The sequence below is a fragment of the Saccopteryx leptura genome, chromosome 6 (assembly GCF_036850995.1).
Source record: "Saccopteryx leptura isolate mSacLep1 chromosome 6, mSacLep1_pri_phased_curated, whole genome shotgun sequence".
NCBI lineage: Eukaryota > Metazoa > Chordata > Mammalia > Chiroptera > Emballonuridae > Saccopteryx > Saccopteryx leptura.
Window position 1 is genome coordinate 53,887,190 of NC_089508.1, and position 58,874 is coordinate 53,946,063.

General features: G+C 39.6%; 1 protein-coding gene, 1 non-coding gene and 1 pseudogene across 3 annotated transcripts; 2 read left to right on the forward strand and 1 right to left on the reverse strand.

Annotated features, from left to right (window-relative positions):
- Nucleotides 1-4,439: 4,439 nt before the first annotated feature.
- CLPX (caseinolytic mitochondrial matrix peptidase chaperone subunit X) lies at nt 4,440-52,470 on the forward strand. 2 transcript variants are annotated; one of them, XM_066388376.1, is made up of 14 exons: nt 4,440-4,742; nt 14,786-14,946; nt 16,270-16,387; nt 26,946-27,100; nt 30,214-30,373; nt 32,190-32,231; nt 37,111-37,287; nt 37,716-37,880; nt 38,714-38,802; nt 39,770-39,934; nt 43,820-44,119; nt 46,858-46,950; nt 48,994-49,100; nt 50,638-52,470. In XM_066388376.1, exons 1-14 carry the CDS (start codon nt 4,664-4,666, stop codon nt 50,726-50,728), a joined length of 1,902 nt encoding a protein of 633 aa, XP_066244473.1. In that variant the 5' UTR covers nt 4,440-4,663; the 3' UTR covers nt 50,729-52,470. The 2 variants fall into 2 exon arrangements, with proteins under 2 accessions (XP_066244473.1, XP_066244475.1); XM_066388378.1 differs by lacking the exon at nt 32,190-32,231.
- On the forward strand, nt 14,230-14,353 carry LOC136377930 (small nucleolar RNA SNORA28). Its single transcript, XR_010746533.1, has one exon. It is a non-coding gene; the product is annotated as a small nucleolar RNA SNORA28 (small nucleolar RNA).
- LOC136375864 (deoxyuridine 5'-triphosphate nucleotidohydrolase pseudogene) lies at nt 17,419-17,943 on the reverse strand (annotated as a pseudogene).
- Nucleotides 52,471-58,874: the final 6,404 nt, after the last annotated feature.

The window sequence follows — 58,874 nt, forward strand, 5'->3', positions numbered from 1 at the left end:
TACCTTAGCATCACCTAATTCTAGTATTCTAGCAGTAAAAAATAGATTCCTGAGTCCACTCCAGACTATTTTATCAAAACTTTTAGTGGCAGGGCCTAGGTATATTTTAACACACAATCCAGGTCATTCATTCTTAAGGAAGGATGGGAGGGGGTGTCACTGCCTTAATGGAATGGCAGCTTTTTAGTCACTGATGTGAGATATATGGGTAGGGAGTGGAGATTCTGCAGACCCTTAAAATCTTACCAGTTTTGGAGGAAGATATAGGAAAGTAATAAAAACAGTAGCAGTTAGGGTGTGAGTCCTGGTTCTGCTGTGACCTTGGACAAGTCACTTAAACCCTCTGTCTTGATTTTCTCAGCTGCCAAACTGGAGTTCAAATAACAACCTCACTTGCTGTGACAATAAGATGAGACTAGAATGAAAGCATTCTGCACAGTCCTATACAGCGTTGTATTGTTTTGAGTCTCATACTGTCTCTAGACATAAACTCTTTTTATAGTCCTTATCTTCTAAACTATAAATGTTGAGTTCTTATGTGCCTAGCAGAATCAATGTCTGCTTATCTAAAGGATCAGTGTTCAGCCTTGAAAAAAAAAAGCCTTTATTCAGAAGATACAGCAATTCCCAGTGGAATGATGGCTCTCTGTGAGGCTCAAGCTGGCGACCTTGGGGTTTCGAGCCTGGACCTCAGTGTTCCAGGCCAATGCCTTATCCACTGTGCCACCACTTGGTTAGGCAATCCCCGCTTTTTTATACCCATTTCCTCATCTGGAAAATTCAGTGCTAAATTGGATGACTCCTTGACTCTAATCTATATTTTTCACTTTGCAACTCACAATGTTCACAATCTTGGGAGGTAGAATCAAGTATAAAAGAAGCCTGACTAGGCGGTAGTGCAGTGGATAGAGTGTCGGACTGGGACGCGGAGGACCCAGGTTCGAGACTCCGAGGTCGCCAGCTTGAGTGTGGGCTCATCTGATTTCAGCAAAGATCACCAGCTTGGACCCAAGGTCGCTGGCTCGAGCAAGGGGTTACTCAGTCTACTGTAGCCCCACGGTCAAGGCACATATGAGAAAGCAATCAATGAACAACTAAGGTGTTGCAACGAAAAACTAATGATTGATGCTTCTCATCTCTCTCCGTTCCTGTCTGTCTGTCCCTAACTGTCCCTCTCTCTGACTCTCTCTCTTCTCTGTAAAAAAAAAAAAAAAAAAGTATAAAAGAAAAAGAATTATGAAAAATGGAGACATGTCAAGTTCTCTGTCTTCAGCTATGTTGTTCATATATGTAAATAAGATAAGGAGTCAGCTCCTAGAAACTGAGCTGGAAAATTGCAACTGACTTTCTTTTTAAAGCATTATTAACCTGTCAGAACAGAGCTGAAAGTAGGTGTGATGTAGAAGTATTTTGTTCCAAAGAGCTGATAAGATGTGACCACAGGTATTTGCCACTTTTCTGATAGAGGACCCATTTTTATCACAGGGAAAATCTCAAATCCAGAATTTGAGGGGACAGCCTGTTAGGAACGTGGCCAGAGGTTATATATGAAGTGCCAGCTGAGAAAGAGGGTCCTAGTGAGTCTCTGGAGCCTCACTGCTCTTTGCCAGGATGCCAAGCTCTGCTCCGTTTCATGGCTACCTGGCTATCCCCTGGAGCAAGGACAGTGTCCCAACCTGTGAATTTCAGGTCAGGGAATGTACACTCGTAAAATGGAACATGTTCCCTTGTCAAATAGCCAAGTAGTTTCTAAAGAATGATCCCTTACATTCGAACCCTTTCCAATATAGATGTTATTTTATTTAAACTTGACACTCCTCTGTGCTCAAATACCAAATGGGAAGTCTTGTTATATGCCCATGGTATAAGTTCCCTAATTTGAGCACAACTATAAGACTTACATCAACAAAGAGGTTAGTGTCCCAATCCATGCCTGTTGGGTGCTAATCCACATATATTCTGACCCACAGAAGACTGTTTTAAGGGGATGCATTGAAACTACCAAAATCATGTTGCCTGTGTGATGAAACTATCACTAGTCTGATGCCAAAGCCACATGACCCTTGTTCACATTACTGAGAAAAAGTTAAACAGCTGTGTACAGTTCCCTTTGTTTTGTACTTTCTAGGGCAAAGTCTACATTCTGCTAATCAGAAATCTCCTGGGAATTCCATCTAGGGCACTGAGTCAGTTGGATTAATCATTGTATAAGTTTGTAGTATTTGTGTTTATTAACACTCACCTCTTTGGCAATTATAATCTGCTCTAATTATATGTCAGGTTTTCTGAAGACATCATCACAGGTTTCTGCTAAACAAAAGTATTGTTGCAAGGTAAGTACTTAACCAAGTACTTCAAATTTCTACTGTGTATTCAGTACAAGCATGTAATTAAATACTTGCCTTCAAAGAGCTCCCAGTCCAGTTGAGATACAGGCAAAATACACAATACATCAGTTCATAGTAAAATGAAATGCTCAGTTGTCCTGAGAATAATATAAGGATATAATACCCAACAATATTAGGATATTCCTATGTCATACTGGCCCTAAAGTGGAATACACATATATTTTTACTTACTGTCTTTTATTTCTCCACTAGAATGGAAGCTCCATGAGGGAAACATTTTTCTTGTTTAATGTTATTTCCTCAGTGCCTAGCACGTAATTGGTGTTTAATAAACCGTTATTGACTGAATGAAAAAGAAGTCAAATTCTTAGAGAAAGGGAAAGCTACATGGAGTGCTCCCAGATGAGCCTTGACTTCACTAAGCTTTTATTCAGCTTGCTTTATAGCACTCTATAGATTTTAGCAAACAATTTACTTATAGAATAAGAATGAAATGTGTATATAATTGAAATAGAAGAGTGGGATGAATATTTAAATCGAGTGTTAGGGTCCATGTAACCTGCTTAGGTTATTGCTAAAAGGAGAGATTTGTCCTACAATCAGTGGTTTTGAAACATTGTTTTAAAGCAGAACTCCTTTTTCAAACAAAACCCCAATACATGAAACAGAATAGAGCTGCTCTGAACGACTTTGGGGTGGCATGAGGGAGGAGACGGGAGAGGTCCACCCTCTTAGTCTCCTCACCACCACCACAGAAGCTATGGCTTCTGAGGAATTCTAAGAACACAATTTGAAAACACTGTATTGAAAGAACTTTAGAATCTCTACTTTCTCAAAATTCTATTAATGGAGGGAGCTGAAAAAAACCTGGGCTCTGTTCTGGTATCTGCCACTTTAAGCTGAGGGAGTACTAGGAGTAAGCTGAGAGAGAGAGAGAGAGAGAGAGAGAACACAACACGCAAAACAGCACTACCTGGGCCAAGGCCAAGGCCCGTTCTCATAGACCCACGGAAGTAGAAGCCACATTTTTCTGCTCCAAGACTGATGAAGGCTAAATAATTTGTGTTGCCTAGTCTTGACTCTAGCTTGCACACCCCCCCACCCCCCAACTCAGAACTAGAAGCATCCAAACCCACCCTGCAACTTCTCTGGGCTTCTGAGTTAACCAGAATCTTAATACGCAAAGTAAATATTCAGGCGCCAACTCAGATGGGAAAAGAGTCTGATTAATTTGTCACCATCTTCCACTTCGTACAGGGTCAATCTGCTTTAGCTGTCCAGAGAAGAACCAGCCATGCACGCAGAAGACTCAAAGGGTAACAGAAGAGTTAATGAAGGAAAGGTTTAACGAACCAGGCAGAGTTGTAAAGCAGCTAGCAGGGGTCTCAAACTCGCGGCCCGCCCACCAATTTTGTGCGGCCCGCAGACTAATCAAACTTCGTGGATTAGTCTGCGGGCCAGTCTGCGGGCCGCGAGTTTGAGACCCCTGATAGCAATAGCTCTAAGTCATCACCACTGGCTTGAAAAAACAGAGAGAGCTATCATCCAAAAACTGTTGCTAGGGAGACTAGGTAAAAATACCACTTCATATTAACAAGTGAGGAAACTAAGGAAAATAAGGAGCACAGGATGTGGTATCCCGATGGAAGAAATTTATTTAATCTGAGGCATCTAACCGCAGTGAAGACCTTTAAAGGCTCCACCTGGGGCGGGCTAAGCCACTGGTCTCACTTTCGTCCTTCCTTGCCACCAACCGAAAATGAGCAGAGCAGGACTTGACTACGACAGATTGGGATTACTATTTCTGGCCTTTATCTTTCCGAGCCTATCTCAAATTTTTCAACACCAAGATAAAGGTGCTTCCGGAAGAATTGCATGGTGGGACTTGTAGTTCTTACAGTTACGACCAGCCTCCTTCGTAGAGCGTTCATTGGCTCCCAGGTCTCCGCCCCCTTCCCTCACCGTCCGTCGGTGTCTCACGTACACACACGCAACACGTGCCAACACCCCCCTCCCTAGGCCTAGGACGCAGGCGCGCGCACGCTCCCCGGGCTCGGTAGGCGGGTGGGGGAGGGATGGGGAGAAGGAGGAGGAGGGGAGGGAGGGAGAGGGGTTAAGGTATCTACTCTCTTGGGTAGACGGCAGTGGGCCACTAACAGCTCGAAGGCCTGGTGACTGCGAGGCCGGTGAACTCTGCCCTGGGCCGAGGGTCGCGGTCGGGTCCGGAGCCTGGTCAGCGCACCCTGCGAGGAGGAGTCGGCCCACTGAGACTCGGAGGACAGCAGGGGAGAAGCCCCGGCCTAGGCCCCGCGGACATGTCCGGCTGCGGCGCTTGTAGTTGCGGAGCAGTCGCCGCGCGGCTCATCTCTTCCTCGCTCGCCTCCGCGCAGAGAGGTACTACTTTGTTACCACTGGGTCCGGAGTGTGCCGGCCGACGTGGGGACCCCGGGGAGAGCCAGAGGCCCACCCGACCGCGAGGGTGAGGGATGCGGGGCGCTTCGCCGGCCCCCCCACCCCCACCAACTTTCCCCGTGGAATGGGGCTCTGCCAACCTCTGGAGCAGCTGTTTCTCAGTTTTGAAGTATAACCCCTGAGTTCCCCGGCCCGCGCACTTTCAGGCCCCCGGACTTGAGGGCCGGAATGTGGCCGCTTCGCAGACACCCTGAAAGGCACCAAATGCTCCTCCTTTCGTTAGATCCCCAGACCGTACTCAGAGCTCCAGAGACTGCCGTCAGCCCCTGCTGCGGCTCCTCTTCCGGACCGCGACCGGGTTCCCCTCGAGCCGGTCGGGAGCTGAGAGAAGGGCTCGGGTGAGGGGCTGCCACGGTCGGAGCCTTGGGGCCGCGGGGCGCCGAGCAGGCCGTCGTGGCCGCGGAGCGCGCGAGACCCGCGGCGTCACTGTCATTGTGCGGCCGCTTACGCCGGACAGAAACAGGTCTCAGAGCACTTACTTCCTGGCGCCCGGAAAACTCCCTGGGCCCGCAGGAAAGCGTCCGGGAGAGTCGGGAAAGTCCCCCAGGAATTAAGTACTGAGATCGCTCAGCAGTTGTTTTTCCAGCTTGACAGTTCCAGATAGTTTCTTAAGCGTGGCGCTTGTTTACCTTTGCTTTCTGTGTATCAGGAGCTGTGACAGTGGCACTCCAGCCAGGAGATTCCAGAAAAGAAAGCCTTCTTTTCTCTTCCCCGAATCTGTGAATATCAGGCTATGAGGCTAGATCCTCTTATAATCACTAACTTATAAACAAATTTATTTTAATTTGGTTTGTCAGCTTATGACCCTTGGATAAAATTTTTAAAAAACCCTTTTCCTAAATTTTAGGTTAATTATAAAACTTCAGTAAGTGTACATTTTCTGACAGTTTATTTCATGGAGGAATTAAATGAAAATGTGGGCAGAAACATTTTGTAAAATGATATATGTGCAAAGGAGTGAATTTAGTCCCAAGATCTTGTTAAACCTGAGCAAGTATATGTCCCTATTCCAGGAATTTGAGTTGCAAACACTTGAAAGTTATACTTGATTTTATTGACTTGGCGTATATATGTTGAGGGTCTACTATGAGCCGGGCTGTTTTGGTGCTGGATATAGTGTGATGAACAAGTCTTCACCTTCAATTTTTTTTAAAGACTTTATTACTGATTTTAGAGAGAGGAGAGAGAGAGAGCGAAAGGCAGGGGGGTGGAGCGTAAGCATCAACTCAGTACGTAATTGTTTCTAGTATGTACCAGACCTCCAGAGACCTCAGCAATTCCAGGTGGAGGCTTTATCCACTGTGCCACCACAGATTGTTTTTAGAAGTGGATAAAGTATATGTGTGTTCAAGACCATTATAGAATTTAATATTTTTGCGCGACAAACAGCAAGAGATTTTCACATTGATATAGGACTTTCCCAAGAGTTAATTACATAAAATGCTTATTTTCTTTTTTTCATTTTTTCTGAAGCTGGAAACGGGGAGAGACAGACAGACTCCCGCATGCGCCGGACCGGGATCCACCCGGCATGCCCACTATGGGGCGACGCTCTGCCCACCAGGGGGCGATGCTCTGCCCATCCTGGGCGTCGCCATGTTGCGACCAGAGCCACTCTAGCGCCTGAGGCAGAGGCTGAGGAGCCATCCCCAGCTCCCGGGCCATCTTTGCTCCAATGGAGCCTTGGCTGCGGGAGGGGAAGAGAGAGACAGAGAGGAAAGCGCGGCGGAGGGGTGGAGAAGCAAATGGGCGCTTCTCCTGTGTGCCCTGGCCGGGAATCAAACCCGGGTCCTAGCATTAAGGATTTATAAAACTCCAGGAGGATTGTTTTTATTTGGAATTCCTGGAAAGAGGAAGAAAGGCAAAAGAGAAAAGTCAGAATTGAACTTTAGCTAGTTTATTATTCCTATAAATAATAGAATTAAGAATTTTAACATAAGACAAAAAAAACTTGATCAAAATAATCTAACAAATTGTAAAATGAATGAAGAATAAAAGGGAGCCTGTTTTCTCTCCCACCTCCCAACCGCCCCTCTCCTTCCCCCAGGCGTATATTCTTGCTTTTTTTTCCCTTCTCAACTCCGAGGGCCCTTTTGCCTCTGTAGCTTGTTTCCTGAGCCGATGCTGCCTAGCTGGCTCACTTCTACTTTTCTGACTTTCTAAATAAACTTTTGCTTGTATTTGAAATAAATAAATAAATAAATAAGTAAATAAATAAAGGGGACATTTCAGAGCTGCTTTCAAGTACAGTGTTATTCTCTATTTCTACTCATGTTAATTTTAGACTTAAGAAATTTTATATGGTAGTTTATGAACAATTATTTGGTAAATTGTCATACTAGATACTGGATGTATTTTCCTAATGGGTTATGTGTATCCTACCTAGTATGTTTTTCCTCTTCAGTTTTTTTGAATATGAAACCTATAATAAAGTAGAAATTTTAAGTAATTTTCTACCAAAGTTGCTGGTATTTTCCAGTTTTAATGTATATTTTTTTAAAATGTACTTTGCATATGTAAGTCATTTTGTTTTCTAAATATGTGTATTTGGAAATGCTTGATTCCATTTAAAAGAGTCTGAATGGCACTATTTGGTCTGAATTTGGCTGTGAAAATTAAGGGATCACGTGCTTTCTGTCCTTGTCTATATAAAAGGTGTCACCTCATGAGGCTGTAATGATGTGAAGATGCCCATACATGTTGTCCATAATTTTCATGATAGTTATGTAATGTGCCTAGACTTTAATTTTAGTTCTCTCTCGCTCTTACTCTCGCTCGCTGCAGTTAAATACAGTACAATTTAAACAAGGCAGAGTGAATAAATGATATAGCATCTTTATCGCAAATTTTTTTTTTAAGTGACAGAGAGAGAGTCAAAGAGAGATAGTTAGGGACAGACAGGAACAGAGAGAGATGAGAAGCATCATTAGGTTTTTGTTGCGACACCTTAGTTGTTCATTGATTGCCTTCTCATATGTGCCTTGACCGTGGGGCTGCAGCAGACTGAGTGACCCCTTGCTCGAGCCAGGGACCTTGAGCCAAAGCTCATGAGCTTTGCTCAAACCAGATATGCCCGCGCTCAAGCTGGCTACCTTGGGGTCTCAAACCTGGGTGCTCCACATCCCAGTCAGTCACTCTATCCACTGCGCCACCACCCGGTCAGGCCAAACTATTTTTTAATCAACATTTCTCTTTTCTTGGCATATTCATCTTCAAACCTTAGTGACAAACCTTAGTGACTAACCTTAGTGACACACCATCAAACATTTTTAAACTCAAGGAAAGCTATCAAAAGAAGGATGCTATTTTTTCTTTTAAGATACTCTGAATTCATGGAACAATAACTTGAGCATAAAATAATTTTGAGACTGATAAAAGCAATAAGCATGTACTAAGTTGCTGGTTTTGTTTGTGAGGTTTGAATTTTTTTTTCCCAATTTGTGGTAAAGGTTAGAGGCCAAGTGTTTAAGCAAGCGTTTAACTTGATTTGCCATTTCATCAATTGTTATGCACTTAAATATTGTCACTGCAAATAATTAAAGATGTTTTATTCTTTCACTCTAAAATATGAGTTAAAGAGTGGTTTATCTTTTAAACTGAATCATTTGTATGTTTTTGGAAAATACTTAATTAGGCAAATATTTAAAAGTTGAAATAACTCTCCTAGTTTTTTGTTTTTTTTTAATTCTGAAGCTGGAAACGGGAAGAGACAGTCAGTCAGACTCCCGCATGCGCCTGACCGGGATCCACCCGGCACGCCCACTACGGGCCGGGGAAGCTCTGCCCACCAGGGGGCGATGCTCTGCCCCTCGTGGGGGGGGGGGGGTCGCTCTGCCGGGACCAGAGCCACTCTAGCGCCTGGGGCAGAGGCCAAGGAGCCATCCCCAGCGCCCCGGCCATCTTTGCTCCAATGGAGCCTTGGCTGCTGGGGGGGGGGGGGGAGAGACAGAGAGGAAGGGGGGGTGGAGAAGCAAATGGGCGCTTCTCCTATGTGCCCTGGCCGGGAATCGAACCCGGGTCCCCCGCACACCAGGCCGACGCTCTACCGCTGAGCCAACCGGCCAGGGCCTCTCCTAGTTTTTAATAACCTGAAATAAGTGTACCTTACTCTAATATTTAAGTTACATTGAAACTTAGAAAGCTTTATCTGTATGACAGAAGTTTTATAAATGGTTTAATTTTTAACTGTCTTTTTGTCATTGCTGCCAAGTAGTCTTTCAAAATATACTTTACAGAAATATTTCCCTTTTTGGTTTTAGGGTTTTTCATTCTAGGTTTATAGGCCTCCAAAGGGATCTAGGGATATAAATCAGAGATTCTGTGAACTTTATTTTCACAAATCTTCACATGAAACACAGCATTTTCTTAAATTTTTAATGCATGCAACAAACCACAGTAGTAGCAGTGAATTTGTTATTAATCAAAATCACAAATATTTTCATATCACATTACAACTGCATATATCTCAAACATATACTTTTCACATCTTTGAAATCATGGTAGTTATTAAAAAAGCTATTAGATCTTATTTAATTTTGTTAGTAAAGAAGGATATTTTAAAAATATTTTTTTATTTTTTTAGAAAGGAAGTTCTTTTTTTAAAAAAAATTATTTTTTACAGAGACAGTAAGTCAGAGAGAGGGATAGACAGGGACAGACAGACAGGAACAGAGAGAGATGAGAAGCATCAATCATCAGCTCTTCATCGCGTGTTGCAACATCCTAGTTGTTCATTGACTGCTTTCTCATATGTGCCCTGACCATGGGCCTTCAGCAGACTGGGTAACCCCTTGCTGGAGCCAGTGACCTTGGGTTCAAGCTGGTGGGCTTTTTGCTCAAACCAGATGAGCCTGCGCTCAAGCTGGTGACCTCGGGGTCTCGAACTTGGGTCCTCCGCATCCCAGTCCGACGCTCCATCCACTGCACCACAGCCCGGTCAGGCTAAAAAAATATTTTGATAACTACTTCAGTGTAATTACTTTTCTTTGTTAGATATTTTATTCTATACATTTAAAAACATTCTGAGCCTGACCTGTGGTGGCACAGTGAATAAAGCATCGACCTGGAATGTTGAGGTCGCAGGTTCGGAACCCTGGGTTTACTTGGTAAAGACACATATGGGAGTTGATGCTTCCTACTCCTCCCTCCTTACTGTCACTGTGTCTGTCTCCTCTCCAAAATGAATAAATAAGGTCTTTAAAAAATAAAATGTTGCCTGACCTGTGGTGGCGCAGTGGATGAAGCGTCGACCTGGAGATGTTGAGGTTGCCAGTTCGGAACCCTGGGCTTGCCTGGTCGGGGCACGTGTGGGAGTTGATGCTTCCAGTTCCTCCCCACCTTCTCTCTCTGTCTCTCCCTCTCCCTTTCTCTCTCCTCTCTAAAATGAATAAATAAAATTTAAAAAAAAAGTTAATTAAACAAAAACATTATTCTGAGAAGGGGCCTGTTCATAGACTTCCCCAGACTGTTAAAGGAGTTCATGACACAGAAAGGGTTATAAACTGATTAGTTTGCTGCAGTGATTTCTGTGACAATTTATATGATTGGTGAGTGACTGGTTATTTAATTGTTTAGTGGTTTAAAAAGTGTGGTCCCAAACCAGCAGTATCGGCATCACCTGAGAACTTGTTAGAAATACATTCTTGGCCTGGTCAGGTAGTTCAGTTTGTTAGAGCATTATCCTGATATGCCACGGTTGCAGTTTGATCCTGGGTCAGGGCACATACAAGACTCAATCAAAGAATGCATATATAAGTGGAATTAGAAAAATTGGTGTTTCTCTCTTCCCCTCTCCCCCATCTCCCCTCTCTCACTCCTTTCCCCCCCCTCTCTCCTCTCCTCTCTCTTTCTCTCCTCACTCCCCTCCTCTCTCTAAAATCAATAAAGTAAAAAATAAGAAAGAAATGCATTCTTGTGTCCCATTTCATACTTTTTGAATCAAAACAGGGAAGACCTTCTGCAATCTGTTTTAATAAGCTCTCCAGGTGATTCTGATACGTGCTTAAATTTGAGAACCATGGGTATAGTATTTATGGCATCTTGTTACTAGTCTATAGATTATAGGAATTTAAAACAGCAATATAGTACCATACCATCAGGGCCAGCAAAGAAATTCTTAAATTTAGAAGTTTAAATGATACCATGTTTATCAGGTAGTATTTTTTTTTTTTAGGGAGAGAGGAGGGAAGAAAGATGAGGAGCATCAACTCATAGTTACAGCACCTTATTTGTTCATATGTGCCTTTACTGGGGTGCTCAAGCCAAGCCAGTGACCCCTTGCTCAATCCAACAACTTTGGACTCAAGCCACTGACCATGGGGTCATGTCTATGATCCCACGCTCAAGCTGGTGACCCCACACTCAAGCCAGTGACCTCGGGGTTCTGAACGTGGGTTCTTATCCCAGGCTGGCAGTTTATCCACTGCACCACCGCCTGGTAAGGCTCAGATAGTATTTTTTGTGGTGACTATATAGATGCATTGGTTTCATATGTTACTTGATAAGTTATTTAAGGGGAAGGATGTATTTTTCTATTCAAGTAGACTTTAATTTTTATTTCATTTAAATTTTCAAAGATATTTTTTCAGCTTATTTTCTAATAAATACTGTAAATTGTTAAACACTGTTTTAAAAGATATATTTTATTGTAAATGGGAAATAATATACTATATGTGGTACTTCATTGTTCTAAATATCCAAGTACAAATAGCCTCACATAATTTTGTTATAATTTTTGTTTTCTTTGTGAATACATTGTATTAGCTCAATTAAAACATGCTTACATGACCAGGCAGTGGTGTAGTGGATAGAACATCGGTCTGGGTTGTTGAGGACCCAGGCTCAAAACCCCGAGGTTGCCAGCTTGAGCACAAGCTTATCTAGCTTGAGCACGAGCTCGCCAGCTTGAGTACAGGGTCACTGGCTAGAGTGCGAGGTCATAGACATAACCCCCTGGTCGCTAACTTGAGCCCAAAGGTCTTCGGCTTGAAGCCCAAGGTTTCTGGCTTGAGCAACGGAATCACTGGCTCAGCTGGACACCCCCCCCCATATGTCCCCCCTAACAAGACACATATGAGAAAGCAATCGATGAACAACTAAAGTTCCACAAAGATAAGTTAATGCTTCTCATCTCTCTCCCCTCCTGTGTCTGTCTCTCTCTCACTACATAGGTTATAATTTTATTTTGCTACTTTTTATATTATTATGAACATTTTCAAACACACAAAGTAGAACAATGAACTGCCAAATACCTGTCGTCCAGCCTCAATGTCCATTTAACTCTGCATTATTGATTTCATCTATCCCTCTCCCCCATTACTTTTTCTAGACCTTTTTATATTGTCATAGTCTTTAAATCATATTATATCCTTGGACAAACATTAGTGTTTAGCTTAAAATTTATGAACTGTCTTAAAATGGCTGTTGTCATTTCCTGTAAAAAATAGAAATATTACACTTGAGAAAATTTGAAATGTCTTTTGAAAACATTACTTAAAAGAAAATCAAATGTAGTTTCTTTTCTTACTATATTTAAGTTTAATAATGTTAAGGAAAATTCTACAGTCTATAGATTAGGGACTTGGGGGTGTTATAAATCTAAACAATTCTGGTATTTTTTGTGAATTTATGTACAGATGAGAAAACTGGTATTTTTTGTGAATTTATGTACAGATGAGAAAACTTGGTTCCTCTTATTTATATCTTTCCTGAGAAGTTTAGTGGGTTCATTTTTGTACTTTGTGGAACAGGTGATGGCGCAGGGGGAGCGATCTTCAACCTTTTTTATCCCATGGCACATATAAACTAATCACTACAATTATGTGGCGCACCAAAAAATACATTTTTTGCCAACTTTATAAAAAATAGGTATAATTTGCCTGACCTGTGGTGGCGCAGTGGATAAAGCGTTGACCTGGAATGCTGAGGTTGTCGGTTCAAAACCCTGGGCTTGCCCGGTCAAGGCACATATGGGAGTTGAAGCTTCCTGCTCCTCCCCCCTTTCTCTCTCTCTCTCTCTCCTCTAAAATGAATAAATAAAAATAATTTTAAAAATAGGTATAATTTGATTGGTTTACCAAAAAAAAGATAGTAATTACCTACCCTTTTTAGTCCGAGGTGACTTTAAAAAAATGAGGTGCCCATACTTGTATGTAAGGATTTCTGGTATCAAGAATTAACCAGTCAAACTTTGTGACCAACCAATAAGATGCAACTCTATTATATGACCTATATATTTATGGTTCAAGACAGGGCATTCACACTGGACTGCTGCCGTTGTGTTGGCTGCTTTTTTTTTTTAATTTGACAGTTTAATGGAAAAGAGCTTGTACCCCGATTAAATAGTTAGGTATTGCGTGTTTTTAACTAATAAGAACACTTGATCTTAGCTGAAAGACTGAGAAATGAGGGTATTGTGTGTTTTAAAAATTTTTGCAGCATACCAGTTGAAAATCGTTGGGCTAGGGTGATCTAAAGAAACTAGTTCTAACATTGTACACTATTGGAAAAATTGGAATTAAAGCTAGTTACATGATTAAGCAATTGTTTTTGACTCGTTTGAAGGACATAATTTTAAACCACTTTTTGCCTTTGGATACAATACCCAATAAGTGTATGATCTCTTAAAAGACAGAAATAAAAATGTAAAACCTGAGTTGAGAATTTTTCAGGGAATACAATGAGGGAGGCAAAAACCTGCTTCTTAAATTTATTTAAGTACTGTATTAACATTAATACACATATTCTTTTTATTATTTATTACCCCCTAACAGCACTCTGGTAAACTGCTGGGAAACTTTCTTCTTGGCTATTCATTAATGTAGGTTAGCTTATGCAAGGTTCTGGGTATCCCTGGTCCTGAAATCTGTGGAATTTTGTTTAATTAAGTGCCATTCAGTTTTCTTGTGTACGAAACACTTTTTTTTTTTTTTTTTTTTTTAAATTTTAGGAAACACTCTTAAAGACCAGCTTGGGAAATTGCCCCACAGTATGCAGTATATAGCTCTCTTGCCATTGCCTATAATTGTTTTGGGATTTATTTTGTATTTATATAAGTAAAACGAGGGGTCAGCAAACAATGACCCCATGGACCAAGGATGGCCACACCTGTTTGTTTATATGTTGTTTACATTTACTTTCCTGTTACAGGCAGAGTAGTTGTGACTTAGACTATGTCGCCCCCAAAGCAGAAACTATTTACTGTCCTGACCTTTTACAGAAAAGGTTTGCCAAATAATAACTTATATTCCTTTAAAGACTTTTAACTTTATGTCAAAACGTTAAAATCTTTGAAAACAAAATGGTTACACAGCATTTATTGAATTATATTTTTCTGTAAGATTGAAATATTTCATTGAAATGTTTGTTTTAATGAACAACACATGACTTTTTAAAAAATATTATATATTGCAAGCAACACTCTGTGGCAGATGCAAAACTGTCTGACACAATTTCAGCTTGCTATACTAACAAAGTCTAACCTATTCGGGTACTCTCTCCTCCATGAGACAAACCTTTATATAGACTTAGACAATGTAAAAATATATATATATTACCCTAGTATAACCAAAGAGACAGACAAGAATTCACGTCAACTGATTATTCTCAATGTTAGAAATAAGAATAAGAATATAGGATATAAATGGCCATTTCTTCCTACAAGTGAGGCAGATTTTGAACTACTTATTTTAATCTTTGAAAGAGTCACTTTATTCACTTTCAAAGGACAGGGCGGGGAAGGAATCCTTATTTACCTGGAATCTGTCCAAGGCGCAGGTCTGGCCTGTTTTTGAGAAGGCTTTGCCTCTGATGGTATCATCACTATTTTCTTTACCAGTTTGTACTACTGTGAAAACTATAGCTTTTTTTTAACCTTCTTTATGCTTAAGGGATTTTTGTTTCTAGGGGATTTATTGAAAGCATGGTAATATTTGATGTGTAGATAATAAATTTTATTACATTTTCAGGTATTTCTTGTGGTCGCATTCATATACCCGTTTTAGGAAGGCTTGGGACCTTTGAAACTTATATTCTACGAAGAGTTCCTTTTAGAGCCTTTACAGAAACACCAGCATACTTAGCCTCAAAAGATGGAACAAGTAAAGATGGCTCTGGAGATGGAAATAAGGTATTCTGTTTTTATTGACATCTATATACATATTTGAGTTCCTAGGTAATTAAATGTGATAAAAGTACTCTGTATCCCATTGGTTTATATATGTTTTCTGTGGGAAATCTGAAATACATAAAGTGAGCTGAAGACTTGTATGTAATTTTATTTTGTTTTCAGTTTTAACCATAAAATCATTTTATAAATTGCATTTAAGCTGTAATTTAAAAGTTGTAACAACCCAAAGTAGTAAAGTAGCTTCATTAAATAACCTATGTAGTCAATCTCTTGGGTTGAATTATGAATAGCCATCATTTCCTGCTTTCACACAACTTTTACAACTCATAATAGTATAAACCCACTTCATCCTCTATTTAAATAAAATTCTTGGATATCTCTATGACAATGCTGGGCTTCTTTATAGGTAGCAAGTAGATGGTTGGTGATTGTATTGGGTTGTTGGTGAATTACTACCAATTTTTATATTATATGAATTTTACTGACACTTGAGTTAATATTATATAGGAGACAAAATGCTCAGTTCTTTCATATTCGCACTTAATCCTAACAGTGAGTCTCTGACGTAGGTGATGTTATCTTCATTTTAGAGATGAAAAAAGTTAGATTCAAGAAAGTTAAGAATTACTCCTTGCTGTGATGATAACTCCCTATTCAATTTCATGGAAATGTAGGTTTATTGGGTAGTTTCTTTACTTATTGTAATTTTTTTCTCCTTAGTTCTTATTAAACTATTGATTATACATGCTGGCACACACCTACATTTACCAGCAATAGTAGAGATATAAATTATGCAAATAATTCCGTTCTAGAAATTATAAAAATTGTACGATTAATTATAAACTATGTGTGTATGTGTGAATATATATATATGTATATATATACTTTTTTGTTTGTGAGAGAGAGAGAGAGACAGGCAGGCAGGCAGGAAAGGAGAGCAATGAGAAGCATCAACTCATATTTGCAGCACTTTAGTTGTTCATTGATTGCTTCTCATACGTGCCTTGACTGAGGGGCTCAAGCCGAGCCAGTGACTCCTTGTTCAAGCCAGTGACATGGGGTCATGTCGATAATCCCACGCCCAAGCTGGTGACCCTACGCTCATGCTGGTGAGCCTGCACTCAAGCCAGATGAGCCCTCACTCAACCCGGTGACCTTGGGGTTTCGAACCTGGGACCTCAGCATCCCAGATTGATGCTTTATCCACTGTGCCACCACCGGTCAGGCTATAAAACTATATTGTTTATATTTAAATTTACATATAAAATGGTTGCCTGAAAGTAATAATTGATACTCTTTTTTTTCCTTCTCCAAAAACATTAGAAATCAGTGAGTGAGGGAAGCAGTAAGAAATCAGGCTCTGGGAATTCTGGGAAAGGTGGAAACCAGCTGCGCTGTCCTAAATGTGGTGACTTGTGCACACATGTAGAGACCTTTGTGTGTAAGTATTACTTCTGTTGTTCTTTTTCTCTACCTTTTCTGTAATTTAACTGCATATAAATATATAAAATTAAAAAAAATATATATATAAATTATATAAGCCAGGGTTATTTTCTTCCTGAACTTACATAATTTCCTCTTATGTTCACCAGACACTAAAAATCCCCAAGACTAATAATATTTTGCACTGTGGTATAGGGAGAGTTTAAGAAATCTATTTTCTTTATTTTGCTTATGTGTGTTGATTTTAACTTTGGATTTTATGAATTTTTTAACTTTAACTTTTTATTATCTTTTAATTCAGTTTATATGATATGCATCTGTGAAAGAATTCAAATTTATTGAATGAAAGACTTTGCTTATGATTTACAAAACAGTTGAAAAACAAGTTTGTTGAAGTGGTAGCATTTAGTGAATTAAATAGTACAGTTCTGTAGGAGGGATCTGTAATTGATGTACATTTCATTGAAAAAAACAGTTTTAGGTCACCATGCAGATTTATACAATAATCAAATGCAGAAAAACACAAGGCCCTGGCCAATTGGCTCAGTGGATAGAACATCTGCCTAGCATGTGGATGTACTGGTTCAATCCCCAGTCAGGGCACACATGAGAAGGAACCATCTGCTTCTCTTCCCTTCCCATCCCTTCCCTTTCCCCCTTCTCTCTCTCTTACCCTTCCGCAGCGAGTGGCTTAGTTGGTTGGAGTGTCAGCCTCGGGTGCTGTGGATAGCTTGGTTGATTCGAGCATCAGCCCCAGATGGTATTGCCAGTGGATCCTGGTCAGGGTGCTTGCAGGGTCTCTATTTCCCCTCCTCTCACTTAAAAAAAAAAGGAAAGAAAAAGAAAACACAAGAAAGTAAAGTTCTACATGATCCCAACTGGGCTACCCTTTCCTTGATCATAAGAGAACCAAATGATTTTAGAAGCTAAAGCTATTAAGTTCACAGAAGTGTAATACACTTAACAAAGACTTTTTATTTTTAAGAAAAAAGTATGTTTTCTAATTTTCTCTTAGCATAAATTTTCATTCTATTCAGTGGAACCAAAACCTCTTGAACCCCTTTCACTGTCATCCAAAACTTGAACTTCCTGTTTCTGGGTGAAAAATCCGTTCACAAATGAGTTGTACAATTTGTTCACCCTTTTTTACTTCAGACTTTTCTGTGCCAAAATTAAACAGTACAACAATATTTCATCTGTAATCTTCATTTATGACACCAGTTCCTACATCTATGAAGTGTTTTGCAGTCAAGCCAGAATGTGGAAGTACTTTTCCATAGCATCTAGGAGAAAGAGCTGTCTAAATGTCCGTTTACACAGAGTTTTCTCCTAGGGTACTGTATAGTCCTAGGCACTGTACAGGTCATAGCCCGCAGCCTGCACAGACCCCTTGTTAAGGGCAGTGGCTTGCTCTGAGAGCCAGGTAAAGCCACTTGCTGGGAGAGATGGCAAGTGTCTCTCCAGAGCACAGCATGGCAGAGCAGAAGGGGGATGAGAGGTGGCAGCAGAGGGAATGAGAGGGCACAGGGTTGGATCTTGTGAATTTTTGTGCATGTAACCATTAAGCTGTAGAAGAACCAAGGCTTATTTATTCTGTATTTATTATTTCATTCTTGACATACCTATTGATCATCTCATAAAACTGGAGAGGTCAGTCATTCAAGTATTAAGGTATTTTTCTTCTCTGAGTACTTATCAGAGGAGTTATGCTCTCAATTCTAGGAAATATATCTGATAATCATTAATGAATCAGACACTAAGAGAAGGAAGAAATCAACAGTTCTACTTTTGCTGTTAGTATTAACAACTCTGAAATGCAAAGATGTTACTACAGATATTTTGTTTAGTGAATCAAATAACTAATTTCCTACATGATTAGAGTTAATGGTAATGACTCAAGAGTAAATTACCATTATATTACTGTGTCAACCTTCCTATACAGCCCAATTATGAAAAGGTTGATGGTAAGGTTTGGCAGAAGTTTCAGTTTCTGATGATTAGCTGGAGAGGATTCTCTGTATTCTAACCTAAATATTGAGACTTCAGTTACAGTTTTACATATATAGGCAGTATTAATTGGCCACTATATGAAAAAGTACTACATGTAGCATGTTTTGACAGTTTTGGAAAGACTATTAAAGTAATTCCAGTCTGTAGCTGGAATGTTATAGGTTCTGATTGTAGTTTTTACCTAGTAGAGATCAAAGAGAAAAATCAGTCAGAATGAATTATTAATTTGGATTGCAAAATAAAATTAAAATGGTAGAACTACATGATGTAACTTCTGTATAATATTTGCTGTTAACAAAATTTGGTATAATATCTAAAAAAGTCAACTTATAATGGCAGCATCATATTCTATATATTTTAATCAAGAAATTTCCCCCTTTTTCCAGAGAAAGATTTCAACTCCTATAGATCTAGGAGTAATTTCTTAGAGTAGAAAAGCAAAGGAACTAACATTTGATGCCTATATATTTTATTCTCACTATCTTTTATCAGGACAGAAAATATCCATATTTTTATCAGTGAAGAAGCTGAAATTGATTGAGCAAGTTTAAATAACATCTAAGGTCACACAGAGCACTCAAGATTTGCTTTTCAGAAGTCCCTATCCCATATATTTCTAGCAACTGGAATTTTTTGGCCTTGATGTTAACTTTATTTTTCTTTAATGCAGTGTTTTCAAAACCTACCAGGCCACTGTTGTTTAACAGTAAATTAAGTGAACACTGAGGGTGACTGTTAACCATAGATTCCCTTCTTTCCTAGAGATTAAGATTCTGTAGATGTTGGGTAGGATCCTAGAATCTGTAAATGTAACAGTGAGATCAAGTGTGGGAAACACTCTATATTCAGTTCTGAGGTGTTCCATTTCCTTTGGGAGTTCTAATAGGGTAGGGGGATATAGAAGAAAAGAGTAAAAGAAGAATACATATATGTAATTTAGTAAGCAAGCCTCTGTTGAGTCAGACACTGCTAGGCTCAGAAGTCACAACTGAACATGACACTCACTGTTCTTGTCCAGTGGATCTTTACTACTGAGGAGTAACAGATCCTCCTTTGATTTTGTTGATCCATAATAAAAGTCTCTTCAGAATGCATCCCTTTTGAATGCAGTGGATTTTCTGTGTCTACTCATTGAAAATTGGGTCATTGTAGTTCGAAATGGTTTTGTTTAATCTCAGACTATTCATTTTGTTTGAATCTGTATTTGTTTAGTTACTAGTTCATAAACATCTTTTTATGTGCTTTTAGTTATAGTTCTTTTGTGAATGGCCTATTTAGATAATTGTCTACTTTCTGTCACTTTTAATTAATTTTTAAAAGATTTTATTATTCATTTTTTGGGGGGGAGAGAGAAATAGAATGGGAGGAGGAGCAGGAAACATCAACTCTCATATGTGCCTTGACCAGGCAATCCCAGGGTTTCAAACTGGCAATCTCAGCATTCCAGGTAGACACACTTCATTTACATTTTTAATTATTTTATTATTATTTTTTTTTACAGTGACAGAGAGAGAGACAGATAGGGACAGACAGGAACGGAGAGAGATGAGAAGCATCAATCATCAGTTTTTCGTTGTGACACCTTAGTTGTTCATTGATTGCTCTCTCATATGTGCCTTGACCGTGGGCCTTCAGCAGACCGAGTAACCCCTTCCTTGAAGTGAGCCTTGCTCAAACCAGATGAGCCCGCGCTCAAGCTGGCGACCTCGGGTCTTGAACCTGGGTCCGCAGCATCCCAGTCCAATGCTGTATCCACTGTGCCACCACCTGGTCAGGCCATTTACATTTTTAATTACCTGAGGAATATATGTGGGTATCCCCCTTTGTGAAAAAGTAGAGCATTGTAGATAAAGCTAAAGATAAATTTTTGTAGTATATTTTTATTAAACATAAAACTTTTTAAAAGCATAAATAGCAAAATATTGTTCATGTTTTTACAAATTGCTATTCCAACTCAGCAATGTCTTGGGTGTAGTCCTTTCCTTTTTAAAATTCTATTATTATTTTTTTAATTAAAATTTTTTTTTAGAGATGAGAAATATCAATTCATAGTTGCATCACTTTAGTTGTTCGTTGATTGCTTCTTATATATGCCTTGATTACGGGGCTCCAGCTGAGCCAGTGATCCCTTGCTCAAGCCTGTGACTTTTCACCTCAAGCCAGTGACCTTGGGATCATGTTTATGATCCCACACGCAAGCTCGGCACCCTGCGCTGAAGCTGGTGAGCCTGCATTCAACCCAGATGAGCCTGCACTTAAGCTGGTGACCTGGGGGTTTCGAACCTGGGTCCGCAGTGTCCCAGGTCAATGCTCTACTGCACCACCACTGGTCAGGGTCAATTTTTTTTTTTTTTTGCATTTTTCCAAAGCTGGAAACGGGGAGGCAGTCAGACAGACGACAGACTCCCACATGCGCCCGACCGGGATCCACCCGGCATGCCCACTAGGGGGCAATGCTCTGCCCCTCTGGGGTGTCGCTCTGTTGCATTCAGAGCCATTCTAGCGCCTGAGGCAGAGGCCACAGAGCCATCCTCAGCGCCCAGGCCATCTTTTTGCTCCAATGGAGCCTCGGCTGCGGGAGGGGAAGAGAGAGACAGAGAGGAAGGAGAGGGGGAGGGGTGGAGAAGCAGATGGGCGCTTCTCCTGTGTGCCCTGGCTAGGAATCGAACCTGGACTCCTGCACGCCCAGCTGACACTCTACCACTGAGCCAACCTGCCAGGGCCTAACTCTATACTGTTTTAGCAGTCACTTTCTACCCTTCCCCTCCCAGCCCTGGCAACCATTAATCTATTTGTTGTCTCTATGGATTTGTCTATTCTCGGTATTTTATATACATAGAATTATATAATATGTGGCATTTTGTGTGTGGCTTCTTTTATTTAGCATGTTTTCAAGGTTCATTTGTGTTGCATTATGTATCTGTACTGCACTGCTCTTTATGGCTGAATAGTAGTATTTCATTGTTTATTCAACCATTGATGAACATTTGGGTTGTTTCTACTTGTTGGCTATATGAATAATGCTACAGTGAACATTTGTGTACATGTTTTATTTTTACTTGTGTATATGCTTAGGAATGGAATTGCTGGGTAAACTGGTAAGTCTATGTTTAGCTTTTTAAAGAACTGCCAAACTGTTTTCCACAGACTGTACCATCCTATAACCCAATTAGCAGTGTATAAGAGTTCTAGTTTTTCCTTATCATTTTCAACACTTAACATTACCTATCTTTTTTATTGTAGCTATCACAGGGATTTGATTTACATTTTTCTTAATGAGTAATGATGTTAAACATTTTTTTCATATCTATTGCCCATTTGTATGTCTTCTTTGGAGAAAAGAATATTTAAATCTTATGTTCATTTTAAATTGGTTTTTTTTTATTGTTGAGTTATGAGAGTTCTTTATTCTGAGTGCTAGACCCTTATCCAAATACATGATTTGTAAATATTTTCTCTCATTCTATGGGTAGTTCTTTCCTTTTGAATGCTGTATAGCAGGAATCAGTAAACTTTTGCTATAAAAGACCAAATAGTAAATATTTTAGGCTTTGTGGGCCATATGGTCTCTGTCGCAATTATTTTCCTTTCTCGTTATAGAGCCAAAGCAACCACAGATAATGTAAGTGAACGAGTATGTCTGTGTTCCAGTAAAACTTTGTACTGGACACTGAGATTTGAATTTCCTATAACTTTCATTGTCATTTTTTCTAAAATGTAAAGACTATTTTTAGCTCATGGACCTTGCTATATATATTCTATCTCACAAGTATATTTGTAGTAATTTCTGTGTTGTCTTATAGTGGTACTACTTTTCCTTGACTTCGTGGAAATAAAATACCATTCTTATAGATACCATTATGAATGTATAGAAAATCATCAGAAATTGAAATAATATCTAAGAAAGTTTTGATTATAATGACTTAAGATATGCTATTCTTTAGCCCACTTAAAAAATAACTTGTCAAACCTAAATAGTTTCTCCACTTTAAGTAGAGGCTTTAGTTTTTATTTTTATGTATATAATACTTTTTTTTTTCCATTTTTCCAAAGCTAGAAATGGGGAGGCAGTCAGACTCCTGCATGCGCCTGACTGGGATCCACCCGGCACGTCCACCAGGGGGCGATGCTCTGCCCCTCTGGGGCGTCGCTTTGTTGCATCCAGAGCCATTCTAGCGCCTGAGGCAGAGGCCACAGAGCCATCCTCAGTGCCCGGGCCATCTTTGCTCCAGTGGAGCCTTGGCTGCGGGAGGGGAAGAGAGAGACAGAGAGGAAGGAGAGGGGGAGGGGTGGAGAAGCAGATGGGTGCTTCTCCTATGTGCCCTGGCCGGGAATCGAACCCGGGACTCCTGCACACCAGGCTGATGCTCTACCACTGAGCCAACCGGCCAAGGCCTGTATATAATACTTATTGAAGGCTTACTGCACTTACATGTCCTATAGGGTGGAATTAAAGTTTTCTGCAGTGTTTTGGAGATTTTATGTTGAACCCTGAAACTTGTTTAAAATCATGAAAAACTTTTATTCCAACAAATCTCCTAGAGTTTTTACCAAGGTAGTCTCTCTGCTATTGGTATATTATACAGGCATGTTGACTAGGATCAATATTCGGTATATCCAAGGATGTAAGATACTTGTACTAATCATTTTTTTAAAAAGTGGTTTATTGGGCGCTGGCCAGTTGTCTCAGCGGTAGAGTGTCGGCCTGGCGTGTGGAAGTCCTGGGTCAAATTCCCGGTCAGGGCACACAGGAGAAGCACCTATCTGCTTCTCCACTCTTCTCCCTCTCCTTCCTCTCTGTCTCTCTCTTCCCCTTCCGCAGCCAAGGCTCCATTGGAGCAAAGTTGGCCTAGGCACTGAGGACGGCTCCATGGCCTGCGCCTCAGGCGCTAGAATGGCTCCTGTTGCCACGGAGCAATGCCCCAGATGGGCAGAGCATTACCCCTCGTGGGCATGCAGGTGGATCCTGGTTGGGAGCATGCAGGAGTCTGTCCGACTGCCTCCCTGCTTCTAACTTCAGAAAAATACAAAAAAAAAAGTGGTTTATTTATCCCCTGATAATTTAACAAAGTTAGAGCTTTGCCTTTAGTTTTTTAAATAGTATTTTGTTAAATAAAATCGAATCTTTAAAAAAAAATGTATTGATTTAGAAAGAGAGAGAAATATTCATTTGTTGTTCCACTCACGCATTCATTGGTTGATTCTTGTATGTACCCTGACTGGAGATCGAACCTGCAACCTTGGTATATTGGAATAATACTAACCAACTGAGCTACCCAACTACTTAGCCAGAGCTAAAATTGAATCTTTCAACTTGGATATATGTTGAACATGTTTCAGTGTATATATTCCAGTAGAATTTTTTTTTTTTTTTACAGGAACAGAGAGAGAGTCAGAGAGAGGGATAGATAGGGACAGACAGACAGGAATGGAGAGAGATGAGAAGCATCAATCATCAGTTTTTCATTGTGACACCTTAGTTGTTCATTGATTGCTTTCTCATATGTGCCTTGACCGTGGGCCTTCAGCAGACCGAGTAACCTCTTGCTCGAGCCAGCGACCTTGGGTCCAAGCTGGTGAGCTTTTTTTGCTCAAGCCAGATGAGCCCACGCTCAAGCTGGCGACCTCGGGGTCTCGAAGCTGGGTCCTCCGTATCCCAGTCTGACATTCTATCCACTGTGCCACCGCCTGGTCAGGCTATTCCAGTAGAATTTAAGGAACCTTTCAACAGTAAGCAAAGAGGGATCTGATTCATTGGTGTTAAATCTCTTTTTGCTTTGACCTAATTTCTTCAGAGAAATATTTTGTTTGTGTGTCCTCAGGCCAGATTTTCTTGTCACACAGAGGCTTCTCTGTCCTTTAATCATTGCCCTGTTTACTATCACTAACAATTGTAAGCTGGTACCTCAAAATGAAGGCATTGATGGGAAATGGTGATAAAGTATTTGGGCTTGGATTAATTGAAAGTGCTTGGAATAGCTTGATATTTTCTTTAGATAAGCATTCCCTTTTTTAGTTTAAAATGTGCTGCTAGAATTCTCCAGAATGTGTTTGTTATTTATTTTTTTATTTTTCCATTGATTTGAAAGTGAGATAGAGAGGCATCAACTCATTGTTCACTTAGTTGTGCACTCATTGGTTGCTTCTCGTATGTGCCATGACTGGGGAACAAACCCAAAACCTTGGCTTATCTGGACAATGCTGTATTCACTGAGCCACCTTGCCAGAGTCAGAATGTATTATTGTTATTTTTTAGGTGAGAGGAGGGGAGATAATGAGACAGACTCCTGCATGTGCCCCAACTGGGATTCATCTGGCAACCTTGTCTGGGGCCAATGCTCGCGACTGAGCTATTTTTATTGTCTGACTCTGACTGGCTCTGACCAACCGAGCTGTCCTCAGGGCCATGCTCACACCAATGGAGCCAATGGCTACGGGAGGGGAAGAAGGAGAGAAGGGAGCGAGGGAGTGGGGGAGAGAAGTAGATGGTTGCTTCTGTGTGCCCAGACCAGGAATCGAACCCGAGACGTCCATATGCCAGGCTGACACTCTATCCACTGAGCCACCACCATCCAGGGCCCAGAATGTTTTTTTGTTGTTGTAGTTGTTTTTGTATTTTTCTGAAGTGAGAAGCAGGGAGGCAGAGAGACAGACTCCTGCATGCGCCCCCCTGCAAGCCCACTAGGGGGGCGATGTTCTGCCCATCTGGGCCATTGCTCCATTGCAGCTGGAGCCATTATAGTGCCTGAGGCGAGGCCATGGAGCCATCCTCAGCGTCTGGACCAACCTTCCTCAAATGGAGCCTTGGCTGTGAGAGGGGAAGAGAGAGATAGAAAGGAGAAAGGGAAGGATAGAGAAGCAGATGAGCGCTTCTCCTGTGTGCCCTGGCCAGGAATGGAATCTGGTACTTCCACACGCTGGGCTGACACTCGACCACTGAGCCAACTGGCCAGGGCCCCGGAATGTTAGTTTTGATTGGCCTTGTGTTTAAGAATGAATACATAAAGCCTGACCTGTGGTGGCACACTGGATAAGGTGTTAACCTGGAATGCTGAGGTCGCCAGTTCAAAACCGTGGGCTTACCCTGTCAAAGCACATAGGAGAAGCAATGAGTTGATGCTTCCTGCTCTTCCCCTCCCTCTGCCTTTCTCCTTCTCTCCTCTCTCTAAAATCAATAAATAAAATCTTTTTTTTTTTTTTTGTATTTTTGTATTTTTCTGAAGCTGGAAACGGGGAGAGACAGACAGACTCCCGCATGCGCCCGACCGGATCCACCCGGCACGCCCACCAGGGGCGATGCTCTGCCCACCAGGGGGCGATGCTCTGCCCCTCCGGGGCAGAGGCCAAGGAGCCATCCCCAGCGCCCGGGCCATCTTTGCTCCAATGGAGTCTCCGCTGCGGGAGGGGAGGAGAGAGACAGAGAGGAAGAAGGGGGGATTGGAGAAGCAAATGGGCGCTTCTCCTATGTGCCCTGGCTGGGAATCGAACCTGGGTCCCCTGCACGCCAGGCCGACGCTCTACCACTGAACCAACCGGCCAGGGCCAATAAATAAAATCTTAAAAAAAAAATTTAAAGGCCTGTCCTGTGACGGGCTCATCAGCTTGAGTGCAGGCTCACCAGCCTGAACATGGGGTTGCTAGCTTGACCCTGCAGGATTATAGACATGATCCCAAGGTCACAGGCTTAAGCAAAAAGTCACTGGCTCAGCTTGAGCTCCCCAGCCAAGGCACATATAAGAATCAGTGAGCAACTGAAGTGGTGCAACTATGAGCTGCTTATGTCTCTCCCTTTGTGTCTCTCTTGCTCTCTTTCTCTTGCTAAAAATAAAGAAATAAGATTAACTTTAGTGTTTGAGAAATTAAAAGACTGTCAGCCAGTCTTTTAATGAATTATATCATAAAATGGGCCCTGGCCGGTTGGCTCAGCGGTAGAGCGTCGGCCTGGCGTGCGGGGGACCCGGGTTTGATTCCCGGCCAGGGCACATAGGAGAAGCGCCCATTTGCTTCTCCACCTCCCCTCCTCCTTCCTCTCTGTCTCTCTCTTCCCCTCCCGCAGCCAAGGCTCCATTGGAGCAAAGATAGCCCGGGCGCTGGGGATGGCTCCTTGGCCTCTGCTCCAGGCGCTAGAGTGGCTCTGGTCGCGGCAGAGCAACGCCCCGGAGGGGCAGAGCATTGCCCCCTGGTGGGCAGAGCATCGCCCCTGGTGGGCGTGCCAGGTGGATCCCGGTCGGGCGCATGCGGGAGTCTGTCTGACTGTCTCTCCCCGTTTCCAGCTTCAGAAAAATACAAAAAAAAAAAAAAAAAAAAAAAAGAAAAAGAAAAGAATGATATCATAAAATGAAAGAACCTAGTGGAAATTAAGAAAATGTAGTTTGCTGAACTTATCTATCTTCATCACCTATCTTAGATATAAACGAGGCTGTTTGTTGTGGCTAGGGAGTGAACTACAAGCCTACTTTTTGTCAAGCACATAATTTTAATTTGCAGTGAGTCTTTGAGGTGAAACACTGGAATTATTTATTTATCTATTGACCTTTCTTTAACAGCATCTACCCGTTTTGTGAAGTGTGAAAAATGTCATCATTTTTTTGTTGTGCTATCGGAAGCAGACTCAAAGAAAAGCATAATTAAAGAACCTGAATCAGCAGCAGAAGCTGTAAAATTGGCATTTCAACAGAAACCACCTCCTCCTCCCAAGAAGGTAAAAAGTCTTAGCTCAGTCTTACAAGCATTTTATCTCGAAAACATTTCATTGCTCTCCTCTCCCTGATTTATATTGGATCCTAATACTAGTATCTAAACATATATTGTAAGTTATTAATATGGACTATCTATATCTGGCTAAATTGTTTTTGATATTTGATGCTTAGGATTTATATATGGAGTCCATTGTCTTTCATGATTACTGTATTCAGTAACAATGAAATGTAGTCAGATGATTATTAAAATAGTGTTAATACTAAATCCAAAATGACAACCTTAAAATAGAGCAAATATGGATTTATTTTTGTTAATTTAAGCACCTAAATAATGCCAGCCTGTGATCCCCCCTTTAAATTTGTCTATTTTGTTTGTTTATTTATTTATTTATTAAGTGAAAAATGGGGAGGCAGAGAAACAGACTCCTGCATGCCCCCCGACCAGGATCCACCTGGCAAGCCCCCCTGTGGGGTTGATGCTTTGCCCATTTGGGGCCTTTGCTCCGTTGCTCAGCAATCAAGCTATTTTAGTGCCTGAGGTGAGACCATGAAGCCATCCTCAGCACCTAGGGCCACCTTGCTGAGCCATGGCTGCAGGAGGAGAAGAGAGAGAGAAGAGAAGAGGGGTGGAGAAGCAGATGGTCGCTTCTCCTGTATGTCCTGACTGGGAATTGAACATGGGACATCCACACATCGGGCTGGTGCTGTACTGCTGGGCCAGCTGGCCAGGGCAAATTTGTCTACTTTATGATAAACGGTGTTAGACTAACAATGGAAGTCAGTAATTTTTTCATGGCTAGTGTGCTGGCACTTTCCATTATAGTATTGTGGCTTTTGTGGTATGGGCTCTTTCCAGGAGTCTCAGACAGACTATGATTTGGCCATATGAAACACAACAGAGTGTACTACCAGCTTCATTGGGTGGGTACTTGGTGTGCACTTCTTAGAACAGGGAGCTCTGCTGCTGGGCAGTGTGCCCTGTGTTCTGGCCATGTCTCAGATGTTTGTACTCTTCAGTTATTTCTCACCCTCTGTCTCAGTATAGCTTTCTTCTACTCTGTTTAGATATCATTGCATTTATCTCTTCATCCAAATGTGCTGTGGCAGATTTAATAATTCATGAGTATAATTTGTGAGGAATGAAGACTTTTTAAAACCATAATAAAATGCTTATGGTTGACAGCTAAAGAATTTATCATATAAAAATAAATAATGTAATAGAAAATATAGCTGTTGCCCTGGTGGAATAGCTTAGTCGGTTAGAAAATCGTCCTGATACGCAAAGGCTGCCTGTTCGATCCCCAGTCAGGGCACATACAGAAACAGATCAATGTTTCTGTGTCTCTCCCTCTCCCTCTCTCCTTTCTTCTCTTGTTAAAATCAATAAATTAAAAGAAAAGATAGCTATTAAGCTTTATATACTCGATTAATTTGTGCAGTCTTCAGACATCTGAGTCAAAGTTCTAGAAAATAGTCAAACTATTTTCCAGAGTTAGTGAATATTAATAGTTCATTTCTATTTGCTGAAAGTTGAAGAAATTTACGCCAGTTTTTAAAGCTGTTGGCAATATTCAATCATTGAATAGAGCTTTAATTTCTTCAAAGAACAAAGCTCTTCTATTGCTGTGTAGATAAATAGTAGTTTTAAAGTTAATATCTAAGAAAAGGCTAAATGTGTGTGTGTGACTGTTAAAACATATATATTGGTAGTATAATGGCTTTTGATTATATAATGCCTACTTTTGAAAAGGGTAGTTTTATAATGCATTGTCTCTGTGAAGACTGTTATTCATATGATTGAGAGAGGTATAGAAAGGATTGATTTTAATGATTTACATTAATAATGATACCTTTCGACTCTAGGTGGTATGTATGGGTATTCTAAGTGACTTTAATATTAACTTTTAAAAATTAGGATCAATGGCATTGTTTATAGAATAGAAACTAGTGTAGAACTAGAAGAAGACAGTGAAACTTTCAGGGGTCGTCAAACTTTTTATAAAAACCGCCCACTTTTGCAGTGCTGGTCAACCTGGTCCCTACCGCCCACTAGTGGGCGGTCCAGCTTTCATGGTGGGCCAATTGCAGCGCTGTTTGGTTGCGAGGTAGGGACCAGGTTGACCAGCACTGCAAAAGTGGGCGATTTTTATAAAAAGTTTGAAGACCCCTGGTAGTATTTGTTACATTTAGAGTTTGGGAACCTTGAGTCATTACTATATATGTACCATGCCCTTTGCTTTTTTTTTTTTTTTTTTGGTATTTTTCTGAAGCTAGAAACCAGGAGAGACAGACAGACTCCTGCATGCGCCCGACCGGGATCCACCCCGCATGCCCACCAGGGGGCGATGCTCTGCCCCTCTGGGGCATCGCTCTGCCGTGACCAGAGCCACTATAGCGCCTGGGGCAGAGGCCATGGAGCCATCCCCAGCGCCCGGGCCATCCTTGCTCCAATGGAGCCTCGGCTGAGGGAGGGGAAGAGAGACAGAGAGGAAGGAGAGGGGGAGGGGTGGAGAAGCAGATGGGCGCTTCTCCTGTGTGCCCTGGATGGGAATCGAACCCGGGACTTCTGCATGCCAGGCCGACGCTCTACCACTGAGCCAACTGGCCAGGGCCCCCTTTGCATTTTTTAATTTTTTAGTGAAGTGAGTGGCAGGGAGGCAGAGAGACAGACTCTGCATGTGCCCTGATTGGGATCCACCCAGCAAGCCCCTTACAGGGTGATGCTCTGTCTGTCTGGGGCTGCTGCTCCATTGTTTGGCAACTGAACCATCTCAGTGCCTGAGGCTAGGCCATGGAGCCATCCTCAGCACCTGGGGCCAACTTGCTTGACCCATTTGAGCCATGGCCGCAGGAGGAGGAGAGAGAGAGGAGGGGGGGAAAGGTTGAGAAGCAGATGGTCACTTCTCCTGTGTGCCCTGACTGGAATCAAACCTGGGCCCTCCACATGCCAGGCCGACACTCTACTGCTGAGCCAACTGGCCAGGGCCTGGAAAATTTTTTTTATGAGTCTTTGTTCAAATTTAAAACTGGAAGCAAATATGTTCAGTGTATATCTTTTTTATGTGTGCTTTTATGATAGCTCATATTAAATTATTCATACCTAATTACTTTTCAGATTTATAACTACCTCGACAAGTATGTTGTTGGCCAGTCATTTGCTAAGAAGGTGCTTTCAGTTGCTGTGTACAATCATTATAAGAGAATATATAATAATATCCCAGCTAATCTGAGGCAACAAGCAGAGGTTGAGAAGCAGACATCATTAACACCTAGAGGTTAGTGGTTTGATACTTGGCCAAAATAGAGATTACTGTGTTTAGAAATATCTTTATTGCAATTCCTTGCTCTTGTCTTAAAATGTTTTTAGTATAATACAGTCAGGTCACTTCTTATTAGAGGATTATGAAATGATTTTGGTAATTTGCCAACAGCAACTTTTTAAAAAAGTTAATTGATATGAATAGAAAGTACCAGAGCACATTAACTGTAATTAAATACCATTTCTTAAAACCTTTGCTTTTAGATATATGTGCATGGGTTCTGAGTCACAGAGTAAAATGTATTTCTTACCGAGGGTCTCAGTGAAAAATGTTTGGAAGTCACTGGGGTAGAGGTTGAGATATCATCCTGGATTATAGATCTCACCCCAACTAGTTCTCCGTGACTCTACCATTGCAATGCTCTATGTGACTCTTGAGTTCTTCTCTTTTGGATTCAGGATACAGATTTCATCTGCCTAAGTTTGTGTGTGTACGTGTATGTACACACACGTGCATGCACTTGCATATGGAGATAATGCTTTCAGAACATATATATGACTCTTTCATTTTTGGGCTCCAGCTGTAGTGCACAAGGTTGGGGCAAATTTGTAAGTGATTTAAAGTATAATTCCTATTAATGATAGATTCTAATGCAGCAATAAATGATGTAATCTCAACTTACTGTGGACAATAATGTGTTATATTAATGGAATGGTTTTATTAAAAAACTGAATAGCCTGACCAGGCGGTGGCGCAGTGGATAGAGCATCAGACTGGGATGTGGAAGAACCAGGTTCGAGACCCCGAGGTCGCCAGCTTAAGCGCGGGCTCATCTGGTTTGAGCAAAAGCTCACCAGCTTGAGCCCAAGGTCGCTGGCTCGAGCAAGGGGTTACTCAGTCTGCTGACGGCCCATGGTCAAGGCACATATGAGAAAACAATCATTGAACAACTAAGCTGTTGCAACGCGCAACGAAAAACTAATGATTGATGCTTCTCATCTCTCCGTTCCTGTCTGTCCCTGTCTACCCTCTCTCTGACTCTCTCCTCTCTGTCTCAAAAAAAAACAAAACAAAAACAGAAACAAAAACAAAAACTGAATAAAGTGTAAATATTTAAAATTTTGTTATTGGCTATGGAGCTCTGATTTCTTAAGTAAGTCTATAGTTATCATTTTACATTATTTTAGTCATCACTATACAATTGGAGGGTGTTCTGCTGAATACTTACTTTTATAAAACTCTAATATCTTGTGATTACTTTTAGTAGCTACTAAATATATAACTGGCTCAGTGAAGACACTTGTTCTCTTGTTGAGCTTACTGCAAAATAGTTATGGGGTAGTATCAGTTACTCTATTTTTAGAAAGTATAAGTCATAGTAACTAATGGAAGAGTTGGAACCTTCATTTTTATAAAGTCCAAATAGCACTGCTTAGTAATGGAGCAAACTGATTTTTCTGGTTTCTTCAGTCAACAAATCAATAATTAAGCTGTTCTAGTTGTAGAAAAACAATTGATTATATAATATTTATAGTATGAAGGGTTTAAACTCTTATGGAAGACTTAAATTATTACTATTAAAATAGATGCCAACTTTGTATTTGACAAGTGTGAATATTAGCAACTGGATAGCCATCATTAAGTATGTTAGGTTTTTTTTTTTAATATAGATAGTATGCAGCATATAGATTCTTTCATAATCTTTTGAAAGGCTTAAAAAAGTTAATGAACACATTCTTTATCTTTGTAAGGGACAAGAAGTAGATACTCTTTATTTGTTCCCCTAAACAAATATGTAATGCTTTCATGTTGCCATTTCCATCTTTCTTAGAGTTAGAAATAAGAAGACGGGAGGATGAGTACAGATTTACAAGTAAGTGACCTCTCCTCAGGTCCTCCTCTGTAATCATTCTTCCTTTTGAGATTACCTCAGTGAAGTATATTCCCAGTAGTAATGGGGACATGTATTTGCTTGTGTTTTACCAAAAAAGATGTTGTATATTACCTAAACATATATTATCATACGTGTTATATATAACTTTGGAACAGTTTTCCATAACTGTTCCATAACTAACTAATTTGTGTAGTTTGTATATGTTGGGTTATTTCAGATATTTGATTTTATCTTTTCTGTTGTGGCATTTTGTAAAGCATAATATAGAGAGATTAAAAAGTATTGTGTAAGCTTTTTTTTTATAAATGTAGACCTACATATTAGCAGGAGTTGTATTCAATATTTGTAAAAATTTATAGCTTGCCATTTTATCTCTTTCTCTTTTCTGCCATACAGTTAGAGTTGGTCTGCATAATTATAAGTGACAGAAATGAGGAGGGGGCGATTATTTTCCAGCTACTCTTTGCCAGAAACCACATTGTTTATTCTTTGGTGTATATGAAACCTTGCAAATTATGAATAAGCCCAACTCACTGTTTCCAGCCCTGGATTGCCCCTTGAAGCATCACAGGTCTGATAGAGGGTGTGGAAGGACCTGATACATCAAGTATAGTGCCATTTTGATGTCTTGCATCCATTTGTTTGGAGAGTGATATAATTGCTGCACAGAGGTTGAAGGTTTCAGGAGTATCATAAAAAGATTTACATGGCCCTTTGTTTCAGTAATTAAAATAACAAATATAAGTAAACGAATAATACACTGGTATAAACATTTTTCACTTACAAGTTTGATGCATTTGCTTTGCCTTTGACCCAAGCAGTATTATTTATCTGCTATTTGAAGTGTACTATATATATACTATGTACCCTGAGAACATAACCAACTAATTTACCAACTCTGGCATGAGAATTTCTTCATGATAAAATGAAGAAACAGAAAGTGCAATAGAATTAGATTACATATAAGAATGTAAGATCTACTCCTGGCCGGGTAGCTTAATTGATTAGGGCATCATCCCAATACACTGAGGTTACGTGGTTGATCCCCAGTGTCAACCAGTGAATAAATAAATACAAGGAACAACAAATTAACCCCCCTCTCTCTCCCCTTCCCCCTCCTCCGTTCTCCCCTTTCTCCCCCCCATTCTCCCCTCCCCATCTATTCCCTTCCCTCATCTCTCTCCCTTTTTCCCCTCCCCTCCCCCTCCTTTCTTCCTTCCCTTCTTCCTTCTCCCTCTCTCCCTCTAAAAAATCAATAAATAAAATTGAAGAAAAGAATGTAAGGTCTAAATAATACACTTTAAATGCATATATAATATATATTTTATAATCCAACAATATAACCAAATGTGCTGTCAATATTATATTCATAAATTTGGGCAGATGGCTAGTGAAACTAGTAGCAAAGAAAAGTCTATAGTGACTATTTTGAAAAAATACAGATTATATGTAGTGTTTTAATGTAATTTAAATGTTAACAAGTAATAGTATTTACGAACTTAGGTAAAAATTTATATACATTGATTGACTTGAAAATTAATATTTTGAAAGCTTAAATAGAATTTGTTTCCATGTATAGTTTAGTCTTGTCCTACGTGGGATTTTAAGTTCTAAGTGAAAGCATTAGGCCAAAGACATATATAATCAAAATATTCTTGAAAGATTCTTTGGAAATCACATTAGATATCAAATACTATATAATAAGACTGGTGACTGATAGTAGAAGTACCCCATGCCATAAAAATTTACAATCTGTATTTGGAACAAAGTGACTGGGAACTGGGAGTGGGACATTATACGGGTCTTATTCATGAGCTTCTTGATTTCTTTGTATCCCAGGTCTTGTTCATGAGCTTGTTCATTTCTTTGTACAAAAAGAAGAGAAAACCCACTAAAAACAAAAAAGACTGATGGTTTTTTCTCCATCATTAGAACATATATTTTTCTTAAGTTGAGCACCAGGTGAAATGTACTGCTCACAAAAATTAGGGGATATTTCAAAATGAATATGAAGCAATTAAAAAAAAGCATTTGATTTTTTTTATTAAACAAGAACATCAGAAAAGCAAACGACAAGTCAAAGAAAGTTGTTCAATTATGCAAATGAGATGCAAAACCAACTTTTAATTCATTGGTGAAATGCACTCTACAAAAGGCTGAAAGTACTGGAGTATCTGCATGTTCCCTGATCCCCTAATTTTTTGTGAGTGGTGTAGTTGGCTTGCATTTAAGGGCTATATTATAGAAATACTTAAAAAACTAGCTGAATAGCAATGCTAATAGCAAAATCTTCTATGATGCTTATAAAACTGTCTTACCAGGCACTCTTCTAAGTGTTTTACCTATATTAACTCATTTAATCTTCCCAACCTCTTGTAAGACAGAAACTTATTTTCACCCTCATTTTACAGATGAGAAAACTGAAGCGCACAGAAATTTTAAGTAGTTTGTCCACGGTCATACAGCTGATGAATTAGTTATGCAGCTAACTACTACACTGTCTGCCTGTTCATAGTCCTCATTATAGACCGTTGTTTATGCAGTGAGCTATATGCAGAAACAGGACTAAAAGAATGTGGCATATTTTCATAAAATGTAATGATTAACATCATCTAGGTTCTGCACTATTTAAATTCTTTAACTTAAATTATTTTTTAAAACTTTTTATTTAGAAAATTAAATTTAACAGGGTGACATTGATGAATAAGAGTATAATAGGTTTCAGGTAAACATTTCTATAGCATTTGAACTGTTGATTATGTTGTATACCCATCACCCAAAGTCAAATCATTTTTCGTCACCTTATATTTGTCCCTCTTTACACTCTTCCCCTCACTGCCTCCCCCCTTCAACCTAAATCACTAATGAAGTCAAATACATGCATCATGCGTCTTAGTTGTAGTTAATATGCTTCTTGCAATTTTATTCAAATTATTTGCCTAAATCATTTGTTTGTAGTTGGGAAAACACCTACATTGGACCCAAGCTGCTTCTTAGTTTGTTAAAATTCCTAACTAGATTTTTCGGAAAATTTTTTAAAAAGCAAACAGTTTCGGCCCTGGCCGGTTGGCTCAGTGGTAGAGCTTCGGCCTGGCGTACAGGGGTCCCAGGTTTGATTCTGGGCCAGGGCACACAGGAGAAGCGCCCATCTGCTTCTCCACCCCTCCCTCTCCCCCTCCCCCTCTCCTTCCTCTCTGTCTCTCTCTTCCCCTCCCGCAGCTGAGGCTCCATTGGAGCAAAGATGGCCCCGCTGCTGGGGATGGCTCCTTGGCCACTGCCCCAGGCGCTGGAGTGGCTCTGGTCGACAGAGCAACGCCCCGGAGGGGCAGAGCATCACCCCCTGGTGGGCGTGCCGGGTGGATCCCGGTCGGGCGCATGCAGGAGTCTGTCTGACTGTCTCTCCCCGTTTCCAGCTTCAGAAAAAAAAATGCAAAAAAAAAAAATTAAATAAATAAAAGATATCTAAAAAAAAGCAAACAGTTTTGCTAGGGACAACTAGTTAACTAACTGCACTCAAATAAGGAACTGCATTTTTTTTTTTTGGCCTAGTGTGGATTGTAATGAAGCATAGCATCGTGAATTAGTCAGTAATTCTCAAATGTAGCACAATTCAATTTAAATTTATTAAATGCCTATTACTTTTGATGAATAGAATAACGCTTTATCTTAAGTGTGACCACTAAGATAGTTTTAAAGTGTGACAGCCCAGATGGCCTGACCTGTGGTGGCACAGTGGATAAAACATCAACCTGGAACGCTGAGGTTGCTGGTTCGAAACTCCGGACTTGGCCCAGTCAAGGCACATAACGGGAGTTCGTGCTTCCTGCTCCTCCCCCCTTTCTCTCTCTCTAAAATGAATGAAGTCTTAAAAAAATAAAAATAAATAAAAAATAAAGTGACAGCCAGATGGACTAGGACCATAATAATAGTTGTGTCTGCTGGACATCTATCTACTGTTTTAAAACAATAATGCATTGGAAAATACTGATATTCTTAACCCATTTATTAAGAACAACTTAAAATAAATTCAGAAAATATAAGCAAGTATGATATGAGCACAAAAGCCTGAAATGCTGAGAACCAGGAGTGATATGGATATTTATAAGTCTGGACAATTGAAAATACTATTGGGATTCTTTCCTTCAGTCAAGGGAGAGTGAGAATAAAATTTTATTGTCTATTTTTGTTTTAGGAATCTGCTGATAAACCGATAGATAGTTCACCAGCAGTATCAATCCTATCATAGTTAAGTGTTGTATCTTTAATAAAGGGACTAGAAAGATCCAGTTGATATCCTATAAATCCAATTCAGACAAGGCCAGGGATAGTGAGTCTTACCATATCTGGTTTCCCTGGTAGACTCACAGAATTATTCTTAGATGCGAAAGAGACTGTATATTCTTACACCTTCCACAATCATGTTTTTGAAATTGGTAGGAAAGCAATTATTACCACTTTATTAATTAGGAAACAGCACTAAGTTTGTATGACTTGCCTCAAATCATATAGCCATTTAGAGACAAAAGAAGGATCAAAACTAAAGCTTTCTGACTTCTAGCACTGTTCTCTTTCCTTTATACTGTTTTTCCTTGAGTGAAAGGGCATTCTTCATACAGGCTTACATAAATAAGAAGAGGAGTCTAAAGATAATTCATCCCCTTTGCTTGAGGTTCCCTGAATAATCGTGTCTTGTAAATTTGTTACTAGATAATTGGAAATTTTCTTTCTTTTTAGGTAAGACATTGTCAAAAGATTTAAATTTTTCTAAATAAGTGATGTTTTAGATACAAGATTTTATTGGGCATTTTTTCAAGTAAAATCAAATGAAGTTCTAGTAATTTCTTTGGCATTTTTTCAGAATTACTTCAGATTGCTGGGATTAGTCCACATGGCAATGCTTTAGGGGCATCAGTGCAGCAACAGGTAAATCAGCAGATGCCTCAGGAAAAACGAGGAGGAGAAGTATTGGATTCCTCCCATGATGACATAAAACTTGAAAAGAGTAATATATTGCTGCTTGGACCAACTGGGTCAGGTAAATAACTTCCTGAAAAAATGTACTGTTCATTTTTAAAAATACAATGTAAATGATTCTGTAACCTGTGTTTTGTGATGGGGAGATCCTGGCTCTTGAGAAGAATCGAAGGCTAATCTTATGCATACATTATCACTATTTCTGCATAGACTTCCAAATGAATTTGAGGCATTGGTATTGCCCTTAATACCAGTTTCTAACATTTTAACAAAGATAATAAAAGTAACGTACCATTGCCCTTAATACCAATGTCTAACATTTTAACAAAGATAATAAAAGTTTAGTAACATACCATTAGGTCTGAATAATAGTGGAGAAAAGATGTGATTTTTTTATTGTATACTATTCAAATTTATTTCTCATTTTTTAGAGAATTTGTATGTCAGCGTATTTTTACTGAACTTTTTGTTACTGTTTTCTATTTGTAGGTAAAACTCTGCTGGCACAAACTCTAGCTAAATGCCTTGATGTCCCTTTTGCTATCTGTGACTGTACAACTTTGACTCAGGCTGGATATGTAGGTGAAGATATTGAATCTGTGATTGCCAAACTGCTCCAAGATGCCAATTATAATGTAGAAAAAGCACAGCAAGGTATGTTTTCAGCATAGCTTGTCTGTCCCCAGATGTAGTCTATTGAGAAAGCAGTCTAATATTAAGAGCTAATACAATTCTTATTTTGAATCAAGGAATAAAATTCTATAATTATATAAAAGTAGCTCTGTTAAACATTTTCTAGTATACTGAGGGCCAAAAGTTTGCTTTGTTTTGTTGTCATTAGGTGACTACTAGAGTAAAAACTGGCTAAATTACTATTTTATTAGGTCCTTAGTACTGTCATTGTGTTTGGTGTTCTGACTCTCCTCTAGACCTCTAATGCTAGGGTGGGGTGGGAGGGGGACAAGGGCATGGGCAGGAAAGTGCAGGATGAATCTAGAAACAGAATAGCCTGTTGTCCTATAGGATGTCATAGCTACTGCATTTCTCCTTTCCCCCATGTGTCACCTGTCCTTGTTTACATGAAGAGCTTGACAGTTTCCTGTCCAAATTCCTTTGAGACAATAATATAGTTGGGAAAGAGTAAGCCAAAGTTTTGCTAGTATCAGCACTGCGTGTACCTCCTGCTTCTACACTAGACATCTGTCTCAGCTCCTAGCATAAAGACCCTGAAAACATCAGTGGGGTAGATAACTATTGTTAGAGAGAATTGGTTATCATAACCAACTGATATTATATAAATGATAAAAAAGTTGTAGAAAATGATGAATAGGAGAGATAGTGGTATATTTTTATAACATTAAGCCATTGAATAGGTGAAGTGTGAAAGATCAAATAAATTTGTTCTCTGGCTACCTAGTCTTTTAAAGCTCACGTTGTCTTGTGTATATCTTTTTCATATTATAAATAGACTCCTCCTTAAATTATAGGAATTGTCTTTCTGGATGAAGTAGATAAGATTGGCAGTGTGCCAGGCATTCATCAGTTACGGGATGTAGGTGGAGAAGGCGTTCAGCAAGTAAGCAGTTGAATATTTTGTTCAAGCCCACTAAAAGGAAGGGAATACATCAGCCTCCCAATATTGTACGTTTGGTTTCATATTCAATTAGATTCTGTTTTGTTTATTTTTTCCAACCCCAGCTCCACGTACCATTTTAAAGTACTTCGGATCCTAAGAGAAAGCTATTGACAATATTAAATACCAAATTATCTTTCTTAGGAAGTGAAAAGTATTTTAAAGAACAGAAAAAAATGAAATTTAATTTTTGTTGGTTTTATTCCTCAAAGGCCCAGTTAAACATTTCTAGAGGAGCCTTAAAAGTTCTGGTTCTAATGAGACACAAATAAACTATATAAATGTATCTCATTCTTTTTACTGAGTTAGATAGGATAAAATAGTGTTTCATTCCTTGTAGTATCATAATTGAAGTCTTGATATGTTGGTCAAATGACCTTTTACTGGTAACTAATTATGACAAACTACAGAATAAGGAAAATTTTTTTCTTCTTTTTCACCAAGACATAGAGAGTTACAGTTACAATTTTAAAATATGCTAGATAATTTTTTATAAAGGCATAATATAGATATTCTCAAAGGTTAACACTAGGAATAGAATAAAATTTTTATTTATATGTAAAGACAAATCTATATTTTCAAATTTTGAATGTTCCCACAAATGTGGATACCATCTTGTAGAGTCATAGTTCTGTATGTCAGAATTATGTCTTCACCATCAAAAACAACCTCTCAGTTAATGGTTTCCCGAATGCATCAGGAGTCCTGTAATTATTCCAAATAAATTTATAAATTATTAATGTGATAGAGCATTAGATTTTCATGTTAGTTGTAGAAATTTAGGAGTTTTCTTTAGTTATGCTCATTGACCATAACCACATATTATTTTCCCCATTGAATCCCATTATCTAAAGTAGAATAAATGATACATTTGTATGATGATGCTCTAAATCATTCATTCTTTATTTAGGGCTTATTAAAACTACTAGAAGGCACAATAGTCAATGTTCCAGAAAAGAATTCCCGCAAGCTACGTGGAGAAACGGTACAAGTTGATACAACAAACATCCTGTTTGTTGCGTCTGGTGCTTTCAATGGTTTAGATAGAATCATCAGCAGGAGGAAAAATGAAAAGGTAAGTTTTTCTGAGGGGTTACTGGGATAGAGAGCATCTGTTCAGAGGATAGACACTCAGTTTCCATTCTCATATCTGCTGGCTGCCAGCTGTGAATATTTTCTTTTTCAGTTGTGAATTTTTAAGAGTTAGGTTTTCTTAGAGCATACCAGAAATACATTTCTAGGTTTTTTTATTTTATTTCAGAGTAGTAAATGCGAAGATTTCTAAATATCATCTATATATGGGCATTTTTAAAGTATAACTTGATTTCAATTTTATATTTCATTTAAGGAGTTACTTTATTAGGTACTGTATCAGTAAAATTTCTATTCATTCCTCTCTCAATTCACTGAAGCCCAGTAAAGAGCTTGTCTCCATTGGCCCAGCTGATAGATCACTGCTGATATTCACAAATGTAAGGAAGCAGTTTGGGGATTGGAGGAAAGGTTGTAAATACCTTTCTTATAGATGCTTCTTAAACATTCTTATAAACCTTGATTTTAACTGGAACTTACTTATTGTATCCTCAAGGTACATGGCCAGTACTATTTGTTGATAGATTATAATAAAACATATTATCAACATAGAAGCCCAAAAGGCCTGTATTTTCTGTGTCTTTGTGTTTTACATAATGACTAGCCACAAACAATTTCTTTTACATAACAATGTTCTACCTAAATGAATACAGCTTTGCTGTATCATATGCTTTAAGTCTCTCTCCTTGGCTTTGCATGCACTAGTTTCAGTAGTTTAGTAGTAGTAAAAATATAATGCTGCTATTGGGAAGGTTGCCTGTGGTAATTCCTTTGCGTAGTCTAGATGAGAAACTATTGTACAATTACTAACAGAGCCATGCAATGCTGTTTTATTATTCCTCAGTACCAGGTCTTATTCAGTATGGATAGAGTTATATTTTTTACTTTTCATATTATTAATTTGGATTATTTGCTTCTGAAATTCTATATAAATTAGCCTAACAAATTTGAAATTGTTTGTGTGTGTGTTTGTGTGAGTATGAAAGAAAGAGAGAAAGATAACTTTATATTTGAAATTCTGTAACCAAAGGCAGAAAGGCAGGGACCATGTTCTGATATTTATAATTAACAATTCCAGCCCTGGCTGGTTGGCTCTGTGGTAGAGTGTCAACTGGGCATGTGGATGTCCTGAGTTCGATTCCCAGTCAGGGCACACAGGAGAAGCACCCATCTGCTTCTCCACCCTTCCCCCTCTCCTTTCTCTCTCTCTCTCTCTTCCCCTCCCACAGCCAAGGCTCCATTGGAGCAAAGTTGGCCAGGGCGCTGAGGAAGGCTCCATGGCCTCCACCTCAGGTGCTAGAGTCTTTCCGGTTGCAACAGAGCAGTTGCCCAGATGAGCAGAGCATCGCCCCCTAATGGGCATGTGGGGTGGATCCCTGTTGAGCGCATGCAGAAGTCTATCTCTTTGCCTCCCTGCTTCTCACTTCAGAAAAATAAAAATTAAAAAAAAATTTTCAAAAAATTTGAAGCTAAAATATGTAGAAAAGAACAGTTAAAATTGGCCCTGGCCGGTTGGCTCAGTGGTAGAGCGTCGGCCTGGCGTGCAGGAGTCCCAGGTTTGATTCCCGGCCAGGGCACACAGGAAAAGTGCCCATCTGCTTCTCCACCCCTCCCCCTCTCCTTCCTCTCTGTCTCTCTCTTCCCCTCCCACAGCCAAGGCTCCATTGGAGCAAAGTTGGCCCGGGAGCTGGGGGTGGCTTTATGGCCTCTGCCTCAGGCGCTAGAATGGCTCTGTTTGCAACGGAGCAACACCCCAGATGGGCAGAGCATCGCCCCCTGGTGGGCATGCCAGGTGGATCCCGGTTGGGTGCATGCGGGAGTCTGTCTGACTGCCTCCCCTTTTCCAACATCAGAAAAATACAAAAAAAAAAAAAAAAGAAGACTAGTTAAAATTAATGTGAGTAAAAAGTTCAGAAACACATAAAAGGTAGGTTTAGGTCATATGAGGTCTTCAGGACAGACAGATTAAAAAAAAAGTTTGTCACGAATTTTTTTTTTTTTTTTTTTTACAGAGACAGAGAGTCAAAGAGAGGGATAGATAGGGACAGACAGACAGGAACGGAGAGAGATGAGAAGCATCAATCATCAGTTTTTCGTTGTGACACCTTAAGTTGTTCATTGATTGCTTTCTCATATGTGCCTTGACCGTGGGCCTTCAGCAGACCGAGTAACCCCTTGCTCGAGCCAGCGACCTTGGATCCAAGCTGGTGAGCTTTTTGTTCAAACCAGATGAGCCTGCGCTCAAGTTGGCGACCTCGGGATCTCGAACCTGTTCCCTTCCGCATCCCAGTCCGACACTCTATCCACTGCGCCACCACCTGGTCAGGCTGTCACGGATTTTTATGAAAAGGAGACAGGCATAAGAATCTTCAACAGCCTGACCTGTGGTGGCGCAGTGGATAAAGCGTCAACCTGGAAATGCTGAGGTTGCCGGTTCAAAACCCTGGGCTTGCCTGGTCAAGGCACATATGGGAGTTGATGCTTCCTGCTCCTCCTCCCTTCTCTATAATAAGTAAATAAAATCTTTAAAAAAAAAAAAAAAGAATCTTCAACAGTGATTTTATAGAGGATTAAACACATCCATGTGGCTATTTTATCAATCCTTGTTGAAAGCCAGGGGTACAATATTAAATAATATACTTGTATTCCAAACATATCAAAGTGCTTGCAGCCCTAAGTTTTATTCCTCTAGCTCATGCCCTCCACTTCCTCAGTCTAGTTGGCAAAACATATTCATCCTTCAAGACTTGGTCTGTTAAGTGATTAGGCAATTTCTCTGTGAAGGCTTTCTTTACCTCTTACTCTCTCTCCTCTGTAGGTGCCTTTTTTCCTCCTTTCTACTTCATTGTTTCCTGTACAGTTGTCCTTTATTGCACCTATGATACTTTAATAACTTTAAGTGTTCTCTAAATAAGCCCTTTTAGGGTAAGGACTGTAGTCAGTTTGTGTCCCCGATATTTTATAATAATGCTTAATTTTTATATAATAAATATGTATATACTTATTACTATATATAATACATGCTTATTAATAAGTGCTCAAATTACTGAATTAAAGGTATTTTGCTTTCTGATACACTAACTGTTCATGTACACAGCTTAGAGAATCAGAGAATTGATTTTTAACTTAGGCTATTTTTTCACACATCATGTGCTTACACTTTTGCCAAAAGCTATATATCATATCAAAAGTAAACTTTCTTATGATTGCCTAGAGTATAGTTCTATTATATTGACTGAAGTAAGATTCATACACCTTCAGTATCCAATCTTTTATAGCAAAGTTAGCATCCTTATTTGTCATCTTTATAGGTTCTTTATAAAAATCTAATCTTGTTGTTCTAATTCATTGGTAGCTGTATGCAATCCCAAATCATGATTTTAATAGAACAATTAGCAGTGACTAATAAGGCTGCTTGTTCCATAGGCATTACTCCTATTTACATTATTACAAAATTAACTTTCTTACACAATAATTACTATCTCTGTTTTCACAGTTCTTACACATTTTGGAAACCACATTAGTTCAGAGATCTCACAAAATCCCAGCAATATCATTATCTGTGTTCTAAGGGACTTCCCTTCATAATTCTTACTTACCTACTTTTACTAGATATCATTCTTTGAGAGTTGGTTACTATATAGTGGTACGTTCTCAATTCTGAAGGCAGGTAGACTTGAGTTCAAATCCTGTCTTTACCACAATAGCTTGGTCAAGGTACTTCTCTAGTCCCATTTGTTTCATTTGTAAAATGTGAATGATAATAGAACTTTTTCTGTTGCAAAGATCACATGAGATGTGCATGCAAAGTACTTAGTGTATTTCAACTTTATTCTGCTGTTTATAATATCCACCTGTTCTTCTGCAGTATCTTGGATTTGGAACACCATCTAATCTGGGAAAAGGCAGAAGGGCTGCCGCTGCTGCAGACCTTGCCAATCGAAGTGGGGAATCAAATACTCACCAAGACATTGAAGAAAAAGATCGATTATTACGTCATGTAGAAGCCAGAGATCTCATTGAATTTGGCATGATTCCTGAGTTTGTGGGAAGGTTGCCTGTGGTAGTTCCTTTGCATAGCCTAGATGAGAAAACACTTGTACAAATACTAACTGAGCCACGTAATGCTGTTATTCCACAGTACCAGGCCTTATTCAGCATGGATAAGGTAAGATTTTTATTTTTCATACTTAGTCAATTTATGGGTTTTTGCTGTTGAAACTACATAAATTAGCATAAGAAATAAAAAAGCAGGCCCTGGCTGGTGGATAGAGCGTCAGCCCAGCATATGGACATTCTGGATTCGATCCCCAGTCAGGGCACACAAGGGAAGCAAACCATCTGCTTCTCTCCCCCCCCCCTCTCCATTTGCTCCCTCTTCCCCTCTCATAGCTGGTGGTTTGATTGGTTTGAGCATGGCCCTGGGCCCTGAGGATAGCTCAGTTGGCCTGAGCATCGGCCTCAGGCATTGAGGATAGCTTGGTTAATTTGAGCATCTGCCTCAGATGGAGGTTGCTGGTGAATTCCAGTCAGGATGCATGTGGGTGTCTGCCTCACTATCTCCCCTCCTCTTAATTAAAAGAAAATACAAACAAAGATAAAAATAAATAAAAAAGCAGTCCTGTTCATTTGGAATACCAACCTATTCCACACTAAATATAGATCTAGGAATCAGATAAGGTACATTTTTGTTGTATTAGACGTTTAGGAGTTGCCTTTGTTTTTTCTTAAACTCTTCATTGTAGTTTAAAGTCCAAAAACATATAAATGAATGAATGAATGAATACATGATTCCACCAGCCTATTATTCTCAACCCCTCAAGCCAGACACACAGGATTGTCCTTTCAGCTTTGATATTCTAAATGCTGTTTTTGTTATATACTGTGTATACTTTTATATACCATACTTTTTTCTATGAAGTTTTATTAGCTCCCACATCCGCTTCTCTGGAGCCAGGTGCATGGAGGTCATTCAAGCCCACACAACCAGTCTGATAACAAATGTTTTGGGTTTTTTTTTTTTTTGTATTTTTCTGAAGCTGGAAACGGGGAGAGACAGTCAGATAGACTCCCGCATGCGCCTGACCGGGATCCACCCGGCACGCCCACCAGGGGCGACACTCTGCCCACCAGGGGGCGATGCTCTGCCCCTCCGGGGCATCACTTTGCCACGACCAGAGCCACTCTAGCGCCTGGGGCAGAGGCCAAGGAGCCATCCCCAGCGCCTGGGCCATCTTTTGCTCCAATAGAACCTTGGCTGAGGGAGGGGAAGAGAGAGACAGAGAGGAAGGGGGGGGGTGGAGAAGCAAATGGGCGCGTCTCCTATGTGCCCTGGCCGGGAATCAAACCCGGGTCCCCTGCACGCCAGGCCTATGCTCTACCGCTGAGCCAACCGGCCAGGGCCTGTTTTGGGTTTTATGAACTTAGTATCTCTAAATATTAGTCTCCTCTCCATTGCCACTGCCATTACCTCAACTCAGGCTCCTTTATCATTTTTCACCTTGACCAATGCATTTGGTTCCTGACTGGTCAGTCTCCCTGTCTCAAATCTGTCTCTGACCATCACTACTATCATCTTCCACTTTACTTCCAGAGTGAGTCATTTTTAAATGATTGAGCACAGTGCCCAGAAAACAGATATTAATGAATGTTAATAATATAATAAACAATTCTTAATAAATATTTACTGAGCGAATAAACACAAAACTAATTATTTTACTCCCCTCCTTAAAACCCTTTAGTGGTCCCTGCTCTTATTTAGCTGCCCCCACTTTGGTGTTCTACTAGCACAGTGTGCATTCACTGTGCTGTTTATGGTAGTTTGCCAATTTGTCAGCACGTAGTAGATTAAGTTCCTTTAGGGCAAAGAGGGTGTCTAATTCATCATTCAGTCTCTAATATATAAACACATTGGGGTTCAATAATTGTTGAATGAAGTCCTAGAAAGTCCATGTTAATCTAGGAAAAAAACTCCTCAAGGATTAAAGACAAACTTGTTCATAATACTGATGCCTTCTGATAGGTTAACTGATTGAAACAGGTGGTGCTTCTTGAAGGCAAGGTTCTAAAACTCCATGAGCTATATATACCTCACTTAAAATTACATTATCTGGAGGTAGAAATTAGTAACCAAAAGTTGTTTAATGCTAAGATTTTGTGAAATCTGTTGTTCCCAAGTACTTGATTTTTTGGTATGTTAAATTCTTGATAATTTGAACTCTGTTTTGAAATGTGTGGTAATGTAGACTTGTGTAAAGTTTTATCTTTGTACTATGAGAGGGTTAGTAGCACTCTTTAAAATGTATGTTTTCTAGTAAGAAATTGATAGTCTAAAAATGCTTTAAATATAAGAGGGGATAGATGGAGTTAGTGAAGACATAAAGATTCTGGCCCTGTATTTCTAAGTAGTAGGTAAGCAGTGTACTTACCCCTCTGACATGCCTTTTTTTTTTTTTTTTTTTTTTTTTTTTTTAAGCGAGAGAGTAAGAGATGTGAGAAGCATCAACTCAAAGTTGTGGCACTTTAGTTGTTCATTGATTGTCTCTCATATGTGCCTTGACTGGGGGGGGGGGGGGGAGGTAAGAAGCTCCAGCCAAGCTAGTGACCCCTTGCTTAAGCTAGCAACCTTGGGCTTCAAGCCAGCAACCTTTGGACTCAAGCTGCCGGCTTCCGGGTTTTGAACCTGGGACCTCAGTGTCTTAGGTCGACGCTCTGTCCACTGCATCACCGCCTGGTCAGCCTCTGGCACTTTTTTATCTGTGAAGTCAGAGCATTTGTTCCTTTTTGTTCTAAAAAGACCATTAATGGTGGTAGGTAGTAATAGTTAATAGGTAAAATGCTATATGGGTATATTGAGAAACTATCATGTATTATATAAGTTCTCATTTTCTTTAAATGTATTTTTAGTGTGAACTGAATGTTACTGAGGATGCTTTGAAAGCTATAGCTAGACTGGCACTGGAACGAAAAACAGGTGCACGAGGTCTTCGGTCCATAATGGTAAGTTGGTGTTATTATTACAAAAACTAGATTATTTTTTATCTGAATTTTGAGAATATTAAGCTTCCATGTTTTCTTTTTGGAAATATAGTATATCCAGAGAATTGGCCAAGTGTTTTAATGATTTTTTTTTTTTTTTTTTGGTCACAGTAGATTATATTTTCCTTCTTTCTAAAAAGAAATTAAAGTGTTTGCAACAAAGGACACATATGATATCATTAATGAAATAGAAATCAGATCAAGGGAGGGAGAATTTCAGAAAATTCTGCACAGGCTTTTTAACTAAGCCTTAGAGTGCCTTCCCAGAGCCATTGAAATTCTCCTTTTTGTTATTTGCTTGAAATTAATTTGCAGATACCATGCCACTGTAACCCTAAATTTTTCAGTATGGTATGAACTCACTATTTTTTATTTTGTAACAAATCCTAGATACCCAGCCTGTTTTCAGCCACAACCTACTCTTTCTTAGAGTTCTTTTCCCTACCCCAAGGTCTAGCTGTATAGTAGATTACTGTTTCCCTGCATGCTCCCAAAGCAAGATCGTGTTCCTATTTTCTGTTAAGGATTTCACTGCTAACTCTTACTTCTCTCATCTTTGTAGGATAGTTTGAGATTATACTCTAATTAAGGCCTAGACTTCAAGTGTAACTGATTAAGGACAAATACACACACATATATATATGAACATGCAAACTAGAAGAGTAGGTGATAGTGTTGACATTTTTTAGGAAATTTGATGTCCTCAACCAATATTTTTCTTAAGATGGAATGTAATCCAGCCTCTACTTAGGCAAAACTAGTTTTCTTTTTTGTTATTTAGAAACTTAAATTTAAGAGGGTGACACTGATCAATAAGAGTACATAGGTTTTAGGTCAACATTTCTATAGCATTTGAACTGTTGATTATATTGTATACCCGTCACCCAAAGTCAAGTTGTTTTCCTTCACCTTATACTTGTCCCTCTTCACACCCTTTCTCCTATGTTCTCCCCCTGAACTAGTTTCCTTTAGTCAACAACTTTAGATCTACTGCAGTACTTGAGACAAATGCTTATTTGAAATCATAGTAAAAATTGAAGAGCTTGGTAGAGGGTAGAGATGATTTAGGATTAAATCTTTTTTTTTTTTTCTTTTTTTTTTTTTTAGGTGAGAGGAGGGGAGATAGTGAGGCAGACTCCTGCATTCACCCTGACCGGGATCCACCCGGCAATCCCATTTGGGGCCCATGCTCGAAGACCGAGCCATTTTTAGCACCCGAGGCTGGTGCGCTCATATGGAGCTATCCTCAGTGTCCAGAACCACAGTTGATCCAATCCAGCCACTGTCTGTGGGAGGGGAAGAGGGAGAGAAGGGGGACCTGGGAGAGAAGCAGATGGTTGCTTCTTCTGTGTGCCCTGACCAGGAATCGAACCCTGGACATCCACACACTGGGCCAATGCTCTGTCCACTGACCCACTGGCCAGGGTGGATAAAATTATTTTACAAGTAAGGATTACCAGTTGGTCATTTGTGGTCATAGAATATGCCAGAAATGCTTTTGAGAAACAACTGAATTCAGAAATAGTGTTTTTTTATATGTATGTGCATGGTGACCTAAGGAGGCAGAGTACAAATAGCCTTTCCTTATAGAATGACTTCCTTCTGAATTTAGTTAGAAGATGTTTTAATATAAAGAATATAGGCCTGACCTGTGGTGGTGCAGTGGATAAAGCGTCGACCTGGAAATGCTGAGGTCACCGGTTCGAAACCCTGGGCTTGCCTGGTCAAGGCACATATGGGAGTTGATGCTTCCAGCTCCTCCCCCCTTCTCTCTCTGTCTCTCTCTCCTCTCTCTCCCTCTCTAAAAATGAATAATATATATATATATATAAAGAATATAAAAGCTTTTTCATTGACTTTTACCACATTCAGTTCCTGGTACATAATAGGTACCCAGTAATAGTTATTGAGTTCTGATTTATTTATATTTGTGGCCTGTAGAATACAAGTATGTTGTGTGTAACCTCAGTTTCCTATGTCATTCATTACTTTTTATCTCTTTAGGAAAAGCTGTTACTAGAACCAATGTTCGAAGTCCCTAATTCTGATATTGTATGTGTGGAGGTTGACAAAGAAGTAGTAGAAGGAAAAAAGGAACCAGGATACATCCGGTAAAGTTTATTGTCAAGCTAGAACAGATCTAAAATTTAAGATCAGCTCTTTAGTGCTGTAGTTTATTGGTTCATCATAAAAACCCTTATATTTTAGAAGAGAAGTAATAATCATAAATTTTCTTTAGAAAAATATTCTAATTTTGGTTTATAAAATAATGTTTTTTGAGTCTTTTGAAAATTGATCTTTAAAATCAACCTAAAAATGACACAAAAGTTATCCAAATGAAGAGATTTAAATAAGCTTTACTGCTAATTCTGTAATTTGTGAATTGACTTGTTTTGTGATTTTCACAAGACCAAAACTTTGTATACATAATTTTTCTCTCATTTGTATTATACCATTTGACAAATTTGACACATAATTTTTACTGCTTTTTCTATTCCAGGGGTCAGCAAACTTTCTTGTAAAGGGCTAGCTAAATACTTTAGGGCCATACAGTCTGTATTGTAACTACTCCCACTGCCCTTATAAAAGCAGATACAGACAATCTGTAAATGAATGAGCATGTCTTTGTTCCATTAAATCTTTATTTACAAAACAGGTAATGGGCCTGTAGGCTGTAGTTTACTGACCTGATCTATTCAGTAAATATTTATTATACAGTGCTTGATGGTTAATGTTACTTATACAAAAGTTTGGTTTCTGTTTTAACTGTCACAAGGTATGTAATGTTTTATGTTTGTTTATCTTCTAAGATAACTTAGGAGGCAGCTGACTGGTTTTGAACAACTTTGGTTATTTAAAGATACAATCTTTTATTTTTGTTTTTTAATGACATTAAAGGAATTGTGGTAGTCTGATCATAATTTTGACTAGTTTGATTCAAGTCAAATTTGGTCAGGAGCTGTCATCTTCTTTACCATAAATGTGTGCTAAAAGTCTAGCATTTGACTAGAAATAATACATTCTAACTTTTTGCTGAAGAAATAGATGTTTTTAAGCCTTCACAATTAAAGCCGTGTCAGTTTATTTCAATAATACATTTGTTAGGGAAAATATTGGGAAAAGTACTTCTAACTCTTGGTTGTGGGGTCTAAATGTTTCCCATATTTCACTAGGCAATCTTTTTTTTTTTTTTTTTTTTTTTTGTATTTTTCTGAAGCTGGAAACGGGGAGAGACAGTCAGATAGACTCCCGCATGCACCCGGTCCAGAGCCACTCTAGCGCCTGGGGCAGAGGCCAAGGAGCCATCCCCAGCACCCGGGCCATCTTTGCTCCAATGGAGCCTTGGCTGCGGGAGGGGAAGAGAGAGACAGAGAGGAAGGGGGGGGGGGTGGAGAAGCAAATGGGCGCTTCTCCTATGTGCCCTGGCCGGGAATCAAACCCGGGTCCCCTGCACGCCAGGCCGATGCTCTACTGCTGAGCCAACCGGCCAGGGCTCACTAGGCAATCTTAATATTAAAAGTGCTTTTTATATTTCCATTTTTTGTGGGCTATGTTAGCAAGGTGGATTACTATATTGAGTCTAGAAATCATGTTTACCCCTCATTTTTATTTAAAAAAATAAACCAAGCTGATGGCTTTTCTTTTTAGGGCTCCAACGAAAGAATCCTCTGAGGAGGAGTATGATTCTGGAGTTGAAGAAGAAGGATGGCCTCGCCAAGCAGATGCTGCAAATAGCTAAACTGTCAGATTTTTGTCCTGTATATAAAGCTTTTCCTTCTGTGTTTAAAATTGTAACTGTCTCTACAGTCTGACATTAAAAGCATTGGATCTATATTGGATATCATACATGGTCAGAACCTTTAGGATGAAAATCAGATCATGTATATTAGGTAACATCACATTGATTGGTACAGAGGACATTATGTGGACTTGAATGACACAGTGTTCAAAGATAAAATGTACATTATCATAGTTCAGTTTTTAAAAAGATATGCTGAAACAAAATTCTTAGGGGTTCTTTTAAGCAATGCAGGTGTTGTAATAACTGTGGATTATAATAATGTTACTCTACAAATGGGAAAATAAATTCTTTAAAATGGAAGATTGAGATACCATTTTTTAGTTTAATTTTTTTTACCCATATTTGTTTCCTAAAGATACTAGAATTTTATTCATCTTAAACATTGGAACAAGTAGTTCCCAAGAAGTTAAAATTTTTATGGAAAATGTACCCTGAAGAACCATATTTTAATGGTTTAACTGTATTCTTAGTCTTATCTGCTAATGCATGACACTATCTTCCCAGTTGATACTATAAAAAAGATCATTCTCTTGCTGACTTGTCTGATTGACTTGCCATCTTTAATACATAGTACCACAGGGGAGCAGATGGAATTGAAGTCTGCCTTAAATCTTCAGAAAAAGACTACATCTAATTCTAAAAGTAGCATGTAGCATCAGTCATAATAGCAGCAATATGCTGAACTAAATAAAACATCCTAGTTGTGCACTTACCTAAAGGACTCAGCTAGTTTTTTGTTTTATTTTTTTCGTGCTGGATATTTGTCTAATTCTTTGGTTTCATAGAATATTAAAGAAAACTGTACTTTGCTATTGGCATAAGTTAATGTGTTCACACTAAAATATTATTAGTTTTCATTACAGGGTGGGGCAAAAGTTATAGTTCATATGGAAAATAATACAATAATAAGAATAAACTATTTTGTATACTCATGACTGTAAACCTACTTTTGCCACACCCTGTATATATATAATAAAACTGGGGGAACTTTGGGGGACTTAAAAAAATTATTTGTTTGCATAAATATTAAAATATTTGGGTACCCTTTAAGCTTTTTCTTCTGTTACAATTTTCTATGCTATTCAGTTTAAACTTACTTGAAATCGTTTAAATCAGAGTACATTGAAATATTGGGTTTTATTTTTTGGTTTATAGTCTCTTGAGTTTTCCTTTTACCCCCTTTTCCTTAGGAAGAGAACCTAAATCTATTAGCAAATTCTAAATCCTGTTGGTGAAGAGTTGGCTTTCTATGATGTAATAAGAGAAATGAACTATCTATCTATGTCTGGGGTAGGACCAGAAGGGCACTTTTACAGAGTGTTTATTAAGCCTGGTTGCTATAGTCTGGAACAGGAACAAGTATCCGTCTTAGTCTCCTTAGTAATGGTTAAAGTTTTTCTCAGGAATTCTTTCATATTATGATTACTCAGTGTCTTTTTTCTATGGCCTCATTATTTTCCTTTTTGTAGAGTGAAATTGGAGTAACAACTAAATATATTAAAGGTAATCCTCCAGAAATGGACTGAGAGGTATTTTAGTCCCGACAACTTACATTTGGTTTGGAATTTGTTAACAAAATATAATTGATTGATGTTTTTAAATCAAACTCAACTGAGTATAACATTTGTATCTTGAAACTTATGTTTTGGCATTTGAATAAAACACAAGGACTAAATGAATACCAGTGTGGTGGTGTGTCCATAATGCAGTGCCATTTTTAAAAGGACACAGATATCATGAGCTGCTTTATTCTAATGTTTAGTTAATCCTTGGCACTTGCATATCCTGCTAATAAATTCTAGTTATAAATTCCATGAACAAAAAGTCTGATATTAAAGTTTATGTTAAACATTTTTTGAAAACCCTTGAATATCCTGCATGGGCCTTATTTAGGGACCCAGGCCAAGCTTTTAAAGTAGCTTACTAGTATAGTAGGAGAAGCAAACACAAACATTGCTGTGTTATCATAATGGGAGTGAGGTAGGTACCAGGTTTGGTGGCACAAAAGGTGGTGGCCCAGATGAATCTGGAAGAGCAAGTATGACTTTTCCAGAAAGGAATAATGAAAATATCAGGAATTTGAAACAACTAAGGAGTTTTAGGAGTTGCTAGGCAACAAATGTGACTTCAAATTACTGCTCTGAGATGACCATTAAATATATATTCTCTCCCTCTCCAGTCAACTGAAGAATTTTTCTCATATTTCAGTGAGAAACCAAAAAGATGAAAGTCACCTTCCCATCATTAAATCTATACCTACTTCAGCACCCCACCTTTTTTCTCTAGTTACAACTGAAGAATCCCTCTTACAAACTCTCACTCCGCATCCTTATTATGAAGGGATTCCATCATTCCTTCTCATTTCTCAAGACCTTTATTTCTTTTGTCAGTATCTCTACTATGTTATTTGTCTTCTGAATCATTCCCAGCAGTATCTAGTATTTCCTGTCCTATTAGCAAACCTGCCAAGTTTATTTTCACTTGTCTTTCTGACTACATGTGGTGAAGACCATGCCTGTTTTAACTAGAACAGCACTTACTAAAGTACTTCGTATATTTGGTGCTCCATACGTTTTTTGTTTTTTTAATGAGAGGAGGGGAGATAGACTCCCACATGTTTCCTGACCGGGATTCACCTGGCAACCCCTGCCTGGAGCAGATTCTCAAATCAAAGTGAGCTATTTTTAGTGCCTGAGGCCAACCCTGGGACCAACTGAGCCACCAACTGTGAGAGCGGAAGGGAGAGAGAAGGGGGGAGGGAAGGGGAGAGAAGCAGATGGTTGCTTCTCATGTGTGCCCTGACTGGGTATGGAACCCGGGACATCTGCACACTGAGTGGATGCTCTGTCCACGGAGAAAACAGGCCAGGGTACTCCACACATTTTAAAACAAATTATACCTTGTAAGCCAGGTTAACTTGTAATTTTATGCAGAAAGTAGTGGGGTATCAAAAGGGTTTTAAGAGCCTGACCAGGCAGCAGCACAGTGGATAGAGCGTCAGACTGGGATGCAGAGGACCCAGGTTTGAAACGCCAGGTTGCTGGCTTGAGCTTGGGCTCGCCAGCTTGAGAGCAGGATCACTGGCTTGAGTGTGGGATCATAGACATGACCCCATTGTCGCTGGCTTGAAGTCCAAGGTTGCTGGCTTGAGCAAGGGGGTCACTCGCTCTGCTGTAACCCCCCAGTCAAGGCACATATGAGAAAGCAGTCAATGAACTAAGGAGCTGCAGGAAAAGAACTGATGCTCTCCCTTCCTGTCTGTCTGTCCCTATCAGTCCTTCTCTCTGTCTCACAAAAAAAAAAAAATTTAAGAGAACAAAAATGTAAAAGGGTTTTAAGTAGAAAAATTGGATATCATTAGTTGTGTTTTTAGGTTGTTGGGAAGTGGAGGTGCTGAGGAAAATGGAGGGAAACATGATTATTTCTCTAGCACTTCTTGCCCCTTTATCTCCTACCTCATCACTGTCTTCCTGTGTTTTAGGACAGTTCTCATCAGCATACAAGTAAAACACAAGTCTCTTCAACTCAGGTCCCCTCCACAGTAAACTAAAAGTTGATCTTGCTCTTTCCAATTCCAGTTCCTTTCCAAGTTTTGATTCAAAGTGAGTTTAGAAGTTAGTGGAAGACTTTGCACAGAGAAATGACAATCTGACTTAAGTTTTGACAGACCATTCTGGTTGCCGTGTAAGTGAATAGAATATAGAGGAGCAAGGATTGAATCAGGGACACGGGGGCTATTATAATAAGCTTGCCAGGCAATGATGGTTTGGACTAAGGTGCTAGCAGTGGGAGTGGAAGAGTGGGTGGGTAGTTGATTTTGAAAATCTGAAAAGTGGTATCCTGTGTTCTTCAATGGGGAAACTCAGTATTCCAAAGGTGTCCATTATCCCTGCATTAATTTATATATTTAATGTTTCAATAAAATACCAATAAGGTTTTAAATTAAGACATTCTGAAGTTTATATAGAAAAGTAGGCAAGAATGGTAAAAATAATGTGTACTCATATAGTGCTTACTCTGTCACTGTTCATTTTTTTTTTTTTTTTTTTTTTACAGAGGCAGATATAGACAGGGACAGACAGACAGGAATGGAGAGAGATGAGAAACATTAGTTTTTTGTTGCGCGTTGCGACTTCTTAGTTGTTCATTGATTGCTTTCTCATATGTGCCTTGACCGTGGGCCTTCAGTAGACCGAGTAACCCCTTGCTGGAGCCAGCGACCTTGGGTCCAAGATGGTGAGCTTTTTTTTTTTCTCAAGCCAGATGAGCCCGCGCTCAAGCTGGTGACCTCGGGGTCTCGAACCTGGATCCTTCCGCATCCCAGTCCACTGCGCCACCACCTGGTCAGGCTGTCACTGTTCATTTAATGCAACAACTTGATGAGGTAGATTCTATGATCAACCCTTCTTAAGAGGTGAAACTGAAGCCCAGTGGTTAAGTAGCTTTCCTAAGGTCACACAACTAGTGACAGGATTTAACCCCAGGTAGATTGGTTCCAGAGCCTCTCCACGTAGCCAACACACTGAAAAAATAATGAGGTACTACTGCCTCTTCTATTAAAAATAATTATATATATAGCTTTACAAGTTTAAGGATGTGCCAGTATATGAATTAACAGGCAGACCAAAGGAAAAGAATGGAAAGTCCAGAAATACTGTAGATCCCAGATATATATGGGTATTTGGTATTGGAAATAATGGTATTTCAAATTAGGATAAGAATATTCAATAAATGGTAATGACAATTGAGTATCCATCTAGAAAATACAAAGTTATAGCCATGCCTTACCTAATAAATTTTAAGATAAGCCTTTAAATGTTATGTCGAGTATTACATAATACATAAGTAAATTTTATATAGAGTATTACAAAGAATTTCTGAGAAATAGGAGAGATCCCTTGGGAAGTGGGGTCAGGTCCTGCTTGGTTCTTTGCTACAGAGCTGGGCTCTTACTCAAAAGGGCACTCATTACTTTTGCTTTAAAACGTAAAGAAATAGGACCTGGCCAGGTAGTTCAGTTGGTTAGAGTATGGTTATGGTCTTGATATGCCAAGGTTTTGGGTTCAATACCGGTCAGAGAACATACAAGAATCAACTAATGATGCATGAATGGGTGAAACAACAAATTGATGTTTCTCTTTCCCTGTCTCCCTCTCTCCCTAAAAACCAGTAAATAAATTTAAAAAAAAATTAAAGATCTAATCATATTAGGAAAAAGTAAAGAAAACTAATTTAAGGACCTATGGCTAAGAGTTCTTAGACTAGACTCCAAAGGCATGATCAATAAAATGAAAAACTGATAACTTGTACTTCACCAAAATTAAAGACTAATGCCCCACAAACAAAACAAAAAACCTTTTTAAAAAGATGAAAAGACAAGCTATAAACTGGGAGAGACTATTTGTAAGCCATGTTTTAGATAAAGGGCTGGTATCTAGAATATATAAAGAACTCTCAAAATCAATAAACAAATTAGAAAAATGGGCAAAAGACATGATCAGACATCTCAACGAAGAAGATATACAGATGGAAAATAAGCATATGAAAAGGCATTCACATAGTCATTAAAGAAGTGCAAATTAAAACCACAGTGATCACTACATACCTATGAGGATGCCTAAAAAAAAATAGTATGCCTGACCAGGCAGTGACGCAGAGGATAGAGCATCGAACTGGGATGCAGAGGACCCAGGTTCGAGACCCTGAGGTTGCCAGCTTGAGCACGGGCTCATCTGGTTTGAGCAAAAACCCACCAGCTTGAACCCAAGGTCACTGGCTCCAGCAAGGGGTTACTCGGTCTGCTGAAGGCCCGCGGTCAAGGTACGTATGAGAAAGCAATCAATGAACAACTAAGGTGTTGCAATGGCAATGAAAAACTAATGATTGATGCTTATCTCTCTCCATTCCTGTCTGTCTGTCCCTGTCTATCCCTCTCTCTGACTCTCTGTCTCTGTAAAAAATAAAAATTAAAAAAAATAGTAACGTTGCAAAATGCAAGAAAAACAGACTGGATCACTCATACTGCTAACTAGTATAACCTTTCTGGAAAACAATTTGGCATTTTCTTTGAAAACTAAACTTGTAACTGCCAGATGACCCAGCAATTTCACTTCTGGGCATTTATTCCAGAGAAATTGTGATAAGGTTCCAAGGAACTACAAAATTGTTAATATTAGTATTTTTTTTCCTTTTTGTGTTTTTCTGAAGCTGGAAACGGGGAGGCAGTCAGACAGACTCCCCCATGCGCCCGACTCCCCCATGCCGGATCCACCCGGCATGCCCACCAGAGGGCGATGCTCCGCCCATCCGGGGTGTCGCTCTGCCGCAACCAGAGCCATTCTAGCGCCTGAGGCAGAGGCCACAGAGCCATCCTCAGCACACGGGCCAACCTTGCTCCAATGGAGCCTTCGCTGTGGGAGGGTAAGAGAGAGACAGAGAGGAAGGAGAGGGGGAGGAGTGGAGAAGCAGATGGGCGCTTCTCCTGTGTGCCCTAGCCAGGAATTGAACCCGGGACTCCCGCACGCCAGGCTGACGCTCTACCACTGAGCAAACCGGCCAGGGCAACATTAGTATTTTAAAAGGAAGAGTCAGGCCCCCTTAGCCCTCCTTTCTGAGGAAGAAAAAACAAGAAGAGCTTACAGGGGCAAAAGTCAGCTAGTCATAGTTTAACTTCCTATAGTTCTCTGGAAGGACTGATGTCACTGACAGAGCAAAAAAGATAGAGCCTATCTGAAACCCCTTCCTCTTCTCTTAAAAGCCTTCAACAATGTTTACATACCTTAATTAAAAATTTCTACACTAATCCTATCCTGACTCTTCCTCCCATCCTGGAGTCATAAGAGTGACTAGAGCCCTAGACAAAGGGATCACAAGCCCCCCCCCTCTTGCATGAAAAATCTGTATTCTTTAACATTTTATATGCTTTGTAATGATCATCATTTTGAAATTCTTTGTGTGTACAAAACTTGTAAACTAAGCAAGCGGGAACTAGCTTTAGACTTCCTAATAAGCTAACCCTAACACTCTTAGCAAAAGTAACTTCATTTAGCTTCTCTCTTTATCCTAAACTAAACATTTCCCACTATTGTGGTGACAGGAATAGGTTGTAAATCCTAGAAGGTTTAGGAATGTCTTTGTCAGGTATGTAAAACATTCATCACTTCTGTGTTATCTTATGGTCTTAGCGTGTAGGAATTTTTTTCCTTTTGATATATCCTATAGGTAAACGTTGTAACAAGACAGTAAAAACTCAATAAGCTTGTTAGTAAGTGACTTTTTTACCTGCTTCCCCTCTTTTCCACCCCAACCAGTATGGGATTATGTCTATAAAAGCAGCCTCAGAGCTAGATTCTGGACTGCATGATTTGGGATTATGCCCTGTGCATGTTGCTGGCTTAATAATAAAGCTCCTTCTAAAGTTTCTTCTATAACCTATCTTGGTGTCTCTATGTAACTCGCAGGATTACTTTACAACAAAATGAAGGTTTATGTTCACAGAAAAACCTGCATACAAATGTTTATAGCAGCTTTATTTGTGATAGCCCCCAAATGCAAACAACCCCAAAATGGAAATAACGTTCAACAAGTTAGACAACATGTTTTAACACTTTAAACAAAATGTGGCTTAACTTTACCTGCACTTTTATTTTTTGCACCCTTATATTGCAATAAAAAGGAATGCTGGCCTGACCTGTGGTGGCGCAGTGGATGGAGCGTCGACCTGGAATGCTGAGGTCGCCGGTTCGAAACCCTGGGCTTGCCTGGTCAGGGCACATATGGGAGTTGATGCTTCCTGCTCCTCCCTCTGTTCTCTCTCTATCTCTCCCTCTCTCTCTCTATCCCCTCTCTCTCTAATAAAAATGAATAAATAAAAAAATCTAAAAAAAAAAGAATAAAAAGGAATGCTGTTAGTACAACCTGAATGAATCTCCAGAATATTATACTGAATAGCAACAGGGAGTCCCAAAAGGTTATGTACTATATGATTCCATTTCTACAACATTCTTGAAAGGACAGGAGAAATGAACAGGTTAGAGGTTGCCAGCTGTTACAGAAGGAAAGTGGGAGTGGCTATAAAAAGGCA

Excerpts from the sequence above, each read along its gene's own strand:
- CLPX (XM_066388376.1), top strand. The coding sequence starts at position 4,664 with ATGTCCGGCTGCGGCGCTTGTAGTTGCGGAGCAGTCGCCGCGCGGCTC. Across the intron at positions 16,388-26,945 it reads ACATGTAGAGACCTTTGTGT|CATCTACCCGTTTTGTGAAG; the intron begins GTAAGTATTACT and ends TTTCTTTAACAG. Across the intron at positions 30,374-32,189 it reads GACATCATTAACACCTAGAG|AGTTAGAAATAAGAAGACGG; the intron begins GTTAGTGGTTTG and ends CATCTTTCTTAG.